Genomic DNA, 70,062 nt, shown 5'->3' on the forward strand with positions numbered 1-70,062 from the left:
ACGCCAACACTTGCCATTCAAAGGTGGACTCATCGGGAAGAAATCATTTTACTTCAAGGCTACATTCACATTTCTGATGACGCAATTTTCGGGGAAAACCAAAAGGGACGTGATTTCTGGGCTCGCGTTCACGATTATTTCTGTTATGAAACTGGTAAGTCAAGCCGTACAGCGCAACAAGTAAAATCACACTATCACCAGTTTGCTCATGGGCTGACAAGGTTTTGTGAAATTTACAATCGTGAGTATGAATAGTGGGGGAGCGGTATGTCAGATGAGCAAATCATGAATCTTGCAAAAGAAGATTACCACCAAGAAATGAAGAGCTCGTTTAAGTACGAGCATTTGTTTCCAATCGCTAAGGACAACCCAAAATGGTATCATGGGGTACAAGTGATAACAAAAAGAACAAAAACATCAGCTTCTGGGGATTATACAACATCGGCTTCCAACACTGATGACACTCCTATTTCCCTTGATGATTTTACACTGAACATGGAAAGTCCTAATTCATTTCCAGAGTATGAAGAGTTGCCTCGTCCAACCAGCCATAAGAAAGCTAAGGCAAGGATGAAAGCGAAGGCGAAAGAGGCGAAGAAGAAACCCGAAGAACAAGAGATTAAACTAATGCAAACTTTGGTGGGTGGGAAGATTGAAGCAATGAACTCCTTCAATGAAAAACTTGACTATATAATATACACTAACGACATGAACGTGCTAAAGATGCCTACTGCAGGTATGAATAAGAAGGCACTTAAGGTGCACCTTCGTCAGTGTGAAACGATCAGGAAAAAGTGGGATATGCCAGATGATGATGATGATGATGAGTAGGTTTTTAATTTATGTATGTCTAATATATGAGTGCGTATTTCTTATGTTATGTTTATTTTAATGTGATGTATGTTTAATTTATGTTTCATGTAACTTGTCGATTTCAGTTAATGTATGATTTTCTTTAAATATTTTGGTTTTTTTTTAATATTTTAGTCTTTTCTTTTCAAAAAAAAATTAATGCACGAAAAATATATAAATTTTTTAAACATTAATTTTGTTATTTTTTTTCTGGTAATATTAAATATTTTTAAAGTAATTTTAAATAATAATATTATAAAATTAATGTATTGTAAAAGTAATTTATTAAATATTAAATAATAGTAAAAGTAGGTAATGAGGTGGAGTTTTTTATTGGTTTATGGGTGGAGTAAAAAGTGAGGGTTTTTTAAAGAAATGATTAGAGTATGATGTGGCGATGAGGTGGAGGTTTAAATTGGTTTGAAGTGGTTTATGAATGTGGATGCTCGGCCTTAAGTACCCACAAACCTGGAAACACTACCCATAAAGTACCCTAAACTTTTTTTTTTTTGTTTTTTTGTTAAAATTTAAAAATAAATAAATCAATTAAATGTAATTAAAATTAAAATTTAAAATATTACATACTTGAAAACCGGTAAAATAAAATATGACGATCAAAACCAAAAAAGAAAAATTAAAACACGAACATCTAAACTAGATGATCCTTCAGCCAATTATATTTTTCTGCAATTTCTCGTTTGCGGGTTATATCGATTTTCTTCACCCCGTCCTCTAGTTGACCGTGTGGCCGAGTATATATGTCTTAAAGTCTTTGTCATACATCCATTTGGCTAAACTCTCGCATTGTTCCGCAATCAACGCTCTAGAATCCCCCACTTGCTGTTTTTTAGCATCCACCAAATCTTGAAGCGTTGCTTCCTTTCTTAACATGTATGCATCTAGTTTGTCACCTAATGGTGAAGAGTTAGTGGTATATGCAATAGAAATGGTGAAGGTTGAGTGAATAAAAATGATGAAATGTTTGAGTGAATAAAAATGATGAAGAGTTAGTGATATTTATATGTAATAAATTGATTATTAATGGGTATTTATTTTCTTCAAAAATCTTCAACGGTCATATAAACACACGGCAAACCTTTGCCACAAATTGTAATATGGCAAACTACTCACATAGTTAGGGGTGGGTTTGCCATGTGGTAAACTACCCATAAATCTTACCCACGCTAGTGCCCGTTCCCCTCTAACGACTACCCGAAAAAAAAAAACTGGTTGAATCTTTATGATTTCAAAATTAAACCATTTGAGTCTCCCCCGTTAACTAACCATAAATAGAATTACCAAAGATAGATAGAGTTACTGGTTTACCCTTTCTTATGATCAGTATGAGTCCATGTGGTTTAAAAGATTGCTCAGTTTTAGTCTTCATTAAATTTTTTTTCCAAATTCAAAAATTAACCACCAAACTATAATCAATCAACCAAAAATCAACCAACCAAACCGTAATCAACCAAAAATAAACGAACCAAACTTTTTCTTTAACCAAAATAAATGAACCGGACTATTTTTTTTAACAAAAATAAACGAACCAAACTTTTTTTTAACAAAAATAAACAAACCAAACTACTTTTGTTGGCAAAACTAAACGAACCGAACTACTTTTTTTTAACATAGATACACAAACCGAAATACTTTTTTTACTAAACTAAACGAACCGAACTACTTTTAAAATAATGATCGAATCTAATCGAACTCCACCTCAATGCAAGCTACGTGATCTCCTCCACAGCCGTCGAGCCATCGAGCTCCAGCACCACCGACACCATGTTCAAAATCAACGCCACAATCCAGACCAACTACTTTACAAGTAAAGTTTGATATATTTATTATTTTTTTTAAAGTAGTTCAGTTCAGTAAAAAAATAATTTGGTTCGTTTATTTTTGTTATAAAGGTAATTCGGTACATTTATCTTGTTAAATCAAAGGAATATTGGTTTTAAATAATCCCAATTATGCCCTATTGGTAAATAACAGTCACAATTATACACTTGCCTGCTGACTGTCCCAACTATTGATGTATTTATTTTTAACGGGCCGCGATTAACGGATGACTAACTCCGTTAGTGATTTGCTGATGCGGCACGCCTAGTTGTCGAAAACTTACTTATGTGGCAGCTTAGGTGGCAACCCCCAACAACATAAGCAGGAGCAACACCTTAGATCTCAATAAATCCATCATCTTCTTACCTCCAGCATCTGCAGCTCCTCTGTCTTTTTCACTTGACGCCACCCACTTCCACCACCGGCCACCCCTGCCGCTACAATATATCTTTCGTGCCACCACCGCCACTCCTCCAAGATTTCTTCTACCTCAGCACCTGCAACCTCCGTTAACCGCCTCTGCCTCCCACCGCCGCCACCTGCAATATCCATCCCACCCTCTGCCACTCGCAACTTCCGTTATGCACCTATGCAACCTCCGATTTTCTTGAATCAGTAAACCTTTGATACTTGAATCGGTAAACCTCAGATGCATTTGATGGATATTTGAAACTTGAATTGATTGATGGTGGAGAGAGATGGTGGTGATACAGTGGTTGCCTGGTTAGATTTATAACTCGTGTTTGAGTTATTTTTTTTTAATCAATAAAGATGTAATCGTTACTCTTTTCGGTGGTGTATCGGAGAAATTTGGGGTTTGGTCAGTTGAACAAATCAAAAGCAACATACCATAAGACTTATGAAGAAAAGAAGCAATCGAGTTTCTGAATTATATCAGTTTGTTTCTCCAATAGTGTTGGCGGAGCTAGGGTTTGGTGGTGAAGGGTGGTGGTGGGTGAACTGCAGGGTAGAGAGAGAGAGAGAAATAAAATTCTTATACTAAGTCACGTAAGATGCCATGTAAGCAATTTTTTTACAACTTGGCGTGCCACATCAGCAAATCACTAACAGAGTTAGTCATCCGTTAGTCTCGGCCCGTTGAAAACAAATACACCAATAGTTGGGACTGTTAGCAGGCAAGTGTAAAGTTGAGACTGTTATTTACCAATAGGTCATAGTTGGGATTATTTAAAACCAATATTCCTAAACCAAAATCAAAATTCATACCCCTAGCCCAAACCTAGGAGGAGGAGAAAACCCGAGGCCAATTCAAGTTGCTAATGTAGGAAGCCGTTCGCGTATAAAAATAAAACACTTTTAATAAAATGATTACAATACAAGGAATCAAACCTATCTAGGAAAGCAAGTAAATTACAATACGAATTACACCGGAAAAATCAAAATTACAATACAATTGAAATAAAATAATGCAAGAAAGTTGTGGAAGAAAAATGGTGTCGTAGTCTTTGTGGCCGAGGATCGTGTTTTACACGAGGCCCTTAAAACAAATTCCAGGTGTCTCCCCGTTTTGTTTCCCAGGGTACAACGGCCTAAGCAATATGTACTGCCGGGGAGGGCTCTAGCACCCGAATAGTACCTTAAAGAAAATGATGAAGATGATCAAGAATGTTGGAATTTTTTAAGGAGAAAGTTGGAGAAAACACAAGAGAGAATGTGTTAATTTTGTGTTTTTTGTGAGTCTACAACCAAGGAGCTCCCTTGGTATTTATACTAGTAGAAAGTTGAAACCATTCAACCATCATTAAAGGAAAAAGTGAAACACCCCAATCAACATTAACCAATGCATTTAAGTTTTGACCAAAACTTAATGACATGTTGAATGGTCTTGACTAAATCAAAGGTATTTCAACTAATCATATAAACTAAAAGAATTCACAATTAAAATATATATTTTATTTACACAAAATTTTCCAACAGTCCCCCACATGTGAAAATAAAACTCATTCATTTCCACACATTTTTCAACAATCCCCCACATGTGAAAACAAAACTCATTCATTTTCACATTGAGATCAATCCATACATGCTAGTTTCTTAGATTCAATTCAACGGTTGAGCATTGCAGGATAGGTAGGTGTTACCCTTTGAACCTTCCTTTGTGAAGCATACTTAGTCTCCTAGCGGTGTGTAGACACGATGTCTTTGAACATACCCCCATTTATGTAGACGAGAATACACTTCACACAACACTCTCCCTGGTCTGGCCAACCCCTCACTGTCGTGTCCTATTATAGTCCTGGAACACTCGCCTGGTTCTGTGAGAGCTCTAGGATTTTTTGCCCCAAAACCCATTCGAACCGACCCTAGTTCTCTCTCACATAGGTGATTCTCGCTCGAATCATTAAAAGCAATAGGTTTGTTGATTTCCACAAATCATTAACCTTTATTATGATTATCCTTACGACATGTGTCACTGATTGGAATGGACTAGGACGCGCGCATACGCAACGCCCTTTAGTTTGGTTTGGGGTACTCCCCCACAGTGACCACCCTTGGTTTCATGATTAAGTTGTCCTATTGAACCTAGATCTTGGGATCTCCAGTCAACTAGGTTAGGTTTCCCTCATGTCCCCTTTTCCCATGGGCTTTAGTCCTATTCCTTTTGACGACTTGTTAACTAACTCTTTGCTTAAGCCTTTTGTTAACGGGTCTGCAATGTTATCTTTTGACTTCACATAGTCAATCGTGATAACACCCGTTGTGAGTAGTTGTCGTACCGTGTTATGTCTACGTCGAATATGCCTTGATTTGCCATTGTACATCACGCTATGGGCTATACCAATCGCTGATTGATTGTCACAATGTATGCAAATAGCCGACAAAGGCTTTGGCCATATTGGAATATCTTCCACAAATTGACATAGCCATTCCGCCTCTAGTCTCATTCCACAACTTGATCTCTCATCAAACCTCGGGTTGTTGGATCCATAGACATTATCTTTGACTTTGTAAAGTCAACAACGATAATTTGTAATTGAGATAAGTTGTTTTAACGTGTTATTGACTCACAAGTCATTCTTGCCATTTGTCATTCCTAAGACTATAACTCATAATCTCTACCTGGATCTAGTTACATCGTTTAGTCTTTAGAATTACATGAAACGCTCTTCAAGGCTCAACACGTTCCATCATGCCTTTGGTAAACTATATCAGAAATCTACCAAGATTCTGAATGTTACCAATTGGCATCCAAGTCTAATATTCTAGATAGACTTGTTATGACCTTGTGTACTCCACTTGGTCACATGTTTGCAATCTTTAATTGGATTACCAACATCCTTATTTCCAAACATTCCACATTCTTATCAAATTGCAAGTTACCCCCACATTTAAGTCTTATTGGATAAACTTATCCAATCACTAAGAGGGGTAATGAAAGGTTCTCCCTTTCACGCGAGGATTGAGAAAGCATTCTCAAAGACCATTTCAACACACCATAATGGGTTGTTTCTTAAATGGCTCATCCCCCACATTGCTTGCACTTTGATCCAGTTTAGGCAAATATGCCTTAGTGTGAGCTTCCCACATTCACTAGCGTATGAGTTCTCCTCATGATCTAGTTATCCCGTTTTGACTTAATGAAGTTATACTTATGGTTTAGCCCATATAAGAATTCCTTCTTGTGTGTACCCATATTATGAATGTTTCTAAGTTAATTTAATCTCCGCGGAGCATATAAATTAACAAGTACTAGTCTAGCATGCTTTAGACTACAATACTTTAGCATGTGAATAGAAGATGCATCATTCTAATTCTTCACAGCCTCAAGAGATACCGCACTATCTCTTGCCAACCTTCATATCTTGGTTTAGACAAATTAATGAGACTTTATTCATCATCCCAACACCTTGGTATTAGGAAAGTCTCAAAAGTTAAAGTACGTTACGCAAACATATTTAACTTCATTAGTCAAATTAAGATATATACTTTTGTTCTCCAAAAGCTTTACCATTTACTCATAAGAACTTCAAACATGAGTCTTAAAACGAGTTAGTTTGGTGAACACATTCAACATAATGAATGTTACCCATATAAGATCACTAAAGTTTTGTAGGTTCCCAGCCGGATCAACACAGGAGTATCTCGTAAGACGAAGGTGCGGAATCCCCTACGTATACGATACAAGTATTTGATTGTGAGACACATAAAGAAACACGTAACACGTAGGACAAAGGTTACTTGTTATTAGATGTTAACACCAAAAACACCAAAAGACTTGTTGTAGCTTACAAAACAGATCTGCCCAAAAAACATATGTTTCGAACGGCGTAAGTTAGGTTTATATAATACGACAACTTCGCCTAACACCCTAGGCGAAGTTGTCCCTAACTTCGCCAGAACATAAGTTCGTCCAAAACCAAATAACCAAACTAACTAGTTCATCAAGACATAACAAGCAACGTAACGATTACAGACACGATAGACTCGAGACAAATGAACTACTGGCATAATGCACCAACAGACTCCCCCTTGGCAGTAGCTTCATTTCTCTTACACCTTCGCCTCGTCTTGTAATCCAAAAAGCCGTACCTTCCATCTTCAAGCATGTACACCTTGTCTCACACAAACTGAGACCACCCTTTGATATTTCTTCGCTTCATCTTTCCAAGCAGGAATATAAAAAATCTTCTTTTCGTTTAGTACCTGCAAATCAGCTTGAGACAATTTAACCAAGTGCATAGGATCATACACCCTTAAGATCTCCTGTTCATCTTGATCTTCCATCACGGCTTCAGCAGTCTGGCAATCAACATACCACCATTTAAGATCTTTCAACACATCTTGAGGCATAGTCTTCATTGGAACCTTTTTCATACATCGAATTGGTTTGTACTTCATCACCATCCAAGGCTTGCCATCAGCCCACATTCCCCGTTCTGTATCTTCAATCAACTTCCCCTTTTGAGGCTTCAACAACTCAAACTTTTTCTCCTTAACAACTTCACTCCACACTATTTTACCAACCCAACTAGCAAAATTGTCCCCACTCCTATTAATCAACCTTAAACGAGCTAAATCCTTCACATTTCACACTCAGGTAACGTATTAAACGATCTCAACTTCTTAGCAAAATACTGAATCCCATCATATCTTTTCACCACAAACACTTTTAGCTGATCATCATACAACCAACAGATAATACCTTTTTTCGATTCAGCATACCCCTTGATATTATAACTCTTCTTGAACATCGTAGGTACCACTGGCTTCTTTGTCTTGATAAACCAATGAGCACATTCTTCTTTCCATCTTGGCTGTTCCTCCCACTCAGAATCACCCGACATATTATCATCTTGACCCACACGTTCTTGACCAGCACTCGGAATATCATGTTCAACACTATCATCAGGTATCTCACCTTCCTCTAAGCCACTGTCAATTTCAATCTGTTCACCAAGCTTTTCAATCTCACTAAGAGGCAACACATCTTCATCCATATCATCCTCATCATCCACCACAACCGTCTCACCGCTTGCACTGCCAGATGGATCAGTAGATTCCCCTTGTGATGTGGAAGCTCCAAGGGATCATCATCTCTGTCCTCTCTCCTCTTGGCAGCTCACCACCTGCATCTTTCGATGCATTGGGATCATCATCTCTATCCTCTCTCCTCTTGGTTCTCAACTCATTCCCTTTGCAACTGATCTCCCCCTGAGATGCTAAGAACTGTTTAAGAGTATCAAAAAGTTTACCATGTTCAATAAGAAGAGATGACTGAATTTGGTTCTCAGCCAATAGCCGTTGAATAGCTTGTGTCTGAATGAGATTAATTCTTGACCGGTCAGCCACTACACGTTCTAGAGCCGCTATCCGCTCTGAATCTGACAAAGAAGCATCAAAGGCAAATGACATGTGAGAAATGTCTTGAGCATATGGCGGAGGGATACCCAAAGTCACCGGAATTTCTGATGATGGTGGACTAGTGACCGGAGGGGGAATTGAAATAGAGGACCTAGTAGTTGCCATCACCGTAGATTCAACAAACATAGACACAACCTCAGACGGAGTAATAGTACGTTGTGGTAGAGACACAATCGCTGGCATAGATATCTCACTCGTAGATGGTACGCAAGATGGTGCTGCTCTTGATATGTTTGTAGGATAGATAGATATAAAATGAAATCCATTGTAGGGTCCCCATTAGACACTGGAATTCTATCTGCTATATATATATTGCTTCTGAATTCATCTTATCTTTTAATAATTTAAATTCTTCTTTGTTGAGTAATAACTTAATCCTTGAATAAAATGTTTCTTGTAACAATATAAATAGATATAGATATTTCAACCTAACGTTTTCAATTACGAAATCCAATTATCCAATTAGACGTTGGATTAGTTTGCGAATCATGACAAGAATTATATCTCTATATAGAGAAAGAAAAAACCGTTGGAACACTAGATGTCACTGGCAATGGATCGGATGAAGAGGGAGGCAGTATAGACATACCAGACAACTGTGGAGGGGTAAAATGAACAACACTCGAGCTTTCACCAGCTCTAGCCCTCTTCGATCTACGGACCAAGGCATACAACTCCTCTTCATAATCCGACTCACTATCATCCGAATATTTCCTCCGTTTTCCTTGGATCCTCTCTTGTGTAACCAGAACTCTCTGAGCTTCAACAGCCTCATCATTGGAAGAATCAGATAAAGTTTCCTCTGAATCCTCACCACAGAGTTGAGATTTACCAACTGAACCAACGATCAAGGAAGATGGTACACCAGACACTGCAGTTGAAGAAACCTGAACTTCAGAGGTTGTACCAAAAATCCCTTGCACTCCCAAAGCAACATCAAGATCTATCCCCTCTACAGCAGACATAACAGGATCTATAACTGGATCATCCAGTAAGGGAGCATCTTGAACAGGATCATCAGGAACTGGAGCAACATGAACCACGGGAGGTAGTTGAGGGATATTAGCTTGTGCCGGAGCACGATCAGCAAATCCATCCTCTGGTGGAGCAACATAGTCAGGATTCACAAGATACCCAAACAAAGCTGTGTGTCTCGGACGACGATCAGGATTACTCCGTGTGCTCGATGATCGACATTGAGCAAAAATTCTCTTGTTTACACATTCCACAAAAGAGATAGGACGACGTTGTGGCATATTAGGAGCAACATGATTAAGAATCATCTGTAAAAATCTCGGATACATTAAGAAACGCTCTCGATCCGCTGCCTGCCGCTGACGATCAATTTCGTAGAACACCATTTGACTGAAGCTAAATGGTTTATTATATGTTAGCGCGGTCATGGCTGATTGCATTGTCGCACCCATACCATCGGTTCCATATTTGCGGCCGGACATGCAAACAATCAACACATGCATCAAGAAACACCATTGATCCAATAGCAATCCCTTTCTACGTTGTGAGCCTTCCAACGGACCAGAGTATCCCATACGAAGAAATGCCCCATTCCTAAAAGTGGCTGAATACTCAGTGGGGTCCTGAGTAGTTTCAGCTCCAAACTGTAGAGCCTCCTGTATCTGATTTGCAGAGAACTGTACCACCTGACCATTGACGGTAGCACGCATAACTGGAGGTTCCACTAGACAATCATATTCCACTGTGCTCCAAAAGTCTTTTATATTTGGTAAAGAGATCGGAAGAGTTGTAGTGATAGCATGTAAAATCCTTGATCGGATGAGAAACGTGATAATCTTCGAGTAATCATCTACCCCACGAGCATCTGGGTCCAATGTCACATACATGTTGTGACTCGGAAAGAATTTTCTCTTATCCCCATCTCCTCCATCACCACCTGTACCACCCGCACCTGCTACAGCTGCCATACCTGCAAAGCAAACGAGTTAATTTAAATAAATGTTTACTCAGTTTGTAACTTCGCTTAGCATGTAGGTAGCGAAGTTGGTGTTTCGGGAAGTTGTGACCAACATATGTCAAGCAGCGAAGTTATAGTAAGTTCGCCGTATAGGAACTTCGCCGCATAGAAGGTTCCTTAAACAAGATCCTTTTCGGTTGCAATTACGGACCATCAGAGACGGAAAACAGGTACAAGGATGTCCGATTAAGGTCTCGGAGTTCCAGACATCACCAATACATTCAAAAAACGAAGAGTATTATCGACTTTTAAGGTTATTCAAGAGAACCGATAAAAATCCTACATTATGGAACTAATTAACAAACGAAACTAGTAAATTATGAATCGATAGACGTCACTGCACCTTATTATCAGATAAAAAGCAGATTATGTGAGGGTTGATTCAGAGGGATAAGTTCGCCGAGGGTTTAGAGTGTGTGTTTGACAAAAATGGACCCTGTCTGCCTTTTATACTTTCTGAAAAACCCAGGGGCGAAGTTAAAACAACTTCGCCTGTTTGACAACTTTGCCTAAGCGAAGTTAGTTTTAGAACAATTTGAAAGAAGAAAAAAGACCAAAAACGAGTAACCTAAGATTCTATGTTATTCACATAAGACAAACGTATAAAATAACATAAAATAAACATAAGTAAAATAACATTGACAGGATCAAATTTCAGTCTGTAGAGAACCCAACATGTTTAAGAAAAGATCCGAACATGGAATCATACTGATTAAGAGGCCGTCACAAGGATCCATGTTCAGCATTATTATGACATAGAGAAACAGGTTGAGGGCAGGCATAAACTTTAGCATGATTTTCATTGCTTCTGTGATACGGATTAGGTTCAATTTGGCTCAAAATTTAGATGGACATCACTTAAGGAACTGTGATGCCTCCTATCTATTCTCAAGGCGTATTTGGCTTTCCCCAGATCACCCCGAGTTGACTTCGACCTGTAGTGTCTGATTAAACAATGTACATTTGAGTCGGCTTCACAATCCTTACCTCTTGCACAAGACTCAGTTGGTGCCTCATCCATGTTGTTTTAGACTTTGTGAATTTCAAAGGCAATAAGACATAATAATCCCTTTTTTTTAGGACAATAACAAACACCTGCAAGTCCCGAATCTGGATCATTGCAGAAGGATAACACAATATACGCGGGGATCAAGACACTAACGGGCTCGTGTATGACTGGGTAATCACTTTTCTGCCTATCATTTGGAGAAATATATGTGGAGACATGCACATTTCAAAATGACTCTCCACAGTAAATCGAGCAGATTTAATTTGTATCACATTAACTTTTACGCACCATGGAAAGCTACCGTACCAAACAATGACTGTTCTAAAGTCTTTTAAGCCTAATAACTTCACCCGTTAGGCGAACAAAGTCAGTTCATCTATCATTTTCCAAAGGTTGGATCAATTTTCAATTTTAACATCAATTTTGAAGCTTCATGAGAAGCTATAGACTGAAAAAGTATATCATTTCCCAAAAAAAAAAATTAATATTATATTCAGACGCCCCGATCACTTCTAAGTCTTTGTGTAAATGGCTATCCCAAAAATCTAGTGGATTAGAAGGACCAAACATATACAAATATGTGTCCCTCCAACTGAGTGTAACCGACATAATTTTCAGCGAAGGAATAAAAACTCATCACAACCTCCCCAGTGGCTTTCAGTTATTAGGTTAATGGCTATCCTTTGAATCCACACGTAGATACAAGGACCAAACATATTCAAGAACATGTCCTTCAAACTTGAGCGACTGGCATAATTCTCAGCGATAGTGATGTTTTTTTTTTTGAAAGGAAAACATGGTTACTCGGGATTGATCATCCCATTAAGCTCAATAAGGTTTTGGAAACGGGACCGGTCAAAAGCTTTTGTAAAAAGATCGGCAAAATTATCCATTGAATCAACCTTTTCAAGCAAGATTAATTTCTTCTCAGTGCAATCCCGTATGAAATGATGACGAATGTCAATATGTTTTGTTTTACTATGTTTTACGGGATTGTTAGTTACTGAGATAGCAGCAGTGTTATCAATGCAAATAGGAGTTTGAGTGAAATTCAGACCATAATCTCGCATTTGTTGTTGTATCCATAAAACCTGGGAGCAGTAGTTTGATGCTGCCATGTATTCTGCTTCATAGGTGGATATGGCCACTGAAGTCTGTTTCTTGCATTGCCACGACACCAATCTTACTCCTAGAAATTGACAGCCACCAGTTGTTGACTTCCTGTTCTGGTTGCATCCTCCATAGTCTGAGTCTGTGTATGCAACCAGATCCAGTTCTCCTCCTTTTGGATACTAGAGACCCAATTTAGGCTTTCCTTTAAGATACCACAAAATTCTCTTCACTCCCTTCTTGTGCGACTCCTTTGGGTTTGCCTGAAAACGAGCACAAAGACAAACTGCAAACATAATGTCAGGTCTGGAAGCAGTTAAATACATCAAAGAACCTATAATAGCTCGATACTGAGTGGGATCCACATCTTCATCACTGTCGGAGTCAGCACCTAGTTTATGGTTGACACAAATCGGAGTGTCAAACGGGGTGCTTTCTTCCATCTTAAAACGTTTAAGCACATCATGAACATATTTAGTTTGATGAATGAACATGCCATCCTTCTTCTGATCTACCTGTAAGCCCAAAAAGAAAGTTAATTCACCCATGGCGCTCATCTCAAACCTTTTCTTCATGACCGCTTCAAACTCCTGACACATAGAAATCTTTGAGGCTCCGAAGATGATATCATCCACATAGACCTAAACGAGAAGAAAATCTTTCCCATTCCATTTTACAAACAATGTACTACGATCTTTCCTCTCACAAACCCATTTTCCAGCAAATAATCAGATAAAGTTGCGTACCAAGCTCATGGAGCCTGATGTAGACCATATAATGCTTTACAGAGCTTGTACACATGATCTGGAAAGTCTGGATCAGGAAAGCCCGGAGGTTGCTCGACATATACCACTTCATCGACCTTGCCGTTTAGGAAAGCACTTTTAACATCCAGCTGAAACACTTTCATATCTTTGTGTGCAGCAAAGGCCAAGAAAAGTCGAATTGCTTCTAGTCTTGCCACAGGAGCAAACACCTCATTGTAGTCGATCCCTTCTTGTTGATTAAATCCTTTGACTGCTAATCTTGCCTTGTTACTAATGCGTGTCTAATAACCCTATAAAAATGACCCTCACAACTAAGCTTTAAATATAAAACGAAAATCCTAAAACCACACACAACCGGCAAGTGTACCGATCGCAAGTAGTATAGACCTAGGAAGTCCGAGTATCGAACACGTGGACACGTAAGAACGCTAAAGATCACTAACCCTAGACAAGACCTACCTTAGAATAATATTTAATTGATTTTTGATTTTTAATTACTTAACTGAACTAACTAGACTGACTGACAAAAGTTACCTAAAATAGAAAACTTAACGGGGAACTAACTGAGTTGACTTCGGATGGAGAAAAACGTCTACCTAGGTCTGAATTAAATTGTAGGCCTAATAAGTTAATGGATTGAATGATATATAGACACCGGTCCCTAAAGATGACACGACTAAGGATCGCTCGGGCTCACTGGATTACCTCTCGGTCTCACTCAACAAGCCTAAACTACTCAAAATCGCCTAAAACGACCAAACCGGGAAACAATTGCTAACGTGTTCTAATGCTAGATCACCTCTCGGTCTCACCAACACTCGACCCTAATGGAAATGAATACTACACAACCAAGGATAGAGGAACAATTCAACTTAAACCAAAATAGATCAACTAGTCACTCAAAACTCCTAAACCTGACAAGAAACGAACTCGCTCTCACGTAATCCTTATTCTAGCATGCAAAGGCAATGAGACAATCCTAACTTCTTATCACCTCTCGGTCTCAAAAAAGGCGTCTAACCGCTGTACTTAATCCAATAAATCATGCAACAAAACCCTACGGTTGTACCTACCGCAAACAAACCCTAAACACAAAGTCTAGAATCAAACAATGCACCGATCAATCAACACAAAACTAATTAACCGACACACGGGGTTTATGCAATAATTCACCAAAATTTCCAGCCCTTAAACACAACCTATTTCATGTCTAAATCAAACTTTACAATAACAATTCAAGTCTATCAATCAAACAATCCATAAAACCTATCAAACACTAACAATAATCATCATTCCTAGGTAGAACTAACAAGTTTAGCCTAAGATCATAATTGGACAGCCATGAACATTGAATAAAACCATTAATAAACTCAAACCAATCACCTTAACAATTTTCCAACAATCAATAACAATCATAAACACTTCAATCTCTAACACAATTGCAAAACAAATTAACAATTAAGCAAGAAACTAAAAGTGTATGAACAATGAAAAAGATGTAAGGATATTGGGTGTTTCCGGGCTGCTCCTTGCTGTAAAATCTGATGATAATCGATCCCGGGGCTTGGTTCTTGCTTGTTCTTCCTTCCCTAGCCGCCACAAGCTCCAAACCCTAGCACACAAAACCTTTTTTTCTTTTCTTTCTTCCTGCTGAAGTCCGATCGGACTGTTGCTGCTTGCCTAGGTTTTTTTTTTTTTTTTTTTTGTTATAATATTATAATAGTATTTGGGCCTCCATGATGCATACGGTTCGGGCCTTGAGCTTTGTCTTGAACTTGTATGTGTAAAAGGCTCGTAAAATGCTCGAAAAGTCCCGGTTTTTACCTTTCTTTTACCCAAAATCTACAAGATAAATAAATGTACGTAAAACCTATCTAAAACGAGTTAAAACATATAAAATATAATATAAAACGTAGATAAAATGAGCGGAAAATACGTGTGTTTTACAACACATCAGTTACGGACGATTACCCATTTCTCATCTCTCTTGCATTTGAATACCCACTTCGTACCGATTGCATTCACATATCGTGGCTTTTCAACCAAACGCCATACTTCCATTTTGTTAAACTGAGCCAATTCTTCCTGCATGGCTTCGACCCACGAGCTATCCTTTAAAGCCATCTGATAGTTCTTTGGTTCAATCTGACTAATAAAGCAAGCATACAAGCATTCATTCATAATACCAGTGTCTTTAATGCTTGCATACACACATGTGTTTTCTTCCAAGCTCCTTCTGGTTCGCACTCCATCGGAAGGACTACCGATCACATTCTCCAAGGGATGATTCTTGTGGATTCTGGTGGTTTGGACAGGACCAACCTCTAAGTCTTCTCCAAGATTTGGAGAGATTTTATCTGAATTGTGTTGAGTGTGAAACGGATTGATAAAGTCATCACCACTTGAGACAGCAGGAGTTTCAACATTACTTGACACGGGAGTTTGTTTTTCATTAAACTGTGGACGATGCAGAATTGCTTCTTCTTCATCGAGTAGCATCTGATTTGCCATCCTTTCTTCTGTATCTGCAAAATCAAAAGAAGGTAAATTAAAGGATTTAAATAATTTATCATAATCGAAAGCCTCTGCTGGTCCCATGCTAGGCTTTGGTGATTTGTAACTTGTAATGTCAGTGTTACAGACCACCTCAACCTTATTGTTCGATAGATTAAAGACTCTTCTGTTGGGTGACCCAACTACGTAGCCAACAAGAATACATTCATCAGCTTTCTTACCAAATTTTGAGTTAATCTTTAAGATCGAACATGGGGACCCAAAAGGTTCAAGACCTTTCAGATTTGGCTTTCGACCATGCATTAATTCATAACAAGTTTATTTAATCTTTTAACAGTTAAAACACGATTAAGGATATAGCAGGCCGTGGCAACAGCCTCAGCCCAGAACACCACGGGAAGTTTAGCATCTGCCAGCATAGTCCTAGCTCCCTCGATTAGAGTTCTATTCTTCCTTTCAGCTACTCCATTCTGTTGCGGAGTATATGGTGCACTAAACTGATGCTCTATCCCTTTCTGCAGACAAAACATCTCCATTTGATAGTTCTTGAACTCTGTGCCGTTATCGCTTCTGATGAACTTGACCTTCCCCCAACAATATTTTCCACTTTGGTAATCAAGTTAATTACCAACTGCACTGTTTCATCTTTAGCTTTCAGAAAATAAACCCATGAGTAACGTGAGTAATCATCAGTCACAACCAAGCAATAGGATGTTCCACCCAGACTTTTAACATTGATAGGACCAAACAGATCCATGTAAAGCAAATCCAAAGGTGTGACAATTGAGTTAATCAGTTTGGAGTGATGTGATTTCTTGTGCTGCTTTCCTTTCTTGCATGACAGACATTGGTCTTCAAAGTTGAAATTCTTTAATGGAACCCCAAGTACCAGCCCATTCTTGACTATGTAGTTCATCTTACGTAGATGGATATGACCCATCCTTCGGTGCCACAATTCCGACTCAGATTCTGTTGCTTTTGACAAGAGACATGATTCTTCCGTCTCTATCTTGGTGGACCTCATGTCCATCACGTATGTATTCTTCTCTCTTGGAGCTTTCATCACAACCCAGGTTTCAGGAATCTTGAAACCAGGATAAAGCATGAGTGCTTCATCCTTTGTAAAGTGCACAGTGTAGTCTTTGTCACAGATCTGAGAGACGCTCAGAAGATTGTGTTTTAACTCTTCCACAAAATTAACCTTCTCCAACTTGATTCTCCCATTAGTAACAGTACCGATTCCAGAAATTTTTCCTCCACTTTCTCCTGCAAAACTAACTCTTCCTCCTTGTACAACTTTCAAATCACGTAACAATTTCTTGTTACCCGTCATGTGCCGAGAACAGCCACTGTCGACAACCCACATGTTGTTCATAGCCCTGTTCGACTGTTCCTGCACAGTTAAAGAAACGAATTAAAAGCGGGGGCCCTAAGACCTTCTGGTCTTGGGTTGGTCAAACCTGTTAAACGGCATCCAACTCCTTGGTTGCCTAAAGTTCCTTTGAGGGAAGTTTTCATTTGATCTGAATGGAAGATTTCTAGAAAACTGATTATGAGGCCATCCAAACATCCTTGAGTTTCTAGCATTAATGGATTCGAAGTTACCCGTTCTGTGATTAACTGGGAAAATACGAGGTTGGTTTCTTTGAAATCTTAAATTTGTCCAACGATTAAAGTTGGATGCGTTAGAATTCTTACCAGTACCAGTTCTAAAGTTCGTTTCATTTTCAGTTTTGGTTGGCCTCATATTTTTAGATTTCTTCCTTTTCAGCGGACAGTTACTGACAAAGTGTCCTATCTTGTTACATCTAAAACAACTTTTGTTCGGACTATTAATTTTGTTTGGACAATCTGTGTCTATCTGAACATTCTTTTTAGAAGTTGCAGCAGAAGATGAAGTTGCTTCACTGACAGTTTGTTTCACACAAGGGGGGACGAATGGGTTTAAAGAAGATTTCTTCTCACTAAAAGTATCACTCTCCCCCCGTCTGAGTAACACAACTTCATCATCCACTTTGCGAATGTTCACAGACTCCTTATTCTTGGAATCTTGATTCACGACTGACGAATTTGTCTGAACCGATTCGTTAATATCTTTATCGAGGTTCTCATTATTGTTCAATTTAACGTTGGTGTTGCTTGATTGAACTCTGACGGGTAAATCGATGGAGCTGACATTTCCCGTTACTGTATGATCAGGTTTAACAAAAGCAGATGGCTGATTACAAGGATTATAAGTATAGTTATTGTTAAAAGGTGGTGGAAATTCATTGTATCCAATTCCTCCTTTATCGTTAGGAGAACGTTGAACACTTAGGACATGATTAAGCATCATTGAAAAATTCCTAAACTGTTCAAGTTTTCTATTTAGTTCCACCACCTTCACTTGATAATCTGCTATCTGTTTGTCCTTTTCAGCAATAAGTTTGGTTTTTTCTTCCACAACTTCATAACTTAGATCAATTACTTGGATTTTCTCAACTAATGTTGCCTTAAGGCATCTTATGTCTTTTTCACCAGCTTTAATTTTGACCGAGTAAATGTTTTCCTTTTGTTTAGAGTAATGATGTTCTTCTTTTACAGTTTTTAATTCTTTTTCCAAACTTACATACTGATCAGTTAAAGCATTTAATTGATCAGACAGTTTTTCACATTTCACAATGAGGTTCAGAACATACCTCTGAGAGCTGATCATTCACTTCTGCCATGTATGCTTGATCCTCCACTGGTTCCTTGTCACATCTTTCAGTCACGATATTCACCAGATTTGCTTGTTCAATCACCTCCTCAACTTTGATGTTCCAATTATACCCACCATTCTGTTGAGACACCATGGCTTTTATTTCATTTCCATTCCCATTCTGTTGAGTAGGCCTGTTCTAACTCCGTTCAACTCTTTCATTTGTACACTCTCTTGCAAAGTGTCCATTTTGTTGACAGTTGTAGCAACGAACCTTTAACTTGTCAAATCCCGGTCTCTCTCCCACGAACTTTCGTCCAGTCTTCTTCATAAACGTTTTTAACCTTCTTACATCATCGCCATTTGCCACTGCAGATCCATTTCTTCCATGTCATCAGAATCTATCTGATCATAGTCCTCATCCAAGGTTGCAGGGTCAACTATCTTTCCCTTGATGTAATTCTCATAAGACGCAATGAAAGAGGCATAAAGAGCAAATTGTTGTTTAGCAGATTTTACACTCATAGGCATCTTTGAGTAGTTACACTTGAAGGACTAGTAGAAGAATTACCGACTGAGGATTGAGGTTTTGAAGAACTACTTCCACTAGCTACAAAGCATATATCTCCTTCCATATTCATCACCACATGACCATCTTGAGTAGAATTTGGTTCCCCGCCTGAGTAATAGGCGGTCGAATCTGTTTTAGAACTTGAGTTTGGAGAGCCTTTTGCACCATACATTCCCGGATCCTGAACCTGATCAGTAGGCGTCTTTTTTCGTAACATATTAAGCTCATAATTACGTAACTTGTTAACCACCTTCTCTAAATCAAAGCTATCAAATTCTTTATCTTCTCTCATCAGAGCTGTGTACATCTCCCATTTTGGTGGAAGAGCATCAAGAAGTGTTTCCACAATCTCACTCTCAGAATACTTTATGGAGTAGTTGTTCAATTTGGTCATCAAGTGATAGTATCTTGTGATGATGTCATCAAGTGATTCATTCTTAAAGTACTTGAATACTGAAAACTGAGTTTTTAGTAACTTTGTCTTAGAGTTTCGAATTCCGACATTACCTTCATAGCGGTTCTCCAATGCTTCCCACAATTCTCTGGCAGACTTGTACTTTCTGAAAGTATGAAGAATTTCCTGAGGTAGTGCCATGGTGATTGCAGCTAGTGCCTTACTTTCTACCTTGTACATTTTCTTCTCATCGTCCTCCATCTTATTATATTTTTTTAGTTGCTCACGTCCTTCAAACTCAGTTATTGGAGGGATATAGCCATCCTGAATACATACCCACATCTTTGCATCTTGATATTTCACATACTGCTCAAATCTGTCTTTCCACGCAACAAAATTAGTGCCTTTAAGTAACTTTGGAGCTTTAGTCGCTGACCCAGCTTCAACCTCCATCTTTACCAGTTCAGTGATGTTTATTGACGTCATATTAAACCGAAACGAGAGCTGGAACTAATTCAAACTGTATTCTGTGATGGCGAAGTTAGGATAACTTCTCCTTGTGTTAACTTCGCTTTGGGCGAAGTTAGAAAGTATAAATTAACTTCACTTTCTATTAACTTCACCAAATAACTTCGCCAGATTACAACTTCGCCGAAATCCTAATGACAGGTGAGGGCAACTTCGCTGGATGTGCGATTTGATTTTGAGCACTGTTTTTCTGGTTTCGAATGATTAAAAGGTAGTATGGAGTGCGACGAGGGTAATATGGTGTAGGAATGGACTGAACGAACGGTGTTTTACGTGAAACGATTCCGCGAAAAGTCTAGCGGAATAATTTTAACACTCGCGTGATAATCCCGAACCACACAATCACGAGCATACGCTCTGATACCAAATGTAGGTTCCCATCCGGATCAACACAGGAGTATCTCGTAAGACGAGGGTGCGGAATCCCCTACGTATACGATACGGTATTTGATCGAGAGACACGTAAAGAAACACGTAACACGTAGGACAAAGGTTACTTGTTATTAGATGTTAACACCAAAAACACCAAAAGACTTGATGTAGCTTACAAAACAGATCTGCCCAAAAAACATATGTTTCGAACGGCGTAAGTTAGGTTTATATAATACGACAACTTCGCCTAACACCCTAGGCGAAGTTGTCCCTAACTTCGCCAGAACATAAGTTCATCCAAAACCAAATAACCAAACTAACTAGTTCATCAAGACATAACAAGCAACGTAACGATTACAGACACGATAGACTCGAGACAAATGAACTACTGGCATAATGCACCAACAAGTTTGAAATATAGTCAAGTATATTGATAATCAAACAAGATAATTGCATGTGCCTAAAGTGATGTATACATTTCCGTTGTTTGTTTCGTTGAAACCATGTATTGGGATACTCTCCCAAAAAGAAGGATAAATCCTCCACATAGTTCAAACAACATTTATGGTGGTAGACGCAACTACAAATCCATCGTTATTGTAAGTCTCCTGTAATAAATCACACACGGTTTATTAAAGTCATTTACAATAATAACATATATTTCTTTCACATGTTATAATTCACAAATGTGACTCTTCACAATGTTGATACTCTCAACATATCTTGTATCCATGTTAATACACTCATCACATGGTGTGTGATGTCTCATCCTTGACATTTAATCATGGTGACAACTCAAAAATTGTCTTTGTGCAAATATCTTCTTTCACTATTCGATATACTATAAACATTTGATTAATTTCTATGTATGGGTTATCCGAAGATATTGAACCCAAACAATATTTGAAAGTAAATCAATAAACTGCTATAGTTCAACGAGTATCCATCTCTAGTAAGCTTACTAGAAAATATTATACCTTTTTGAGACGTTTGGGAACATATAAATTAGCTCTCAAAATTAGGATACTTAATGTAGATAACCCAGTTCTACATTTTCTTATTGATGTCCAACGACCATCAATAAGTATCATGCTTCTCTTAGCAAGAAGATAGTTCTTAATTTTGAATCATTTTTCATAACAGAATATATGCTTCAAACAATAAGAACTATCAACGAACACCAAATGTCCACATGATTTCATACATCTCCGAAACGTTCCCATGATGTCTTCAAGTGATGCAATTAGGCTCCCCCGCACAAGAGCTCTATGCAATCACAACATCACTCATTTGAGGTTCTCCCTCAGTGGTACTCCCACATTGAACAACTATTAACTACACGCACGCAGTTATATTTGAACAATTTAATTTGTTCACAACAACATCAAGTTGTTTAAAACCGTTCTAACGCCTTTGGGTTAATAAAAATTATTATGTAACGCGCTCGTTATAATATTTATGCAACTTCTAACCTGCTTGTGAGAATATTTAACCGATTTGACAAAACCATTTTTTAAGACCCTTTGGTTTATACAATAAACCGTGTTTAACACGCTCGTTAGAAAATTAAACGCTTTAAACAAAACGTATTGAAGCCTTCAAATCGTTTCTAACACGCTCATTAAAAATAAAATAAACGTTTATACAAAATGTTTTTATAATTTTGGTTTTACAAAATCGAACCCTTCTAATATGCTCGTTAGAATATTAACCGATTTCTTATACAAATATAATTGTTTCTAACACGCTCGTTAGAGAACATAAATGCTTAGACAAAATGATTTTCAAGGCCTTTGGTTTATAAAATAAACTGTTTCTAACACGCTCGTTAGAAAATAAGATGTCTTATACAAATATAATCCTTTCCAACACGCTCGTTAGAAAATATAAATGCTTAGACAAAACGATTTTCAAGGCCTTTGGTTTATAAAATAAACTGTTTCTAACACGCTCGTTAGAAAATAAGATGTCTTATACAAATATAATCATTTCCAACACGCACGTTAGAAAATATAATATATTTAGACAAAACCATTTCTAGGCGTTCGATTTATAAAATAAATCACTTCTAACCCGCTCGTTAGAAAATTAAACGCTTAGATAAAACGTTTCTAAACTTTGGTTAATATAAATTAACCATTTCTAATATGCTCATTAGAAAATTAACGTTTAGATATCAACGTTTTAAAACTTTAGTTTATAATGAACTGTTTCTAACACGCTCGTTAGAAAAGTTAAATATTTAGACAAATATTTTAAGACTTCAATTTATAAAATAATACGTATTTAACACTCATGTTAAAACCGTTGACGTTTACACAAAACGTTCATTTATTTTATAACATTAACCTGTTTCCAACGCGAATGTTAGAATGTCAAACGTTTACAAAACATTTTAACCAATGTGGGTTAAGAAAATACACAATTTTTAACAAGCTTATTAGAAAGTAAAAGTGTATAAGCCTTTATTATTTAACAATAATGATATTTTCTAAATGCTTGTTAAAACTAAACGTACGCAAACGTTTTATGGTTTAGAAAATATCTTTTCTAAAACGCACATTAGAAAATACATGTTCCAAAACATTTGAAACCAATATTATTTAGCAAATAATAATTTCTGACACGCTCGTTAGAAAGATAAAACGTTGACAAATGTTTTATTATATGGGTTTTTCAAAAAATACCATTTTCTAACATACTCATTAAAAAAAATCAAGTGATTCAAAATGCATTTTGAAACATTTATATATTTTTATATATGATTCGACTTAACGAAACATAACCAAAACCCATAAACTCGAATGTGTTTAATCAAAACATTCATTTTCAGATTCTATATTGTTATTCTATAGTTAATCCGACTCATTTTTATGCATACATGATTTGCTTGAAAAATTATAACGAAAGTTTTTCAAATAGACATATATTTTTAACCATTACGATAATCCAAGATCCTCATATTGTTATTACTTGAAAATAATAGATTGTTCAAAGAATTCAAGATCCTCGGATTCTTAAATTAACGTTACTCGATTACGATGATGTCATTTTTTCTGAAAAATAAACTATGCTAAGTTAGTTTTTCAGATATACTAATAGTGGCTGAGCCCACTAAATTAAAGTTACGCAAAACTTTTTAATCCGAACACTCGAATTAACCCATCGAAGGTGTTCTAAGTCCAACTTTGAAGGGACCAAACAATGGGTTTTTCCAAGAGTTTAGCATTAAAAAATCCGAATTGTAACCGGTTTTCGTTTCTACAAAGTCGCTCCTTTGAATAGAAACGAAAAAAAAATGTTTTTTTAAAACCACAACCGCGTGAAACAAAACTAGTTTGAGTCACACGAGAATGTTTTGAATACACGAACGGTGATTTTTAAAAAAATATGTTTTAAGATTGCAGGAAGCCGTTCGCGTATAAAAATAAAACACTTTTAATAAAATGATTACAATACAAGGAATCAAACCTATCTAGGAAAGCAAGTAAATTACAATACGAATTACACCGGAAAAAATCAAAATTACAATACAATTGAAATAAAATAATGCAAGAAAGTTGTGGAAGAAGAATGATGTCGTAGTCTTTGTGGCCGAGGATCGTGTTTTACACGGGGCCCTTAAAACAAATTCCGGGTCTCTCCCCGTTTTGTTTCCCAGGGTACAACGGCCTAAGCAATATGTACTGCCGGGGAGGGCTCTAGCACCCGAATAGTACCTTAAAGAAAATGATGAAGATGATCAAGAATGTTGGAATTTTTTAAGGAGAAAGTTGAAGAAAACACAAGAGAGAATGTGTTAATTTTGTGTTTTTTGTGTGTCTACAACCAAGGAGCTCACTTGGTATTTATACTAGTAGAAAGTTGAAACCATCCAACCATCATTAAAGGAAAAAGTGAAACACCCCAATCAACATTAACCAATGCATTTAAGTTTTGACCAAAACTTAATAACATGTTGAATGGTCTTGACTAAATCAAAGGTGTTTCTGATGCTAGACTGTCGCTATCTAGTCAAAAACAAATAAATCAGTGTCCTAATCACCTTAAACTAGTCAGGGTAAGTAGGGTGTCGAACCACGAGGAATATGTGGTCAGTGTAAAGTGAAATCAATTCCTAACATTATGAAGTAGTTCAATTAAAGTGCTGATCACACTAGCAAACAGTTTATATTTTATAATAAGTAAACAAGTAATAACGTATTCAATCGATTAACAAAGACAAATCACACCCGGGAATTCAAGTAAGCAAACTAACAGCAAACTCATGCACATAACAGATAAACTATCCTGCGCCATCCATGATTGGGTGATGTAGTCTAAAATATATATATTATTATATAAATATTTCCTACACTTTTAATTACGTTTGGCTAGATTTTTAATGAATACTATTCTTAGTTGGCTCATATGTGGTTTTTTTAAGGTTCTAAAAGACAATGAACTAAAATTGGATAATTTTATTAAAGTTGAGACCGACGAGTGATACTCGCACGAATTTTGCTAAGCACTCGTTTTAACTTAAGCTACATAAATTAAAATTAAATTTCAATATATTTAATATATAAGTGGTTATAGAAAAAAGATAAAAGAAAGAAAAGAAAAAGAAGCAAGATTTAATCCACACCTTTATATTTTAATTTAATATGAGAATTAGAAGTTACAAAAATTTTTGTTTGGTTTGTGCAGTTTACGCCAAAACTCAAAAGGAACAAAACATTGACTTATGTGGGACCGTAAGAAAGAAGCTTCGATCAAGAATTGGTGGACCGGGCCCTGTGCATATTTATCATGGTTTGACTTGGGTTGCAAGAAAAAAAACATAATATAAATTAGGAGCCGTGAGCAGAAGACAAAAACTAAGCATTAATATAATTCTTTCTTGGAAGAAGACGGCTACAGGAAGAAAAAAACCTACGAACGAAAGTGAGCAGTTTTGAGGAAAGAGAAAGAAGCTTTTTGTCCGGGTTTAACACATACTCATCCAATAATCGTTATTATTTTGTTTGAATTTATTATTTTCGTTAGGAATTTATTGTTTGAACCTATTGTTCTTGAGTATGGTTGTTGGCTAAACCCTTAGACTACTTAGGGCTTATGATGAACCTACTTTGATGCTTTGATTTGACTTTGGGATTGTTTATCGTTATGGTTTTTATGGTTTAGTAAAAGATTTATTTATATTAAATTGATGCGTATGAATGCTTATGATTGTTTGATGAGTTTTGTTCCATAGCTTTCCTTTATTATTGTGAGACGTGAACCAGCCCGTCTGTAAACGCACCAAAGTCAACAAACGCTCCAAACGATTGGATTGACTTTACTTTACCTGTGAAAGTTGCACCCGGGACCAAGTCTTCATCTTTCAAGGGTGGCATTTCACTCTTTCTAACGGGTCGTAATCTTTGTTTGAATTTGTCAACTGGCGATGCTGGTTTTGAACTTTGACCTGACACAGGGGAGTCCAATTGGTCAACTTGGTCAACGGGTGCATCCACATCTACTTCCACATCAGTGGCAAATGTTACTCCAAATCTTGGTTTACTGTGGGACCCGAATGTCCTAACATGTGGAAATACTCTAAGGGATGTTGATAGAGATATGAGTCTTTCGGTTGATCCTTTTGAATTAAAACATTTTATCGAACCAGTTTTGGTTTTCGCTGTACTAAAAGTGTACCCGCGGATAAGAGAGATGCTGCTTGTTGATGATGGGATAACAGGTGTCATCTTGTTATTCGATAATGAACGGTTCGGGTAGTGATTATGCTACTTCTGTATCAGCTACTTCACCTGTTTGAGCAAATACAACATATATGTTATCAAAGTCAAACAGGGTCAATTTGAGTCATATTTCATTGCTAAAACGGTCAAACGGGTTAAAAGTCACCCATGACATAATCAAGTAAATCGCTTTATTTAAAAAAAATGGATCTTTTTAGGAAGCCAAGAAAGATAACCAAAGATCCCAAATTAGTTGGGTCACATTTCATTGCTAACCACGGGTCGGTCAAACAGGTCAAAAGTCGCCCGTGACATAATCAAGTAAACCGCTTTATTTATAAAAAAATGGATCTTTTTGAGGGAAAACTGCCAAGAAATATAACCAAACTTCCTAAATTTGACAATGTAAGAGCAACTTCCTTTTTTCTAATAACAATTATGAAACTAAACAAGAAAGAAAAAAAAAGTGCAGACGGGTCAATACGGCCCGTTACACAAGTACCCAACCCACCTGACCCGGCCAGTACCCAACTATAACAATGAACAACTGCAAATATTTTATCATTATCTTGTGAATTCCAGTGCGCGTTGCTTCCGGTGTGCATATATAATGTATATATGTGTGGGCCCCTGATGGGGAAAAGGTACACTAATTTTGACATTATTTTACTAATTTAATGAAAATAATGTTAAAAAGTTGCGGAAGATTAATCATGCATCATGTGGTGGCGTTGACAGTCGAAAGTCAAGGATACAGCACCAACCGGCCGATGATTGAGTGCTATGTGCCTTATGCCCAAGGCTTGATGCAAAACTACTATCGAGTACGGGGTCTCGCCAGATGCAAGTCTAGGGGTGTTCAGGAAATCCGACATCTGAAAAATCCGAACCGAAACCGAAACCGAAACCCGATTAACCCGATTCGAATTCTTATTCGGATATTCGGATTGGATTCGGATATGGATTCCAAAAAAAATTGTGTTGTTCTGATTATTCGGATGTCCGATCTATCCGAATAAATAACATGTGTTTTCATTAGTTTTATTTATAGCCCAGACCCAACAGTGAATTTAACCCACTAAAATCTACATAACCCTAATTCCCTTTCTCCGTCGTTCATTCGACAGCCGCTATACCTTCTAAGTTCTAACCCTAGGTCCTAACCACCGCTTCGTCGTCCGTCATCCGTCATTAGTCACTGCTGTTCGTCACCACAACTCCATTGTTTCCAAATCGGTATGTTATTCGAAATATTAATTATATTCCATTTGTGTTTGATTTATTGATACATTTTCCTTTCTGTTTATGTGTTAGATTTTTGTATATCTATTATATATGTTAACTAGTAAGCAACACTTTAATTTGTACTCAAGATTGGATTCGCTCAAGTGGTGCTGCTTGCAACGTGGAAGAAGACATTGATGATAAATTTGAAGAAGGTTAAGGTTATTTACTCCTAATTGTTTATTATTAGTTATGAGTCATATTTTTATCATTCGTCTTTTATTATATTTAAAAGGTAACTCTTAATTTTCCAATATATTTTCTCGTATCTTGTAGAGATGAGACATCTATCGATTAAATAAAAGAGTTGGTGGCCCGTTTGGTGAAGTATGCAAAAGGTACTCGTATAATTTTAGGGTCGACTTATGAGTTCACTTGCTAGTTTTTTGTAAAATAATTGAATTTATCATGTTAAATTTGTACAGATATATGAAGGATAATGGAGAATGTTGATCTGCAGTGTGCTTTTTGGAGGCTTTTTGTTTGAAGTTTGGCATTTGTCTCTTTCTTAATTATGATGGATTTAATTTGGCTTTTGTATGAAGCTTGACCTATGTTCATGTACTGTTTTTATTTTCTGAATTGTGATGGATTTAGACTTTGGTCCTCTATTTTCTTTGTGGTATTTTAATTTGTATGCTTATTTAGTTAGTATTTTGTTTGTATGTTTGTTAAATAGGTTATTTCGGATTGTTCGGATAATCTCAGATTATCCGAGTCTATCCGAATTCAATTTGGATCGGATTCGGATCAAATAGGAATGTCCCTAATTCGGATCGGATCGGATTTCAGATAGGGTTCCAAAATTTTCAAATCTGAACCGAATAACCCGTTATCTGATTCGATGAACACCCCTAGATGCAACCTCTCTGTTCCTACACAATAGAGATGAAGTTGTTAACATTTAACCCTTGTCACACTCTACCATAGATTTGTTATTGGTGGGATTTATTGAGTACGATGATCTACATTGCCAAAGAAACATGATATGCTCCTAGTTTAAACCCTATCTTGAATATCATCATTACAAAACAAAAGGATAAAAAAATAAATAACACATATAACATATAACATCAGATCACATTCAAATTGGATATGCAAATGCTACATTGTTCAAACTAATTTCACAAAAAATCCACAGGAACCCAAGTAATCTAAAGAACTAAATAACCCATAAATGTTAGCCAATATTTCATCAAACCCATCATCAAGAAACTAGTAAAGATTGGAAAAAACAATAGAAAGTTTGAAAATTGAGACTGACCCAGTACTCAGAATTGATAAACTGTTAAAACCCAAGTGGGAAATAATAAGTTTTTACCTTAATAATTGATGGAGATTGATGTGAAACGATTAATGACATGGAAATTGAAAGGTCCTTATCATTTGTCACAAATTTAAGACACTATTTTGTCCAAGATGAATAACTAAAACAAATGTCAGTTGTTACCAATATTTAACATTGGGGGTGGACATAAAACCAAAAACAAAAAAACAATCCGAGACTAAAAACCAATATAGTAAAATAAGCAAACTGAAACAAAAGTCAACTGTTTGATTTTATATTTATGTAAACGAATTTGATTTCGTTATACGTGCAACTAAAACCGAAAAAAAAACCCAATTGAACCAAACTTATTGATTTTCATATATTTTTTAAAAAATTTTAAGTGATTACAATAATTTAATATATATTTAGCACAAGTTTTTAGCTTAAATGTATAAAAAAACAATTAGCTATTAACTTAAAAAACATGCCCAAATTCATTACTTTTTCCAAAAAAATTTCCCAAAAATTTTAAACCGAATGACAAAAATTGAAACTAAACTATAGCTAAACCAAAACGAATCGTTTTCATAAACTCAAAAATCGAAAATTTGGATCTCTTAAAAGTTAAAACACATTGATCTAATGACACTTTCAAAGTTACTTTTTTCTTTTCTGTGAAAAGACTTTTTTAATACTTTTAATTTATTTTTAGTTTGTTTCAAATACATGCTTGAATTATTAAATTTTCATCAAAACATAGATAAAATTACATGAATTTATCATATTACAAAACTATATAAAAATAAATTAATGAAACTAAATGTCACATCTATTATCATCCAATTTATCCATGCCAAAAAGTTAGTTTATTAAACATTATTTTCTCCCACAATATACGCATCGTGAAATTAGAATCATTATATCTTTATTCATGCCTATTTCTTTAATTATTTAAACAAATTATTATTGACTCACATCCATCCATCAAATCTGGTAAGATTTCAGTTGCTTGATTCAGTAGTTAATTAATTTCACTGTCACTCATATCATATATTAATCTTTAGCTTCAATTTGAAAAACATTGACCCATGAATTTGAACTCAGGGTTTTAGTTTTAGTTTTAGTCAACTCCATATTTAGTCAACTGCATATTTAGTCAACTTCCCAAACCATGGAAACCAAAAGACTGTTGCAAATGTTATGCAGGCTGCAAATCTTGAAGCTTTTAGTGTTAATCATAAGTCTTGTAGCTGTTATCATTATAATATCGCAGTTAATCACTTTCCCTTACAAGAGTTATACTTTGAGCATGCCACTTGTCACCGAGGGTATTTTGGTCAACGAAACGGTCATTTATAACGGGCCCGGTTCAGTTCTGAAGGGTCAAAATGATTCGGGTCAACTCGGTCAGCCCGGTCAAGCTGCAACACGGTTTTCTGATAAGAATTACGCTTTGATGTCACCACCAGTCACCAAGGGTATTTTGGTCAACGAAACGGTCATTTATAACGGGTTCGGTACGGTTCTGAAGGGTCAAAATGATTCGGGTCAACTCGGTCAAGCTGCAACTCAGCTTTCTTATAAGAGTAACACTTTGATGCCAGCACCAGTCAGCAAGGGTATTTTGGTCAACGAAGCGGATATTTATAATATCGGCGGTAATGAGTCTGGTCCGGTTCTGAAAACATTGTCGGTAAATGTGTCAAAAGAAGAAGAAGAAGGGTGTAAAGGGTATGATTTGTAGTAATGGATCTTTGATGTCACAAGTTGTAATGAAGCAAAATGATTCGGGTCAAACGGGTCAACTTGGTCAAGCTGCAACTCAGCTTTCTTATAAGAGTCACACTTTGATGTCACCACCTGTCACCAAGGGTATTTTGGTCAACGAAGCGGATATTTATAATAACGATGGTAATGAGTCTGGTCCGGTTCTGAAAACATTGTCGGTAAATGTGTCAAAAGAAGGGTGCAAACGGTATGAATGTAATCAAGGAACTTTGATCTCACAAACTGCAATGAAACAAAATGATTCGGGTCAAACTGTATCACGGTTTTCTTACGTAGTTTCGGTTCTTGAGTCAACAGTTGCTGCTCGTTTCGGTGTAGGGACTTTCTCATTGTCATGATTTTCTATTTTAGGAATTATTGGTTTTGAGTTTGTACTAATTTATTTTTTTGTTTTGCATATTTTAGAAAAATAAGTTGTTATCTGCTCGTGACCGGGAACTTAACCGTGCACGGATGAAGATTGAGAGTGGGCCAACGTTAGGGAACTCTGACGGGCTTGATGGTTCTCTTTATCACAATCTTTCCCGGTCTTTAAGGTGAAATATTTATTTAGGGGCATTTGGATGCGAGTATTCTCAATAATCAGTTTCTTATTATGTGACCCGAAATAATCAGAATCACTGTATCCAAACACTAAAAACTAGGGGTGGCAATTTCCAACACGACATGAAAACAATCAGGTTTTGCGTTTCCATGTCTAACCCGTTAATAACCAGATCATGTTTGGGCTGGCCCGTTTAGTTAAACAGGTCAATGCACTAACTCGTTTATGACACGTCTGTCTATTTTTTTACAACCCTCCAACCCGAATAACAAGTTTACAACTTGATTATTACCTACCAACCTGTTACATTTAAATAAATGGGTTAAACAGGTGTGTTCGGGTTGGCCTGTTTAACTTGTTTGTTAAACAGGTCGACCACCAACCTGTTTAGTTAAAAAATATCGATATACTAACCCGTTTATGACCCATATTTTTACAGCCCACCAACCCGATTAGCAAGTTTACAACTTGGTTATCACAAGCCAACCCGTTTGACACGCTTAGATAAACGGGCTAAACAAGTTGTGTTCATGTTACACAATTTTAAGTGTGTACAGGTTAAAGTTGATGTCTTGACACAAAATAATAATAATAATAATAATAATAATAATAATAATAATAATAATAATAATAATAATAATACAAGTTGTGTTCGTGTTGAACAATTCAACCCGTCAACCTGACACGATTGACACTCTGTAATCTCTATATCTTAACAGGAGTTACAAATTGATGGAAAATACTTTAAAAGTTTACATCTACAAAGAAGGTAAAAAGCCGGTTTTTCATGATCCAAAACTAAGGGGAATATATGCTTCCGAAGGATGGTTCATGAAACTAATGGAGCAAAACAGAAACTTTGTTGTAAGCGATCCTAAAAAGGCGCATTTGTTCTATCTACCGTTTAGTTCACTAAAGCTAAGAATAACATCTCAAGAGCGAACTCTCGAGTCCCACAAAGGTTTAGAAGAACGTTTAAAGAATTACACGAGTTTGATTGCTGCAAAATATCCTTTTTGGAATAGGAATAATGGGACTGATCATTTCCTTGTTGCGTGTCACGATTGGGTATGTTTGTTTTTCGTATATATGCATATACATACAATATATACTAGGAGTGTGCATGAAACTGGAATAACTGACCTGTAAATGAAATAACCAACTTTAACCAAACTGACGGTTTGGTTTTTTGTTTTTTTCAAAAACTGAATTTCTGTTTCGGTTTTGCGTGTACTGAAAACTGAACTGACTTATATAACCGAACCAATAAAAACCAAAAAAGCCAACTTTTTTTATTGAGTTTATGGATTATAATTTTGGTTTTGTAATTTATAAAATAATAATAATAATAATAATAATAATAATAATAAAAAGTGTAGCCCAAAAATTTTAGGCCCGAATATGTAATAATCAGCTAATCATTAATCATTAAGTTATAGAAAACAAAACTTTTGGCTCAAAGTTTTTGGCCCAAACTCAATACTTTGGGCCATTTTTCAGTCCAAAATCTTCAAGCCCAAATGCCAAAAAAAAAAAGAAAGGTTTCAAAACCTAGGAGCCAAATTCTCCTTTTTTGTTCAGTTTAAGCCCAAAACCAACCCATGCACACCCCAAATGGCAAAACCGAACAGTTTTCAAGACCGTTGATTTATTTTTTCTAGGCGATGAAGCTAACAAAAGATCATATGGGAAATTGCATTCGATCTCTTTGCAACTCGAATATTGCTACCGGGTTCAAAATAGGCAAAGACACAACTCTTCCGGCTACATACATCCGTAGTGCAGAATACCCGGTTAAAGATCTTGGTGGAAACTTGCCTTCAAAAAGACCCATTTTGGCATTTTTTGCAGGCGGTATGCACGGAAACTTGAGACCGATCTTACTTCAACATTGGCAAGATTAAGAACCCGACATTAAAATACTCGGGCCAATGGCCCGTGATATTAAAAGTAAAGCTAAATACCGAATGTATATGAAAAGTAGTAAATACTGTATTTGTCCACGTGGGCATGAAGTATACAGCCCGAGAGTTGTGGAGTCGATATACTACGAATGTGTTCCGGTTATAATTTCGGATAACTATGTCCCGCCTTTTTTTGAAGTTTTGAATTGGAAGGCGTTTTCGGTTTTCATTTTGGAGAAAGATGTGGTGAATTTGGGTCGGATTCTTAGAGCGATACCAGATGAGAAGTATTTGGAAATGCAGAAGAGAGTGAAGATGGTGCAAAAGCATTTTGTTTGGAATAAAAAGCCTGTGAAATTTGATTTGTTTCATATGATTCTTCATTCTGTTTGGAACAATAGAGTTTTTATGTAACTGTTAAGGCTTTGTGTATGTATTAATCGAGCCCGAGCCTAAAAGTAAGCTCGTATAATAAACGAGCCCGAGCCCGAGCTTTACTTATCAAGCTCGAGCTCGCGAGCCTAAACTGGGTTTAGGGTTTAAGACATAGTTGCATGTTAATTTTGATTAATCTGGGTCAGTTTTTTTTTTTCTTTTTTTCTCTTTCAAATGCGCTGGTTAGGTGACATCGGTATCTCTCCCAAGTGATCAATTTTATTGCGCGACAATTTTATAAGGGTATTGTTGTATGATTGCTATCCAAAACTTCAAAAATGTACACTGTTATTAAAATTTAGGTAGGTTAGGGTTAATCTCGAGCAACCAACTTGACTGTTCATTTTTTTTTAATATCCATATATTAAAGCATAACGACGTCTGTTGTGTGATTGTTATCCAAAACTCCAAAAAATGTACACTATTATTAGAATTTGGTTTAGTTATGGCTAATCTCAAGCAACCAACCTGACTGTTCAATTTTTTTTCGAATATCCAAATAAAACATAATGACGTCGATAAAATTAATTTCCATACCTGTCACTAAGAACCAATATAAGTGAACCAAAATCTGATAAGATGTATAAATGTCTAATAACGCCTAAAGATTCACATTCATATAAACAATGGTTTTATATCTAACTGAATTAGTTAAATGTGTATAAATGCATTAGGCTAATATAAACGTGACGAGCTATAATTAAGAAGTTATGCAAGTTATAAAAAATAATTAATTAAACAATACATAGCATATTGATGTTCGTAAAAAGTATATAAAATTGGATGGCAAGATATAATAGATACAAATAGGCTCTTTAATGGAAACCTAGTAATAAATGGTAGTTTCTATGTTGCAACGTGAATATTGTCAGATATTTAACCAAAATAGAGAACATTTTGAATTTTATTATCATCTTTTAATTTATTATAAGATATACTGTTTTAATAAATTTAAATTTAAAAATGCACCATTGGAAGAATGAGACTAGTTTATTGCAGAAAAAAATAAAAAAGTAGTAAACCACATTCATTTTTATTCCTTTTTAATGTTTAATCGTTTAAATTAACTAGAAGAATTACAATAAGAAACAAGTTTCAAATTCAGCTAGTTTTTATTTCACTTTTAAACAATGTTTTTTATCATGGTACTTTTCATCAAACCGAACATCGCATATCTAAAGTGCAGGATAACATTATAAATAATTTTAAATTGAAAATATACATAAATAACTACTATAAAACAAATATGAAGCTATTCTATTTTCTGTTAAGTGTGAATTAGCAATGCAACAAATGTGAAAGCTTGTAATGAACATTAAAATGGCCTTTTATGAGTAAAGAAATTGAAAAAGAAACAAATAATTTTTTAACGTCTGGCCTAACTAATGTTCTGGTTCGCGATCCAATCCGGTTATTAGTACGATTATTTTTTAATTATTTAAACTCATAAAAAAATAAATATGGTATTTTGTAAGGAAAGTCATGGAAAGGTCATAAATATTCAACATAGGAAACATATAAAAATGGGAAGTCACACATGCAAGCACATACAAATATATAAATGAAGCATCTATTTTATATTAATAAAATATTGAAGAACATAACTCATAAATTTGGCACATATATAGAGCTAGTTTATATTATCTTTGGATGGTACTCTTGAAGGTTCCTTGTAGATGAATGGGGTATGCCAACCCAATTTACATGCCAAGCATGGTCGGTGTTAACCCTAATTTTAATTCAATGTCCCATACATCACCATTCTTTATGCCTTGAGATCCCAATCATCACCATATTGTGAGGAACTTAAAACTTTTTTTGAAATTTTAGAGGGAAATTTAAATGTTTTCGAATTTAGCTTAGTCGACTTATTTAGAAGATAAAGGACATTAATCCTTATTTAACTCGTGAAGATGTTAATCTTTATTAAAAAGAGTTAAAGTTTGTTTTCGTTTATTTAGTTATGCTTATCGAGCTAGCTTGGTCCAAGAGAAAATGTGTGTTAATGTTACATTCATAGACTTGGATTCACATATGCTCATGATGAAGTTCTATTTCAACTTAAATTAAGAAATTAAATTAAAATATGTAACTTAAAACAATAATAAACAAAATATGATGTTTAAAATAATTAATCTTTACTAAGGATCATGTTTAACAAAATGTTAAAATTTGCAATGTTTTTATAACATGACAAAACTAACATAGTGAAATGTTTTGTATGTTTAACTAACTATGATCATTATTTATAATATATGTTTAACTAACTATCATCATTATTTAGAATAATTATAGTAGTGAATTAGAAGTTCATATTTTTTAAACTTATTTTAATGGCTAAATAATTAAGTAAAACCCCGAATAAGAAAAAGGAACATTTATGTTAGGAACTCGATTGATTGGGCAACTAAAATACAAACCAATGTTAATCCGACAATGTGAGGAATGGTTGCGCATAGGCATATTGTTCCCTTTTTTTGGAGTTTACGAAGTTGTAACTACAAGAGTCCAACGTGTTTCATACGAAAAAAGAATTTGCTATATGATCATACTTAGAACGGGGATCGTAGCATGATGCAACACAATTAATTTAGCCTAGAAAGAACATGTTTTTTATGTGTAAGATTTAACTTTCTATGAAAATCTAAATACATTTTTTTGTTTAGTTTTTTTTAGTATTCCTATATAAAATTATTCAAGAGCCAAGTTCTTCAAAATAATGTATTTGATTTTTTTTAAAAAAATAATAAATATTATAAGTTGTTAAATAAAAATCAAATTATTTGTTAGATATAAGTAAGAAAAAAAATATATTCGAAATATTTTAAGCTTTAAATTTGTTTGTTTGACCAGGGGGCTTCACCAAAAAGCAAACTAGCCACAAATAATTAAAAACTGGTTGACCATCTATAAACAATTTCATTTTTTCTAAACTACCAAAACATAAAAAAGAATATATAAAAAAAATCCAACTAAGCTCCAATAAAAGAAGTCTAATCCTTGTAATAAAACTACGTTAATCAGAGTTTGTCTGGTTATCTGTCATTGTATTTTAATCGTCCGACTTTGAATAGTAATTCCATATTAGATTTAAAAGGGTTAAAAATACCATTTTGGTTCAATGGTTAAAATATTTGACCCATCAAGCAAAGTAAATAAAAAAAAATTAGTTTATATATTATTAAGATTTATGACCACTTAAATCTTGAATATTGGTTACATAATATATGAATGATACATTATATTATTCATCTAGAATGGCATACTATTAAATGATTTCAGTACTTGCAAGCAAATACCACCTACTTAAAAAAGGAGGTACTACTTCTCTTTCCTATTAAATAATTTTGTGTCACCCCTATATTATTATTTTTATAACAATAAAAAAAATAAAAATTTATGGGTACCCTTCACACCTTCTCTCTCTACGTCTATACACGCATATATCTATCTTGCACTATATATAAACTCCTCTCACACCAAACACTTGCAAAGTGTGTGGTTGCATTTATATTTCATCACAACACCCCCCCCCCCCCCCTCTATTTCTCTCAAGGTTGTTTACACCTCGGTTCGGGTCAGGTCGGATCACACGCTTCAAGATTTATCGGTTAGAAGTTAGTAGCCACGCAATGGCGGAGTCAACCACCACTGCATTATCTAACTCATTGGTCAAAAAGCCAGAGTTGACTGAACAACAACAACCGTACCCAGTGAATTCTAAAAAGGTGAAAAAGAGGGTCAGAGAGGACACGGATAACGAGGAATGTAACAAAGCAAACAACTCTAAGCACCCGGTTTATAGAGGGGTTCGAATGCGGGCATGGGGCAAATGGGTATCCGAGATCCGAGAACCCAAAAAAAAGTCTCGGATCTGGCTCGGCACATTTTCCAACCCGGAAATGGCCGCACGTGCACACGACGTCGCGGCACTTGCCATTAAAGGAAAGTCCGCGATCCTTAATTTCCCCGAGCTCGCCGATGTTTTACCCCAACCCGAAACATGCACGCCACGTCACATTCAAGCCGCCGCCACTAAAGCAGCCGCAATGGACCACCTCAGCCTGAACACCACCATCACCACCACAACATTAACAACACCACCATCAACACCCTCCACGTCATCATGTTCCTCGTACTCCGCAGTGTCCACGTTGACATCCACGTCATCATTTGAAAAATGTCACGAAATATTAAAATTGCCTAGTTTGGGTCCGAGTTATGACTCGGCCGAGTCAAGTGAGGCTTTTGTGTTTGTTGACTCAGTTTGGGACTGCTACTCATCTCCGCCGTGGCCGGAGTATTTCGGCGACGAGCCACCGTGTACTTCCGGCGGGTTTTTATTTGATACCTTGTTATGGCAACATTAATAATAATAATAATAATAATAATATTGTTGGTGTGTTTTAATATCATTTTCCCTTATAATTTATGGGATTTTGTTTTGTTTTATTTTATTTCCATATAATACTTTTACATTAAGTAGTTTCAAGTTCCCATTTTTACATTTTAAACAATTGTAAAATAAATAGAAAAAAAAATAAAAAAATTAAGTGACATATTTTTGAAATATTTGATTCAAAGGTGAGATTTTATGCTTCAATGGATTTTTATTTCTTTTAGATGAACATGGTCCATGATTCCATATTCCTAAATTTAGAAACATCAATATCCAATTCCAACCTTTGTTTTATTCTTTTATTCTATTTATTTTTCACAAAGAAATAATTTCTTTTAGGAACCATCCACACAAAGACTGATTTTGTTCTCTTTTAAGGAATAGGAAATAATCAAACCTTTTATTGGGACATAGCTGTGACAGACTCTCTTTTTAACTTTTTAAGAGGGGTTATATTTTGTTCACATTCATTGTATATTACATAAAAAAAAAGTAGTATCAGATACTATTAATAATCAAAAAAAGACATTTTTAATGGTTAAGTTTTAGAAATATATATGTTTAATAATTCAGATGTTAATGCTTAATCAGTCAGACCTCTTAATTATTTTAAACAAGATTATCAAACAGCCCTTACTATTATAGTTTATATATCTTTTTAATTGTTCTGACACAATACTTGTGTATTAAATTTCTATTGATAAAAAGACAGTAAATAACCAATTCATAAATTCATTATTTATTGTCTTTGTCAACAATCAACATATGTGATATTATATTTCAACTACAATTTGTATATGAGAGAGAAAAATATCAAGAACAATAAACAAGGATCATACTTTGTATATTCTCTTGTATAAAAGGTTATATTAATAAAATAAATAAATTTTGCCAAAACTTGAGTTAAACTTTCACCTTCATTTGCATAGTTGCATGACGTGATTTGACAAGGAAATATTAATTAAAGTCCTTATATTTAATCACATTGTAACTTGTAAGTGTCATGTCACTCTAAGCTATTAAATTAGCCAAGTTTAACCGTATTAAACGTGTCATGTCGCGTAACTATACAAGCTGCTGATGAAACTCATCTATATTAGCGTTGAGAAAAAATGACGTATCGTGTTTGGATTCAATGGTCTTGTTAATCATATCATGACCAATGTTAATTATTGCTTTATCTTTTAAATAAATAATATTATCACATACTCATTTGTTGTTACGAAACAGTTGTACTCAAGTTATAGCCACAGGTTGAGCTAGCTCAATAAATTACAAAAAGATGATATTAATTCTCTATACAAACTAAACGGCTAAACGCCAAACTCTATAACAACTTATATTTATTGCAATTAAATAATTTAATTCGTTAAACATATAGGTTGCGATTTTAATTTGAGTGAATGGTGGGCTAACATATTAGTTGTAGAGATAGTAATGCTAAAGTACATTTTAAACTATTGTAATATTTATGTATTTTACAAACTTAAAGACTTTAATAAGGTGAATTTATTAAACTTGTTAAAAAAAGTTATAGAATTAATAACCAACTCCACCTACCATCATTCATTTATCTAACCAAAAAATCACTAAATAATAAATGACCAAAATACACACTTCCATAAATCAGAGGTTAAAATAAAGTTGTTAGGAGAAATAAACACTAATTTAGACCATGATAAGAGTCACAAGACAATTTACTAGAACGTACATAAACATTTTAAAACGACTAAATATATATGTTCAAGAATGTACATAACCGTTTATATATCAATATCACATTCAGTTAAAACATATGTACACATGGGTATACGTTTCTTATAATTTTAAACAAATTAGTTCATATATATGTGTCTATATATATATATATATATTAGGGTGATAGAGTGAGGGAGAGCTACTACTAAAGAAAGTGGAGAAGTTTGATTTGGATGTATCACCTTTTGTTAAAAAGAACTAGGTGGAAGTCATGCAAGTTTGTCTATTAGAGACGACAAATCATTCATTTCAAAAGATAAATCATAGCAACCCTTTACCAAAAGTATATGCTTATTATATAATTATTGTCATTTACACTTTTGAAAGAATATTCATTTCAGTTACATTATGTGATCACTATGCCCTATTGCCCTTCTATTATAACCTTGACTAATTTTTCCACCAGAAGACATACAATATATTAAAACAAATATACATTAAATATTTGAAGTATAATAATCCTCATCAGTCTAAGCAGTAGAAGGACGAATGCGAAGCGGGACTTGAAACGATTGAGCATATTAAAAGTTGCTAGGGATGTATAGAACTCTTACTCTTATAGATCCGATATGTAGCTTGTCACAAACAAAGTGTATGACAATTTCTACGTGTTAGTGTGTTGATGATGAACTATGTGCTCGAAAGATGAACACGTACATTATCATAGAAAATGAATGTAGCTTTGTATGTGGGAGAACATATAGCTCAAGAAGGAGATAGGCAATTTGTTTCGGCTGTTATATCTACGACACCAATATGTTGGTGCATTGAGGACCATGAAACTATAGTATCATCTAAGATGATACAATACATACCTAGAGGTGGAACGTTTTGCGTCACGTGACGCCTAGTCAGTTTTTAGGAATTTTGCAAAAAGTAGGTGTAGTGGGAAAACGCCTTCAAAACGCATCTCTCTCCTCCCCCTCTCACACAAAACCCTCAAAGTTCGTGACATCCTAACGTTATGTACAAAACACTTCACCAAAAATATTAACCCAAAATTTCGAGGGGGGCGGTGTGCCCCGACGTTTTGGCTTAAAACACCTCATGCCGCCTTGACTGCGAACGGTCTAATGCGCATATAACATAACCACTAATAGATACAAGAAAAATGTTAACCATGAATTTGTACAAATGACTTTCATATCAATACTGATGTTGTGCAAATACAACATAAAGCATTTTTGCAATTTAAGAGTCGGTCAAAAGACAAAATATTATATATATATATATATATATATATATATATATATATATACTAATACTATCAAAATCATTGTTGGTAAAACATGATTGTTAAAACTTAAAAAGTCAACCGTTTGGTTTCAAAAGAAACTTACCTTGCCACCAAAAAATATTTCATCCATTTGCGTTAAAATAATCTGGGTTTTATTATATTTATTTCTTGAAATATAAAAAAACACTAATCCAATATTTTATTAAGCATAAACCAAGGGGTTTCACACGTGACATTAATTATAAAGTTGACCTTTTAATTGTCGATCACAAGAAGGAATTTAATCGGGAATCGGATTATAATTCACCCATAAACTCAAATGTGTAAGCTAGAATATTAAAACTAAATTAGTTGGTATTCTATTTTAATAACATTGTGAAAACTTGAGATCTTATGTTTTCAGGTTTAAAACATAAATTAATAGAGTTTTTTCAAAAAGTTTGGGTCTTTCATTGATGGTTTTCCTGGATGAGTTAGACTTAAAACATTAAAATCAGTATCGATAGTTGATATCCCGTCTGAGAATGGCATACTTGGGTGTTGATGGTAATTCTAAACGCGGTTCAAAAACAAAACAATTTAAATAAAAGTAAAATCCAAAAAGGAAAATATGAATATATGCTATATTGTTATAAACCAATACCCTGTACATATTATTTTAAAAAGTAGTGTTTACTACAAAGAATAAAAATCAATAACTATGAATACAAAAGAAATATATATAGATAAATAAATAAAGAGATTAGAAAATAAAAGTAGTGATGATACTGCTATTACCTTATATTATTTTAATGACGATCATATTTTATGGGATGCCGCTCATGGATTAGACATCTCGGCTAATATGTTTTAGTAAATGAAATTAATGAAAACATTTTTTATTCATTTGCCGTAACAAAATTATAAAATAACATTTTGACATAATTAAGTCAACCTACAAATTAGAATGGCTAATTGAATACCAAAGGTCAATTGTCCGAGTCGTGGCACCATGACTTTTCTTATGAGAGCAATTTGTTCTGGGTTGAATCGGTGGGTTTTATCTTAGTTGTGGGTTTCTTTTTGGATGCGTCAGTCAGGTCACAAGATTATGTTGATTTATAGGTGTTTTTTGGGTTACGGATTTTTTAGGTCGAGCTTTTCGGGTTTCAAAGTTTTAAATCTTGACCCGAAACCTAACCCAAATCTCTCACGGATTTTTTGGATTCGGGGTAATTCAGGTTGGGTTAATCGGGTTTCAAGTATCATAGAAAAATAACTATAAATTAAGACAACATATTCTTTTTTGCTCGTAATGTAATTATAACCAAATAATAATCCAACAACTCAACATAACCTGATAAAACAATTCAAAAGAAGAGTAAAACAAACTTCAACCATAATCGTTTTCAACAAGACTTGATTGAGTTGTTTAATTATGGTTGCTATTAGTCATAAACGAAAACATGAATTAACAATAAACAATCGATCCATAATAGGTAGAATGACAACAGTCAGTTAGGTCCAGTTTCTGATAACTTTAGTGACTAAGACTTAGCATATTATACATTAAAATATATCTGGTTTTAAAACTAAAAGTTTATTCGTGTTTTTCAGGTTGACTCAAAACCCATTAATCGGACCCGAAAACCAACCCAAATTTCTTCAGTCCGGATACGTGTTTTTCCGGGTTAGGTTTCAGGTAAAAATGACGGTCCTATGTTAATTAACTCATATCCATATCATTTCATTTCATTTACAAGATATACAAACCTTAGGTTCAGTAACAAATGAATAACACCACCACCTACGAAACGAATAAAATGAGTTTCGAGGCTTGTGTTTGTACTTTTGTTAAAGAACATAAGTATAATCATGTTTTTATTCAGTTTTTAACCTATTCGAGATTCCAAATTGATTCGAGAATCTGTGCAGCATCAGACACGTGTATTTAATTACTACTGATTTAGACGTACACATTTGGCACTTTGCCATGAATTTGTCATGTTAAATTTACTTATATTCTAAATATCCACACTACTAAATTGGTGGTGCCAACGGCCAACGAGGAGTCGTTCGTGGGATACTTAAGTTCAAATTGATAGAAGCTAAAAACGAGCAGAGTTGCTCGCAAGCTCAAACCGAGACGAGCCTCATATAAAGCTCGTGCAGTCATCGAGCTTCGTATGGAAAGCTCGTTTAGGCCTGTTGAGCCTTAACAAACCTTCTGATTTTTTTTAAGTTTTATCTATTTTGGACTTCTATGTATTAATTTTACACTGCATGACTGACTTCGAGCTGAACTTTGGCTCATTTAAGACACTACACGAGATCGAGCCGAGCTTAGGCTCGTTAAAGATTTTTCTCAAAAAAATATATAAAAATAATTAAAAACGTATGCAAATTAATTAACAAATAATACAGAGTCACCAAAACATAAATCACGGGCCAAGCTCAACTTTTAAAAAAATAGCTCGAAACAAGCCGAGCTCGATCTCTCATAAGTCAGAACGAGCCAGGCTCGAGTCTGCTCGTTTACATCGAGCTCGAGCCATTTATGGTAAGCTCGTTCAGGCTCGTCAAGTTTAATGAGCATTGTGAATTTTAACCTATTTGGAACCATATGTATTAATTTCGTACTACACAATTGAGCTCAACCCGCGTTTTGGCTCCTTTAAGGTACTACATGAGATTGAGCTGAGCATAGACTCGTTTAATGTTCCTTATTATTTTTTCATATATGTATAATTAAAAACATATATAACTTAAGTAATAAATAATAAACAAGTCGAGCATGAGCTTGAAAAAACAACTCACGAGTCGAGTTCAAGCTCTCGTAAGTTAGAATGATCAAAGCTCGAGCTTGGGCTCGGCTTGTTTACACCCGTACCACTAAATAATCAGAAACCGATTAATATTTCAAGTTTCATTCCATTTTCATGTTTCCATAGCTCTTGAATGTATGTGTGATTCATCATCATCTTCCCATTAACACGTAGTAACAATAGGTGGCTAACACCGCCCGACGGCAACCACCCATCGACCGATCACCATTCACCACCACAACCTGGGGACCAAAAAGTGTGTGTATGTGTAACACAAATGGAGTTTAAGGGTACCCCCACCCTTATTAAAAGAGATGGTTACCCTTCAAAGGAGTGAACTTAATGTGGTCCTAATTTTATTTGGATTTTTATACATTTATGGCTAGCTTTTATGATGAAAAGTTTAGGGTTTCTACAAATGGCAATAGAAAAATATGGTTGAACGTGTGCATTCAAGAGCATAATCACCTGGCAGATGAACCAAATGCTAATATCATTAGATACTATTTTAAATATTTAATTACCATTCTAGGGAAAGGAAAAGATACTATTTTTTTAACGGCTAACGATCCTCTAATGGTTACTGGTTAAATTCACCGCATCTATACTCGTCTTTCAATTCGGAAAAACCCTCACTTAAGGCCAACGCCCGTGAACACTCGCCCGAAGGCATGACAGTGCAGTGAGATAAAACCCGTTCAGTTCAAGAATCCAACTAGTAAAAACCACATAACCGTCCAGCCTCCCATCATCACCCTGGTGCCTCTGAAACTAAATGACTTAGTTAATGAAATTCGGGTGACAGTTGTGTCAAACCACCAATAATGACCGTATGCCATTTAATTCGACCTTTTGAAACTTGTTCATCTGTTGATTATGAGCCCTGCAACTCCACTAGTAGTTCACACTATGCTTTTTTTAAGTTTGAGTCTTCTCTTTACTATTTACCTGTCAAGATGGTCTAAGTATGATATATGATATAAATCGAACTTCATCTTGTTGATTGGGTTTATTGGCCTCAAAATTTAATGGATTCTCAGAGACAACCTTGGTGTCTTGAGTAGGCATTATTCATTACTCATGCATTTGGCTAAAAATAGTGATGATGTGGAGTAAAATGCCTGTTAAAGAGCATTAACCATTACGCTTGGTCTAAATGTTTTAATCAACTTATACATATATGATATAAACGAACTTCATCTTGTTGATTGGGTTTATCAAGTTAATTACAAAGTTTGTTTACTCTATGATTCTAGTTTGAATATTATGGTAAATATTGATGTACTGACATTGTCATTAGTTGGTTAGCTTTATCGTTAAATGATATGGTTTTCAGTTTAATTAATAAAAATAAAGTATTATTCACAAACATAATGCTGCTCTTCATTTCAATTCTTCTATGGTATCATGCTTTTATTGTTCATGCGTACCAAATTATTTTGCCTTTTTTGTTTACTTTTTTTTATTTTTTATTCAACTTCTTAGTACCCGGGTTTCTAAACAAAGAGCATTGCCAGCCCATTTCTTACAATACCGTAAGAGTTTGTCAAGTATTGAATCAGCTCATTATTACCGTTACATCTCATATGGTTCTACACAGTTTTAGGTTCAAACAATCCAGACTAATCTCAAAAGCCTGGTGACTGAGACAAGATAAATGGTTTTTTATCAGTTGACTCAAAACCGACCGAAAGCCACCCCATTAACTTTGCTCCATTAGCTAACTCTTTAGCAACTCATTTTGATCAAAATGGCATGACATTGAAGATCAAATCATGAGAAAAACATGTAATTTGAATCCATATATGAAAGTACAGAAAAGTTAAAACCCTCCACATAAAAAACATTTAGGTTTGGTCCACCCTCCTTTTGTTCCACTACCTAAACACAATCCGACAAAAATCTTCTCCTGTTTATTTCCGAATAATGACTAATCATGGTATTGTTGATTTTGGCTTTTTTTTAATCAAAACTATTTCCGTGTTTAACATGGATAATATATACTGATTTTGAGAATATACAAAACTGAAATTACGTTTACTAAATATACACTTGTGTATATTTTGTTTAAACCACTATTTTTTTCGCCTTGTCGTCTTGGATTGGGAAGGATACGACATGCACAATTCAAGGACACTCAATTTCAGACTTTCGAAACTCGGACGCTTAAATATCACCTAACTTTGCAATTGTTAGAATTTAAACTTACACCACTTTTGTGGCTGCCAGCACCATACAATTAGGTGGGTGTAAGTCGGTTCGGTTCAGTTATAGGGGATTAAATATAACCATAACTAAGCTTCGGTTTTAGAAGATTGCTTAACCACATGATTCAGTTCGGTTTATGTTAAAGTCAGATAACATAAACACATTAATAGTAACCATTATTGAATTGTCAGTTAATCATATTCACTAGACCAAAAGAGTTGGGTTTATTCGATTATGATTAATTCGGTTATAGTTCAGTTTTACTCACCCTTATATTACCGCTTGACCACCATGACATCGTTATAAACATGTGTTATGTGTATATGTGTGTGTAGTTGCTTATGAATATATAATTAGTTTAAAATTAGTTTTGTATCATTAAAAACAATGTTTTGTTCACTACCAACAAAAATGCATTCCTTTAGTTTTAAAATAATTCGAAGCGAATAATTCTTTTTTAAACATGCAAGTTAAACAAGTAGTTGATAAACAAGTAATAATATATTAGTATATTCAAGGAATCATTTTTTTTACGATGATAGTAATTTGGACTCAGGGGCACGCCACTTCATAAGGTATATTCATACCTCGAGTCAAAATTTTAACCATTTATCATTAATTTGACGCTCAATAGTGATGCCAACCTGTTTCTTAAAAAAAACAGACTAATTTGTAAGACCTCCTGGCTTGCTTATATCTAAATAGCTCATTGGCAACCATTTCGTTCAATATTTTATGAGTGCATTTAAGTTTTATCTTTGTGTAATTATAATAAGAATATTCTAATATTTTTATAGTTAAAGAAGACATTATTAGGCTGAGGGGTGTGGGGGGCTCTAACGGGGGCGCGAGTGGGGGCTCCAGCCAATAATATTGTGACGTGTGACAGAGAGAGAAACTGGATAAGATGGGTGTTGGAGCCCCCGCTGGAGCCCCTGGCCCTGGTGTGGAGGGGCGCGAGCAGGGGCTCCAGCGGATTTTTTTTTTATTTTTTTATAAATATATTCAAAAAACGTATTATTAAAAAAACTCATAAATTATTAAAAAAAACACACATTTTTTTTAAAATTCAAATTACAAAAAAAACATACTAAAAATTAAACAAACAATAATACTTAATAATAACACTAATCTAATACAAGATCATCGGGTCGCCTCGCCCACAAATGTTCAACCAACTCATGTCGAAGCTCCGACTCCGCATATACCGGTTGAGGGCTAAAATAATGCCTAATCAAAGTATCGTTAGCACCCGATCGATCACGATCACGAGGTGGTGCTCTAACCCTCGGGAGTCGAGGTTGATGGGCTTGATTTTGCAAGAGATTGACCACGGTTGCGGTCAAAACTCCCCCTACATGAAGAAGCAAATCATCCTCTTCAGAGGAGTCGGAATCAGACGAGTACGACGACATTATTTTTAAAAAAAAAATTGGGAAGATGGGTTGATTTTGGGTTTTTTTTTGAAGTTGTGGTAATTGATTTATATGAAATTGGTTATATATAGGAAGAAAAAACTTTTTTTTTTATTAAATTATGAGCCCAACGGCTCAATTAAATGGTCCAACGGCTCTTTCACGTCTCCCAAAGACCCTTTACGCCATATGCCTCCCGCTAGCAGGCTTGCGCCCGCCTTGTTTTTCGCGCTCGCGCCCCTCTCGCGCCTCGGTGGTGTGGTGCTCGCGCCTGGGGGCGCGAGCGGAGGGGCTCTCGCGCCCCCGCTGAAGCTCCACACCCCTCAGCCTTAGAGATTTAGAGCATGTTTCTATAATGTCACTTCATCTTTTTAAAGGCGCACACAAATTAGCCTTTTTCTTTCCCGAAGTAGACTTCTCCCCTTTTAACTATTTTTGTTTTTTATTGACAACAATTATGTCACGCTTTATTCGATTTATTGACTATATAGTTGAAAAATATGTTTGTTGGTCTCTTGATATCTAAGTATGTGTATTTAAAGCATTAACTTATCAACTATAGTTACAAAAACTGTAGTATTTTTTTTTCTTTAATAACGCTTGTAACTATAAGCCTTTCTAAGACGTGATATTAACGGTCCATACTAATTTAGATGATCCATGCCTGGTCTATCATAGTGAAATATAGGTCAAACAATGGTCAACAATACTGAATCGTAGTAAAATACTTAGATTAATTGTAATGTTCAAAAAATTAAAATTTGTCATTAAAACTTTGTCGGTGATCGTTGGTAATAAAAATGCAATCCATGTTGACGACTAGTTGCTAAAGATTCCATTGTATCAGACTATCGGTCGCTAAACTTTCATCATATCTTGTTATTCGAATATTCGATAGACCTTCACTTACAGTGGTACCTATACCAATGTATTTGTACATTGGTAATAGTCTTTTGTTTTGTAATGTATTATATATTCATTTGCTTGTTTTGTAGTGTAATTTATGTATGCTACACATATATATTGATCAGAACAGTGCCTGCCAAACTTTGTTCAGTTATTGTCAATATTCGTTCATTTCTATAAAACTTGGGCACACACAATCATAATTACCTAAAACGTACAAAAGTTGTCTATATGGGAAATAATAGTGTTTTGGGTATGTGGACTTGGCTTGTGCAACAAATAGTGTCGGAATAGATTACAAAACAAAAATAATAAATAAAAAATATAAAATATTAAATTAAACTTATGTAATAAAATAACATGATGCTTGTTATCTTGATACTGTATAATGATCATTGTATTGATTATCGTATCATGTATCAAATAAGCCAAACTTAGTATTTTGTTCACTTACGTTGTTTTTTAGTGGATGAATGAATATTGACAATAACTTAGTATCAACTTTATATTTGACACTATTGGTCTTTGATGGGACACCTTGTATTATTAGTTGTTTTAGCTTCACATGGTCACAACCCACACCGACCGAACCAATTCCAATAAACCCGCTAACAATGATACGTCATAAAAACTCTTAATTCCAACAAATTATGCCCGAATAATGATTTGTCGTATTTGAAATATATGGAGGTTGTCATTTCTAGGCTTGAAAAACCTGACTGATGCTACCAAATATTTTGTTGCTAGTTATTGAAAATTTATCGGCATATTCTGACAATTAGCTCGTCGGTTTAGACCCACACCCGACGAATGACTCAAAAGTCTAAACGAGAGGTGCAATTCAAAAGCTTTTTCTCAAATATACCTACAGGTTGTCTGTCGGTACCAAGCCCACACCGACAACAGATTGAGATCCTTAGGTCGGGAAGCAATAGAAAATCTTATCCTCAAATATACCAGTAGAATGTATCCATCAGCACACTTTTATTACCTCTAAAACAACAAAAACGAACAGTTCCCTTAACGGGCAGAAGTCTTGTTGGTAATCAGTCTGGTTACCAATGGATTATGAATATTTAGTTCAATTTACAATTTTTTTTTGTTTTTTCAGGTGCAACTGTTTTTCCGTCAGTGATCACTCGGTAAACACCAACTGATATGATACGTTGGCAATACTCTCTTCCTTTTCTTAGTAGTCATAATCCATCGTTATACACCGGATTTGGTCGTTTACTGCATTACTATAATGGAAAATGTCATAGAAAAGTAAAGGTTTAAAAAATGTTTCAATAAGGTTACTCGTGCAATCTTCAAATCGAGTATCACTGATTTTTTTGTGCGTTAATAAATCAACGGAGGATAAGATGGGGGGGATTTGCAATATATGTAGTTAAATTTAAAAATAAAAAAAACTTTAGTTATATTAAAATTCTAAAAATAAAAAACAAAATTCATGTCACCACTCAAAGTCAACATATAAAAAAAAGATAAAAAGATATTCTATGTGAAACAAAAAAGAAAATTGCTCAAAAATATGTTAAAACCTTTAATTTAATAAAATATGAAAGATGAATGAGTTACTTGAAACACTTTTAAAACTTGAATAACTTAATTAGAACACTTTTAAAACTTTATGAAATTGTCCCTTACTATAAACTTAAAATTTTATACTTCTGAAATCGACATTTTGTATAAACATAAATATAAATATAAAATAACAGAAAACTATTTAAGATACTTTCTACTAGTATTATTATATTTGAAACAAATTTATAACATGAAAATTAAAAAATAAGGTTAACTAATTTTACCCTAGACAAAGAGACAGGAGCTAGGGTGTTTTGTTATGATGTTCAAAATTACTTCCATACAAGAAACATGCACATGCACATGCACATGCACATGCACATGCACATGCAAATACAGTGGCCGGCCGGCCCCACCCACTGCTCCACCCCTCCGCCGGTGGCACCGCCATGTTAACATCGGCATTGCTGCTTAATATATACATTCCTCGATCTGCATGCCACAACATAAAATAACTATTTCAAATTTACTTATTATCAGGTATAAATAGTTATAATAATAATAATAATAATAATAATAATAATAATAATAATAACTGTGGTCAACCCAAGCCCAATAGTTTATTATGGGTAAACCTTAACCACTTTTAAATTATTTAAATTGTCTAATTTGCAAGTTGCAACAGACTAATGATGGTTTAATTACAATAAAAAGTTTTTAGTGATCATTTGTTAACTCAAGAGTTAAACGTGCTCAGTACCTCGGGTGAAGATAATACCAGAATGGATGACCTCCTATAAATGCAAATTCTTTATTAGATATGAACGGTTGTATGTTACACATAGCGTCAAACTCATGGGAAGGGGCACTCATGGTATTACCCATGCACCGGCCAATCATACGCTGTTATTTTATTTCTACCCTTAAGTATCCGCAAACCTCAAAATAACTGGAAACACCTACCTACAAGTACCCTAAAACTTTTTTTATTTTTTGTTAAAATTTGAAAATAAATAAAACAATTAAATGTAATTAAAATTAAAATTTCATTAAAACTAAAAATACTACATAATTGAAAACCGGAAAAATAAAATATGACGATCAAACCAAAAAATTTAAAACACGAACATCTAAACTAGATGATCCTTTGGCCAATTATATTTTTCCGCAATTTCTAGTTTGCGGGTTATAACGATTTTCTTCACCTCATCCTCTAGATGATCGTGTGGCCAAGTATATGTCTTCGTCCTCTAGATAATATCCTGAGATCATCGTTTGAGAAATTTGCCATTAGGGGTTTGAGTGAATAGAAATGGTGAAGGTTAAGTGATAAAATGATGAAATGTTTGAGTGAATAAAGATGATGAAAAGTTGGTGGTATTTATATGTAATAAATTGAGTATTAATGGGTGTTTTAATTTCTTTAAAAATCTCCAATGGTCATATAAACACACTGTAAACCTTTACCATAGATTGTAATTTGGCAAACTACCCAGATAGTTAGGGGTGGATTTATCATGTAGTAAACTACCCATAAACTTTACCCACACTAGTGTTCCCCTCTTATATTGAAAATGGTCATATTAATTCTACTTCAAATTAACAACATTACAACTCAACAGCTGTTTAGGTTTCCCCCCACTTTATAAGGCCTTCAACAATATTTTGTTTTTAAACATCGTTTTAGGCCATCATGGATTTTTAAACAAAGTGTGACACTGTCACGGATCACTCTATTGAGTTATGGATGTGGCTATCACAATGGTTAAAATATTATGAATCAAAGAAAAACACTAGCTGGGATTTATTTCAGAGAAAAATATGAGAGAAGGTGAAACCGTAACCGTGAGATTCTTCAAGTTTGCACATTTAAATACTAATGAATTAGAGATTAGGAGATTATTATTCATTAAGTGATATTGTCATGGACAAGTTTGCCGGCAAATGGCTTTGGCTGTTATCACGGACTTATGGTTAGTGGATATCATGGAGAGGCGTGGACAAAGATTTTTATACTTCATATCTCTCATTCCGGGTTTGCGTATTTTGGAACTAGATGAAGTTGAAATAATACGAGAGGAGATTGTATAATCAAGTCAGACAGATTTATACCGCCTATAAATGGTAGTAAAAAAAAAACAAGCAAACGGTTGTTTGCTTCAACTATAACGGTCGTTGTATGTAACTGTAAGAAAGCTAACATCAGCCCTTGTGTTAAGGAGTGTGTGACGTGGGCAGGAAATGACCATTTGAGACGTGTCGTTAGATGGTGCCAGTCTTATATATCCTAAAAGCCATTGTAGGTATTTTAAAACGTTTGTTTGAAACCGGTGTAAGATTAAATTGTGGGTGGTGCTAGAATAGCCGGTCACTTCTATAAACATCTGTATCTTTTATTTTAATTGTAATACACAAATTTAATGCTGTTATATATGTAAGTGATTACTCAGACTTTGTTTCTAACTCATTATATCTATTAAACACTAGGTACAAATACATTAAACGGTTCACATTTATCCTATACAACTAAAACACTAGGTTTAAATTATTTTTTAGAGATAGTACAATACACCAATGTTCTTTTCATTCATAACTGAAATACTTGAACTAAATACCAATAATAAATAAAAGACTCCAACTTTGATATCAAAACGTAGGCCACCATGCATGACATTCATTTATAAGTTGTAGGGTAGCAAGCATTTTCTTGTGCATTCATAAAATAAAACAAAGAGTAACGTAGGTTGTAACAATTGCATTGAATACTATTGCATGCATATATGTTGTCATTTACAAAATTATAAAAGATGGTAAAAATCTAAAGCAAACTTTGAAGACAATCTGCAATCACTACTTTTGGCTTAAGGATTATAGCCCTTTTCTTACATGAACGGTTCAAATGTAAGAATGCGGACTTCTTAGTTAAGGTTTACCATTCGTATACTAATGAAACATTAAATATATACCTAATAAATAACTGACTACGCCATATGCCAAATAAATAATTGACTACGCCAAGTGCCACAATGATGATAGGTTATTATTTACACCTTAAGTCAAAGAGTTTTCATTTACAAATTGCTTTGACGAAATGCCGCAATGGTCGCGCCCCTCGTATCATTTACATTTAAAGCATGTTTGGGATTGAGTTTGAAAAATTCTTAGTGGCTTATTGGAGTTAAAATGTGTTTGTCAATCGCAAAAATCTTCTTTATTTTAGCTTTTTGAAAGGATTAAAAACCAGGTTTCCAAAGCCTTTTTTCAAAATGGTTTTTTGAAAAAACCAATAAGCACTTTTCAAACTAAATCCTAAACATGCTATTAGTAGTTAACTAGTTTGTCCTTCTTTGCTTGACATTCAACTGCAAGTTAATTTCATGAAACTAACCTTTTTATATCAAGTAGTGTTGGCTGGTTCATTTGATTGTTTTTTTAAACTAACCTTTTTTTCAAATAGCAAACTTATATATAGTAAGTTAAAATTTATATTTGAAACAACACTAGCAAAGAACAAATTTATATTTACTAAGTTATAATGATGAAGATAGCTTTCATTTTTTCAACCAATATTTCAAACCACCCCAATACCCGGGTGAGCCTTCTGAAATTGAAATGAGATGAAACTGAAATTGATCGAAATGAGATTTGACGTTTCAAGCCCTGACTCAGCAGAAGCACCATCAAGGAGGAAACCTACTGTTGTAGGAAAACCCCCCTTAGCCAGGTTTCGAATTTAAAATCCTAAGATTCCAAATCTTAATCATCACCTCTATACCAATGAATCGAAGAAACCAATTGCATATATTTATCTTTTAATACTAGAAAAAGAAGTTGTTTACAAAAGTATGTTCAAAACATCGTTTTTTTAAACTCTATCATTACCACTAACATTCTCAACCGTCACTGTCCGCAATCCGACATCTTCCATACGTACCTATCCTTACTTTAATCACAAGAGTATTGTTATTATTTTAAACAAAAAGGAATTTGACTTTATTAATATGAAAAGTATTTAAAATGGTATTGTTTATAATGGGTATGAAGACTATTTGGCCACTTTTAGCACGTTCATGTGTGTGCTAAAGGTTGGATGAATAATGGTTGGAGATGATAAAAAGTAATTGACCAATAACCTAAAGTCAAAACTACATTAATATTTAGATAAATACTCCCTCCCTTAAATAATTGACATAAACAAATAAAAGTGATGTAGACACACTTTGATTCATGGATGTCTATTTCCATATGAGATGACACTTCTACCACTCTTGTTGCCGACTCTATTAATATACCTATTGTATGTAGACTCTAAATGTTTCATGTTTGTATAGAAGATTAATTACTATTGTTTTATTAAACTTTAAATTGGATTTTATCATTACATTTCGATACACCGGTCAGTATTACTATATATAAACTGTTGATCAGTTTTGTGCATGAAAAAAGAAAGCACGTACCATAATGAACTATGTGTACGTGTGATTCCTATGAACGGGTTGATGGAAGACAACATGATTCTTAAAGTTGATCGAGTTTTTATTTAGGGTGTACGATTAGAATGGCTAAGGTGGGAGAGTCTCACGATTCGAGAGAGCGAGAGAGACAAATTTGCTGACGCTGATGATTAACTCATTCTCTTAAATTAGCTATGTATTTACACACCCAAGGAAAAACCATAGTTATGACAATAATGATAATTACGTATAGTTACCAATCATATGATATTTTATTTAAGTGAACGATCTTTTACATATAATAATCAAATAGGTGGCATTACTTAATATTAATCATATATAAACAAGGTGACTAATGATACTTCTAAGTTCCACCTAGCGAAGAAGTATCCCTGTTTATCCCCGTTCGCCCCTGATGACGTGTCATCAACTTGATATGCTTTTGGCAAATTGGATTTGTTAAGGTTGAACTTGATAAGGGCTTGAAGAGACGATGAAACACATTAATTATATCTTTTTTATTCTTAGCATATGTAAATTTCTATCTAAAAGATAGACTTGTCGTTACTTGTGTATGTATTTAACGATTCGAGTATAAAGACTTATCATGTATCAAAAATTTTATCTTATAATAAATTGTGTTGTAATTCACCGCATAGTACAACTTTATATTACGCATGAAACAATGATGGGACATTGAACCTAGGATGTCTAAACTCGACCTTAACATCTAATCTGATGATGTTATTGTAATAAACCACAACTAATATGTTTTCCACATGCTAATTTTAGATTAAAAGAACATGCACACATGAATATATGTTTGGTGAATGATTATTAAGAAAGTTTCCATGTACACACCAATGATGTGATGCAAAAAAGGTTAAAGGGGATCATAAAGCAAACTAAAAGTTTATGGACTACATTTAGGCTTAACGCTATGGGTGCGGTAGATGGGATGATGAGGGTACGGTGGGCGCGGAACACCGCCGCGGGGCGCCGTCGGTGGGGGTGTGGAAGGGGTTCCGGTGAAGATGGGCGCGGAAAGGGGGCTCTCTCTCCTCTCTCTCTCTCTCTCTCACACACACATATATATATGCATATATATATATATATATATTGGAGCGCCCAAGGGGCATTAACCATAGCGGGACGGGCTTCGATGCCCCGTTTTTTACGAGGCGATGACGTGGCGTTGACGTGGCACCGTGGAGGGGCTTCGATGCCCCTCACCATAGCATACAGCCTTATAAGTCTTTGGCTATTAGGACACCCAATTGGCTATTTAAAGGTCCAATCGAACTCATATGTGTTCTATGAGTGTCAGCTTTTTGTCTGTAATTGTTGGCTGTTTTATACGACCACAATCCATTCATCATTTACTCATGCAACCCGTACTATAAGTTTATATGACGTGTTTTATACTACTAGGTAGTACGAAGCAATACGGGATAAAATTCAAATTTTCAAACGACATGACATTCTTTATACGCTAGTCTTAACCTTATGAGATAAAATTCAATTTTCAAACGGTAGAACAATGGCTATTTAGTGCTACATAATATAAACACTAGCATTTTTACCCGTGCGTTGCAGCGGTGTGTTTTTTTTTTTTTTATGTTAGGTTAGAAATCTCATATATACTTGGTTCTATTAGCTAATACATTCAAATATAGATTACAATAGTAGGCAATAATATTTGTGTTTCGTAAAAAAGTCAAAATGTAAATTTGTATGATAGTTTATGCTATTATATATACTTGATATCATTCTAAAAGTTGTTTATTGCTTGGATAAAAAGGAGTTGATCTACCCTTCATTGGATGGGATTTTAGCTTCTTTTGTCGTGCTTTGTTCTCACCTTACAAACGAAAAGGTGACCGTGAAGTTGCTATTAAGGAGCACTAGTAAAGAGAGAATTTGAAAGGAGAAAAATTAATTGGTTGAGTAGCAATTCACTTTGTGGTTTGGGTATTTTTTGGTGGATATGGGTGCATGTGTTGGCGATTGGATTGTTGTCGGTCTTCTTTTAAAGCAAAAGACTAGAGTGGGGAATTCAGTCCCTAAAGCAGGGCGGACCAAAAAAAGAAAAACTACATAATATAATTTACCAAAAAAATTCTCCTTCTCCAATATCATTAATCTTAAATATCCTAATTTTCTAGTATCTTGACAAAATAATGTATATATGTCGATTAGAACACAACATGCAATTTTGACAAAATAAAGTCCAGATTGACATCAATTAAAAGGGGATTGTGAATCAGCAACAGAAAAATGGATTTTGACAATAAAGTCAAAATTGAAAATCTTTTCGAACAAATTATGTACCTATCACAAACTGATTAAGCATAAATATGTAACCAGGAGAACGACAGAGTTTTAAAGTTTTAAATTTGAACTTTGATTTCATAAATATTAAACCCTAAACGACAATCAACGGCAATACTAAAATCGAATTTATATGAAGTGTGATTTCATACCAAATAGTGAAACAAAGTGTGATTTCATACAAAATAGTGATTTGTTTTGAAAAATAGAAAATTCTAATAAACCATCCATAAGTTATACGGTGCATCAATTGCATGAACATAAAAAATCATTAAAACGGAATTAACGTACCAGATTTTGGCGGTGATTACCAACGGAGAATTGGAATAAGAGATAGGGAGAAAAGGGCACGGTAGAAATGGATGAAGTGCTTGAATGGAAGTTTAAATTTGGCGGTTGATGATGTAAATGTGGCCCTGTAAAATCTGTGCGGCGCGCTTGTAAAGACGGTTTAACTTTTAAGCACCAATTCTACTTGTAGTTATTAGAATTTGAAGTAAATTACACTAGTGCTTAATATTATTATTTTCATCATAAGAGGAGTTGTACGTTAATGCATTAATAACTTGTAAATTTTAATTAATATTTCAGTATTGAACAATTTTTATGTCAAAACGTTGACAAAAATAAGCACGTCGTCAAAGTAAATTTGTTTTTTTTAAATCATAATTTATTTAAAGATATAGAAGTAAATAAAAAATTAAATAAACTTATCAAGTATATAGGTAAAGATGAAGGACCAAAGTTGAAACTATTACTTATATTTACAAATAGTTAACCAAATATGAGGGGCTATTATTGTAAGTTGTTTCATCCGTTTTATTTGGTTATGGCAAAATACCACTATATTTCTTTAACTACTTTAAGATATGCATCATGTGTTGTAATTTATATAATACAATTTGTACCTCTTAAATTTTAAAAGGTCCTTTACTCCTCCTTTATATATAGTAAAGATAATTTGTTAAAAACGATCCTATAAAATAACTGTCGGGATATTGTATCGTGTAAGATAATTTATATCATGCAGGGTTGTTTCAAAAAACTCGCAGCTCGTTGCTCACTCAATAAAATCTTGATAAATGTAACTAAAAAAAATTTGATTTCAAACGACCTAAGCCGAGCAGCCTTTTTTAATTTCAAGGTTGAGATCAAACTCACGCTGGCTCGACTCCGCTCGACTCATTACAACCCTAATATCATACAAACCCATGAGAATCTTGGTTACGTCTCGAATAGTTACCCTATCTATACGTACAAGTCGTATATAGTCATACGAGCATTATCAACAACAAATCTAACAAGTCTGGTATAACGTTAGGTATGAAAATCTTATACGACACTCGTATAGGTTTATACGGGAGGACATCTTAATGGTATGACCCCATTTATTATTCTTAAAATTCAAATTAATTTGGATTTTGGATGTATCTATATATTTTGTAACCCTAATTTCCATAAAACCACTTTTGGAACAAATTTGACCGAAAAGTCAAAGACTTTATGATGAAGGGACGGTGGCAGGCGGTGGTTGTCGGTAGGGAACAGTGTCGGGTCCTCCATCTATTGGCTTTTTTCCGGCGAACCTTCACCGCTTAATATGCACCACACATTAATGCTTATATATTCAAAGGACAACCTCCACGTGCGGCCGGAATAAGTTGTTTTTAAGACAACATCGGTGGCCGGAGGATGATCTCAGGTGGGATTTTTGTCTAACGGTGTAGGGATATTGTTAACGCGAAAAAATATTGGATATCTCAAGGACCGATATATGATATATCGGTTATCAGTCAAGTTATTCTACAAATGGGAAAAATGTGAAAAATTAGAATAATTTATAGACATAAAAAAACCTTAAAAAATAATTCAAAATTAATAAAAAAAATAATAACTCAAATTTTAATACAAAAACGAAAAATGTAAAAATACAAAAATGTTTCCACCGTCTTCCTCGTTTTCAAAAAAATGTTGAGTGAAAAAGATCATCGTGTTTTGTATTTATTTTCGTTATTGATTGCGTCTTTCTTTTTGTTATTGTGTTATATTACTCAAAATTGTGTTATATTTTGTTCGGCATTGTGTTATATTTTGCGATTTATTACACATTTTTTTGTTTATTATTGTGTTGTTTGTTCATTTTCGGCATTGTCTTTTTCTCGGAATTGTGTCATTTCGTCATTTTTTTTGAATGACAATGACGGGGGAAACATTGTGTTTTTGTTTTTTATTTTTTATTTATATATTAAGTTATGATTTTTTTATATTTTTTAGGGGGTTTGTGTGACCACAAATCCTTCTCACACTTCTTATTTTTGTCTCTCTTTGCGTTTTAACTTCACCCTATTGGGGTAGTATATCGTTAATTTTAATATCACGTAAAATTCATATATGTAGCAATTTATTTAACACTAATTCAATATACTTTCTTACTATTAACAAATTAACCTTTTGTAACTTGCAAATCACTGACAATCGTAGTAAGTATGAAATGATTAAGACTTAAAAAACACTAACATTAAACGCTAAATAATGATAATTCTGACTTAAAACGTTGATATCGGTGATATATCGATCAATATTGCCAATATATCGGTACCAATATTTGGGAAATATTTTAACTAATATATTTCTAAGGGACCGATAACCGATATGTCGACGATATCGTCTACATAGCTAACAAGTAGAGTCGATGATATTAAGTTATGATTGATAAACTGTTTTTAACTTTTAGATTTTATGATTTTTTTATCCATTTTATTTCAAATGACTGCAATTAAGTGACAAGTAAATATTCAACAAGTTACGTCGCAATTATCTTTTAGATAGCAAAAGTGTAAAATCGATCATGCTAAAAATAAAGTTTTGGGTCTTAAGGGACGAAAAATTACTCTATACGTCTAGATGAACAATATTAAGAAAATCCACAACATCAGGGCTAGAAAATTAAACATGTAAAAAGTATGAGCCAAACACAATAATATTAGCCGTTCCTACAAATGGTTCTTTATTTAAATCCAGATGCTTGATAAAATAATAAATGCAATGGGTCAAACTTGGTTTGAAATTGATCGGTTTGTGAGTGAGCCGTGCTCGATCCACGATTTGTTTGTTTATTTTAAACTAAACTTTTATTATATTATGTTCAAGTAAAAAAAGCATTCATTGTTGTAAGTTCAACTATTTGTCATCATCACCTGATCCGCTTCGATTACGATCTTTATTATTCAAAGTTATAGCATCCCAACCGATCCGAAATCAAGCCAAAAAGTACAACCTTTTTCAAAATCGAGTCAAGTCAAGTTGGGTTGAACGCTAACTCAAATTTTCAGCCTTGTCTAAAGCTTGAGTTGAGCTCGAGCTTCTAACTCAAGTTGTAAACAACCCAGAATCTATCTTTGGTCATGATTTTATTGATAATGTTGTTTGAAACTAATATTTGAGGAAAATATATATTACATGTAGAAACATAAGGAACCTCCAATGTCTCGCATTTGCATAACATGTACTAGACCAACACTTAAATGTATGGCAACATTTATTTTGAACAAAAATTATATGGTTGCACAAAGATGTCTATGCACAATTGTCCCACCATCGTGAGTATTGCCTTGTGTAGCATAACAATAGCCGTCCTTGTGGCATGTTAACGGCATAGCTGAGAAACAATGACTAGACACTAGGTATCGTCATTGTCACCAGCCACCACTACAGCATCATATGCTAGCCATTGTTGTAACTAAACCATAGCGTAAAATACAGATGATGTCCTTGTGCCTGAACCCTTATCCCGTTACCACAAAAACTAGCCCTATCCTAAACCATGCTCGTAGATGAAAGCTGTAATTGGCGTTTTAAAATAACCATAAATCTGAATTCTCAGTAAAATTGTGTTTTAATCATCGTTATTTGATGAGAACTAACTACAATCATTATTATAATAGGTTTAAATCAAAATATATATGTAGTTGACACCTTAAAATAATAACCGTTAGTGAAAATGTTTTACACCAAACTAACTCAAACCGCATAGAACAATTTTAAAGTGTAAAATGTCTCATACAATATTAATTCGTCCATGACAAAATTTGTACTGTTTTGATGTCTTGCCAATCCGTCTAACGTCAGCTCGTCTACCGCTGAAAACCCATTTAATGAAAAAAGTACAATTTGTTAAATATCGTTTATTGATAAGACAGTTTTTTTTTTTTTACATATTTCTTTTGCTAGAAAATAAGAAAAGGAATGTAACAAGGTTAAGGTAAAAAGAATTACGCAAATTTCATCTTCAAACCAATTATTTAAATCATATTTGCTCCACAAAATAAGAGTATATCAAATATATCATAGTCGTATTCGAGAATCGTTAAGAATTCCTAGGCCAAGACGAGTAAAATATGGGACCGAAGTTTAAACTTTTTTATATGGATTTAAACTTCTAAACAGGCTTAAATTATGTAAATGGCTTCTGACCTAAACTTAAATGTGCAAAATTCTATTTCTTTTTGAAATAAGCTTAAGTTGGGTTGCGACTGTCGCCCATCTTGCCTCTCCTTAGGGCCAGTCTTGAAATATATACGTTTTAAATATTTATGTAGTTTTTATCTAGATACAGTTATAACACGATCATAACACTCTTCAAACTTCCAACTATTTCTTCACAACAAGTATAAGCCCGTACGCTAGTTTGAGCAGTGTAAATTCGGTTTCATAATTAACAGTCCAATCGATGGGTTTGAACTTGAAACCGGTCATGAAAATCAAGACATCCATTTAACACTGCATTGTTAATTTTGACAGGATACAATTACATATGTTACATTCATAAGCCATCTTCATAATCTATACTTTTAATTTTGGCAGGATACAATTACATATATTAGACAAGGTGTAGTGGGCGGCAAATGTTGGGCGACAAGGGTGAGAACACCGATGAAGATGCTGGCGTGACGACGATCAACTATGGGGAAGGGGGGGGGGGATTTTTGGGCTACATATCTCCCCCTTGACCACGTGTCAAGAATCCTCTCTGTTTGTAGCCCCCCGCTACACGTAGCCTACATTCATAAACTATCTTCATAATCAATAAACTTCAATACAACTAATAATTAAAAAAATTGGTATATATTACCTAATTGTCAAAACTGAACAGTCACAACTAACACTTGAGCAACCTAACCAGCTTGGTTTGTTATTTCCCAAAAGGCCAAAACCATGGTTAACAGTTTGCCAAATTATTTAGTTTTAACTGTTTGCTTGTATTGTGTAGGGGTAGTAAGGGCCCCCTTGAGGGACACTAAAGTAAGATAACATGTCCATGAGGATTCAACCACTAAAAGTTATCATAGGTCATAATCGGGGCTATATAAAAGTGCATATATTTAACAAGACGAGGCTAAAAATAAAGTTGTTTATATGAGTTAAGAGCCCGAGCTTTACCTATCAGCTTGAGCTATAGAAATAAAGCTTTAAACAAGACGAGCTCGAGCTATTGTTGGCTAAACAAACTGAGCTCGAGTTTAAACAAACACTAGCCTAGCTCGGCTTGTTTACACCATAAATGCCTTTGACAATATACATAAATCGTCAAGGCCGGTTGGGGAGTGGTGCGAGCCAGACTGTCGGTTGGGACATGTAATTTTTGTGGGCCAAATTCTTTTTAATATATATATTAAAAATATAAAACTTATAAAATATGATTGGATATTTACAATCTTATAATTATGGGTCAAAAACTTTGTTTATCCATAATCCATTTAATCAAGTTTAAGTTATTACGCCAAACTAAAACTAAAAAAATAAATAAAAATCAATGCAAAACAAAAGAAATAGCGTTCGATTCAAATTCCTTTTTGTCTCATTCCTTTTTTGTGAACGCTGAACAACACCAGAACAACGACCAACCCAACCCCAGCCTACCACCAATGTTGGTTCGCCTTTGACCACCAGACTCCACTGCAGTTGACCAAACCAGCCACCAAGGACCAAGGTATGATTTTTCTTCAATGCCATGAGAGATTCACGAATCATCGGCTATTCGTTAGCTGTTACGCCATTTGATTTTAATACCATATTTTTACAATGTTTACTGTTATAATCTTAAACGAAACAGCTTACATATTCCGTTACTCGTTAAGGCACTCCTCGGAGATGACCTTGTAAATCGTCAAAAACACGGACTATTATGTAATTCAATAAAAAATTTTGACTTCATAGTTCATACTTCATACCATTTACCATATATTAATAGGTTTGAGTGGGCTTCATAGCCCAGTTATATAAAACAATACAGGACCATTTGAATCAAACAGCCCACCAAAGTTAACCAGCCAATAACCCGACATTATATTAAGCAGCCGTAGCGTGTCAAATACCATAAGTCCATAACACCATAAATCTTTCTAAATATTTTCGTAATTGTTACTCCTAGTCGATTCAGCATTATGTGTTCTAAAGGTATCAACCGAAACCCGAGTGTTGGTTGGGTTTGTGAAGGCTTACGCACTATATTTTTTTGTTTCTTGTTCATTAAGTTCTTAAACATTTTTTTTTCTGGGAACGGTAACTTTCTTTTTGTGTTTTAGGCCACCCCACGTTGCTTCACTCTGGCTAGACTCTGTTGTTTTACCAAGCCCATGCTGGTTTCAGTGTTTGGCTTGGATGTCGTGTGTTATATCAGAGAGTTCTGCTCTTGTGGTAGCACAACGACTGTCACGTTTGCATTGGTTATATTCTTGATATAAACGCTAATTTTATGCTTACATTGTGTTAGATGAAGATGAAGTGCGGGCTATTTTTGAGGCATGGGTGATCAAACATGAGAAAACGCACACTAGCGTTGAAGATAAGGAGAAGAGGTTTCAGATTTTTAAAAATCGTCATATGGAGATAGAAAAGAACAACAAAACCGTCAGCATCGGCTCGAAGAAGGACACAACCAGTTCTCAGATCTAACCGTTGAAGAGACTCGCTGTCTCAAAAGGGTTTCGTTAACCGGCAAGTTAGTTGTTCTGTTACCAAATCATTTATCTGAATTTATCAAATTTTTACGTGATTTGTATGTTTATATGATTTAACATTTTTATGCTAAAAAAATGTGGCACATGTTGTAAAACTCCCGACTAGGTGGCCAAGTACTCCCCGATTACTCCCCGCCTCGGCCGAGTATTCCTTAGGTATTTTCCGAGTAATCCCCGACTACTCCCGAGTACTCGCGACTTCTCAGTCGGCCGCCTAGGACCGCCTAACGACTTTTAAAAAAACAGGATCTGTTACATGATGTGACATCATGTGACAGATCCTATTTTCCTTTATACATAGATATTTTTATTGTAACTAAGTTTTTAATAAATCATATACACCTTTTGATATGTTTTAGGCCTACACGAATATTAGTTGGTCTGGTTTGGTTAGCAATATTAGCGGTTCTGATTAACTCTAAAACAAAATCAGATGATTTGGTTTTATATTTTTGTAAAAATGAGTATACGGCTCGGTTTCTGTTTCGCATGTAATAAGACCGAACCAAACTTGTTACTATTCGTTTGTAATGTTTCTTGTCGGGCTCAGGGATCGTGGGTTTGTTGTTGGTCAGGCTGCGTTGAAAGCCAAATCGGGCAAAGTTGTCAAACACGAAAAAGTCTGTTTAGAAAATCAACATGTGTTTCTCCCTTTGCTTTTGATACATTTGGGTTTCTGGCCCCAGAGGCTGTGAATTTTCTGAGCATGGTTAAACGTGTAATACATTGTGCTTTTTCGGCTCCTACGTCCCAAAGCTTCTTTTTTAGTAGGATTGGCTTTGCTATTCAAATGGGGGTTGCGGCGCAGCTTGTTGCCCGCTTGCCTGCCACTTTATTGTAATCGTTTTGAGTTTAAATAATAATAGAAAGGATTATAATAATAATAAAAATGTTTCTTTTAGTAATTTATAAGAATTCAATATATATTTCATTCAAATATTTAACCCCAATTCTCAAATATATAATAATCAACTACTTGTTAATTACTAAAATAATTTAGACCAAAATTCATTATTTTGGCCTAGTTTTATTTTTTCCCCCAAACATTTCAACCTCAAATGACAAAACTGGTAAAAGCCGAAACCAAACCGAACTAAACCCAAATCAAAAACCGAAATAAGAAACCAAACAGTTTTCAGAATTTCAATTTTTAGTTCGTTTTTTCTCAAAATCGGCACAAACCAAGCCTTACACACCCTAGTAAAAATAAAAATATAGAAAAAAGTGAATTAAAAAATCTTGGGGTGTTCGTGGTGTGCTAAAACCAGGTTTTTGGATTTTTTAAACCTTTCGGTTTCGGTTTTCGTTTGCGTTTAGTTTTTACGGTTTTTGCCATTTCACCTTCAAAATTTTAGGCAAAAAGAAAAGGTTACACCGAAAATAATGAATTTAGGTATAAATAATTTTGTTAATTATTAACTAAGTGACTATTATACATCTAGCCAAAAATATTGAGTTACATATTTATTCTTGTATAAATTACTTAAAATAAAAAACTAAAAATCTAGAAATTCTAGTTCAATTCGGTTTTCATTACATGCAAACCCAAACCTAGACCTAAGTTCCGTTTTTACAAAAACATAAAAACCAAACCTTCGGTTTTTATTTAATCAAATTTTTTTCCGATTCCAGATCAGTTTTTTGGGTTTTCCACACCCTATAAAAATCTAACTATTTATTAAATAAACCAAAATAAAAATAGAATATCCAAAAACATATTAAACACATAGCCGCCTCCCCCAAACGGCCAAACCTATAGATATATAAATAAATATATTGCATCGCATCATCCCCAAATTCATCCAAACCAAACCCTAGAATTACAACGGGATCCCAAATTCACTCAAATCAGAAACCGTACTCGATTCAATACCCATCGATTATTAATCCCTTCATCACTTTCTTGATCTACACCGTATAAACCCCAGGTTCGGCGACTATTTTCTCCGACTAATCGTCAATTTTTGCTGCATCTGATCTGTTGTATGTTTGTGTATGTATATGTTTAGCATAACCCTTGATTGTTTGATGATAAAGGTTGTTAATTGTTATGAAATCTATTCAGTTTCATGGTTTTTGACCTAATCTTGGTGCATGATGGTTTATTGAGTGCTTGTGATTTAGTAAGCCTAGGAAAGCACTAGCTTTAGAATTGAAGGTTAGTTAAATCATATTTGATAGAGGTTGATATATTGAATTGAACCCTAATTAATGTTTTATACATTTTTGATTTTTTTTTCATAGAGTGGTGAGTCTTGAAACAATCAGTACAGCCACAAATTTTACAAGTAGGATTCATGGCATGTGTATTACATTAATCTTAAGCTACAAATATAATGCTCTGGTTTTTTATTTAACTGTATCAATTGTTGTACTGTGTAATAAAGTGTATCGGTTTGGGATTTTTTGTGTATGCAAGTTGATTTCAAGTTACTGATCTAATTATATTGTTGCTTCTGTTTTTAGTGATTCGTTAGATTTATTGTCGGACGTACGTTGTTTAAAAAAGAAAATCTGTTCCAGAAAAGGGTCTCAGTTATACTTCGATTTAGGCCTCCGGAACGGTGGCCCTGATATGATGAGTATATTGCACAGACGTGATTATGTGAATGAAATTTGTAAAGTTTTGGTTATTTGATTGTTCTAGTTTCTATTTGTTTTAGATGGTTTAGTAAGCTGCCTGTTTATTACAAATTTATTTGCTGAATTGCTTCTATAATTTGTGTGTATTAGCTGCATATATTAGATGATGGTATAATCTTGAAATTCTTTTGATTATATTTATGCGTGCTATATCCTTTTCTAGTTGTTTTAGCTTCTGTTTGGGTTGTTTTGAGCCTAGGTAAAGGTTCAAGGCGCATGTCTGGTTCATGTCTTTTTTGGCTATTTTAGACTTGTTTTAGGCTGGTTCAGGCGTTTGAACTAGTTTTCGTAGGTTTGTTTTCAGTTCAGGCGCTTTTTGTGCCTTGTTGCTTAGGATTAAACGCACACACGAAACTGAACACACACACGAAAGCAGTAAACGAACACGAGGATTTAATGTGGTTCGGTCTAAACTGACCTACGTCCACGGGTGGCAACTAGGTATATCTTTATTGAGTGACCAAATATTACAAGTACATAATGTTGTTTATATAGAGACTGAACTAGGGTTAGTAAATTATTATGCAAGAAATCTAAACCGGGCCGGGCTTGGGCCCGACCGCCCACACCCGTCTCCTCTTTTGACTTCATATAATAAACCGGGCCAACAAGGCCTACGAACCCAACAATCTCCCACTCGGAGGCCTTGAGTACTCTCGTCTGCACTCCTGATTGTACTTCTGTAATCTGAACATTAAACTTCTTCTAGTTGCCACCCGCCTTCTCATCAATTAACCTGAAGGCCCGTTGAAGCTCCCCGGAGCTCCAACACGTCAGTCATGGCTGAAACTGCCCCTGACCCGTTCTCTGTCCCTACCGGCTCCCACTGTAACGAACTACCGGATCCTGAGATAACCTGAGAACAAACACTCTCCATATTCAGCAAGTAATTCATTGGAGAGACTTTTACAGCTGGAATACTGGTTTTCTTAATCCACTGTCGACCTGGAACTGTAACTGAAACACGACCTGTGCTCCCACTGTCACGATGTCCCCCAACCGATTTAACCTTCCTAGCTCGTTCATCCTGAATCTTCACTTTGGCTCTGGGTTTGTTACTTGCAAAACGAACATTCTTTTGCCCACGAGATTCTGTGAACCGGACTTTGTCTTTCACCAAAACTGGATCCACTCCTTTCGGTGACATATCGACCATATACAACGAACCCATTTTCTTGCCACGAGCAACCACGAGATTCCCTTTGACTACTTTCCACTGCCCATTCCCGAACTTAACATCGTGCCCTTGGTCATCCAACTGCCCAACTGATATCAAACGTTTCTTCAAACTTGGAATAACCCTCACGTCTTTCAAAGTCCAAGAAGTACCGGCTGAAGTTATCAAATCAATGTCTCCCATACCCGTAACCTCTAAAATATCATCATTCGCTAGTCGAAACCTTTCCAAAATCCCCAAATTTAAGATTCTTCATCGTTTCACTACAGTGAGTGGCATGAAACGATGCACCAGAATCCATCACCCAAGCATCAACGCTACTCTCAACACTACAAACCAAAGCCTCATCACTACTGACCCCGTCATCTGTGTCGTCTTCTGTAACGTTCACCTCTTTCTTACCATTCGGACACTGATTCCTGAAGTGTCCTTTCTCTTTACAACCCCAACATTCAATATCCTTACGAGTCTTAGACTGACTCCTCTTCCTGCTCCCACTGCCTCGCTGTTTTCTCCTGCCTCTACCTTCTGTGACTAGCATATTGCCTGATGATTCACCTGAACTTCTGCGTCTTGAATCTTCTCCCAGAATCAGATCTCGAATCCCATCGAAAGTAATATTTGTAGACGAACTACAAACTGCAGTCACTGTTTGCGACCAACTGTCGGGCAAAGAGGATAATAACAAGAGGCCTTGAACTTCATCATCAAACTTAATGTCAACTGACACTAAGCGGGACAAGATCGAATTAAGATTATTGATATGAGTTGTAACTGACCCACCCTCTTTCATTCTTGTTGTCACTAGCTCTCGGATAAGATAGACTTTATTCGCTGCCGAAGGCTTCTCATACATGTTGGATAGCGCCTCCATCATACCACGTGCTGTGGTTTCTTTCATGATGTTAAACGCCACATCTTCCGACAACGACAAAGTAATACAAGCCCTAGCTTTCTTGTCTAACTTCTTCCAATCTGCTTCTGACAGCTTTTCTGGTTTTTCATCCTCAAGCACTACATCCAAGTCTTTCTGACAAAGTAGTGCCTCAATCTGCATCTTCCACCAACCGAACTTCTGTCCGTCAAACTTCTGTATCGAAACCTTTCCGTCTTCTGCCATAACAATGACTAAAACGAAAAACTGGATAAAACAGAGACAGACACAGCAACACGAGCCTGAACTTAACGATTGTTCTACTGAACTCTGTTAAAAAATCAACCTATTTATACGCAGCGGAATATCGAACTGAAAATCAGAAACCGAAACTTTAAACTGAAACGATAAACCTGACAAACGCGGTTGGCACTGGTTCTCCGTTTCTTTAACGCTTCTTCTGACTTGACAACGATTCTTCAATGAAAAATAGAATCCTGATTCAACTTGTTCTTGGTTTGGTTAGGCTGATCAGCGATAACAGGTAATCAGGCCGGCTTCACTGCTCGGCTACCACACTTATACTTCGACCACAAACCCGTAACGGCAGCTGGTTACTCAGTTCTGTCGGCTAGACTGCCCGACACGACTTTTAGCGGTTGATGCTTCTTGAATGACAATCGAACAAATCGGTAATAGGGTGGCACTACTGCCGGCAAACCCTAATCGAACTGATGACCAACAAGACGAACCCGGTGACCGCTGGGTTAATTTGGCGGCTGCCAAAAAACGAAACCCTAGATCAACCCTATCTTCTGCAACTCAAAAAACAACAAGCGTTGGCTTACGGTGGTGTATGGCGGTGGACTGAACCCTAGTCGCGATCGTCGGGCTGGGTTTAGTGGCGGCAAAACAGCGGCGGCGTAAACCCTAACGACAATCGGAGAACCGTAGCGGCGGCGGAACCCTAGCGCAGTAGGGTGGCGGCGACTGGATGGTTTGGCGGCGACTCGGCTGGTTCAACGTGTTCTTCGCGTGATCTGAACCTAAGCTCTGATACCACTTGTTAGGATTAAACGCACACACGAAACTGAACACACACACGAAAGCAGTAAACGAACACGAGGATTTAACGTGGTTCGGTCTAAACTGACCTACGTCCACGGGTGGCAACTAGGTATATCTTTATTGAGTGACCAAATATTACAAGTACATAATGTTGTTTATATAGAGACTGAACTAGGGTTAGTAAATTATTATGCAAGAAATCTAAACCGGGCCGGACTTGGGCCCGACCGCCCACACCCGTCTCCTCTTTTGACTTCATATAATAAACCGGGCCAACAAGGCCTACGAACCCAACAGTTGCGCTCAAAGCGCCTAGGCACGCACATCTTGAGGCTTTAATTACGTAAGCGTGAGTTAGGTGGTGGTGTTCTGTTGATACATTGAACCTTTATTTAAGCTGTTTATATTAATCATTTATAGTTTTGAATCGTTTTTGTATATACTCACTAGCGCAGATATCACAAGGATCTGTTTGATTTATTTGTTTTTTTGTTTTTTTGTTTTTTTTTGCAGGTGTTTGTAACAATGGCAGCACTGAAGGAGATATTGCCACCAGCCAAGTCATCTGCTGCTACATTCTATGATCATTCAAGTGATCCGTGGTTCAAGCAAAGATACTCTGCCTCAACAGAAGAAGAAACCGCCACTGTTGTTAAAACCAACCCTATCCCAATATATAATACACCGGAAAGATTGAAGTACCGGCCATCAAAACCACAAGATTTTGGTGATGGTGGAGCGTTTCCCGAGATTCACTATGCGCAATATCCACTTGATATGGG

At 35.2% G+C, this 70,062-nt stretch overlaps 2 pseudogenes across 1 annotated transcript; both read left to right on the forward strand.

Annotated features, from left to right (window-relative positions):
* The first annotated feature begins 30,603 nt into the window (after positions 1-30,603).
* Positions 30,604-33,439, forward strand: LOC143596242 (putative glycosyltransferase At5g03795; annotated as a pseudogene). The gene is made up of 4 exons (XR_013146671.1): positions 30,604-30,891; positions 30,983-31,113; positions 31,841-32,189; positions 32,783-33,439. The product of XR_013146671.1 is annotated as a putative glycosyltransferase At5g03795 (transcript).
* A 3,607-nt stretch (positions 33,440-37,046) lies between these two features.
* Positions 37,047-37,830, forward strand: LOC143596243 (ethylene-responsive transcription factor ERF043 pseudogene; annotated as a pseudogene).
* The last annotated feature ends 32,232 nt before the right edge of the window (positions 37,831-70,062 follow it).

This window comes from Bidens hawaiensis, unplaced genomic scaffold (genome assembly GCF_021521415.1).
Source record: "Bidens hawaiensis isolate Kalapana, Puna unplaced genomic scaffold, B.hawaiensis_p1.1 tig00046180_1, whole genome shotgun sequence".
Taxonomy (NCBI): domain Eukaryota; kingdom Viridiplantae; phylum Streptophyta; class Magnoliopsida; order Asterales; family Asteraceae; genus Bidens; species Bidens hawaiensis.